Below are 72,089 nucleotides of genomic sequence, written 5' to 3'. Positions count from 1 at the left end.
CTTGGGAGGCAATGACCAGAGCCCTACAGCCCCTCACCCACCCCATGATCACCCAGAGAGCAACAGGTGACGGACTACAGTGTCAAACAGGCATTCCAGGATTTTTACTGGGATGCTACAGCATGCTTTCTTTCCTCTTCTTATTTTTAAAGACATGTCATATAGCCAGGGGGCAGCTGTCCACACATGCACTTGCTCATTTTTTATTATTTTCACTCTAAGCAGATTCTCCTTTTCTACAACCAAGCAGTGCTTATCCCCATGTAAATGTGTTCAGCATCAGGGCAGCAGAAGTAAACGCCATCTTATCCTTGCAGTCCCGGTGGGGCTATGATTGAAGTGAGTTTAACATGCAAAACTGCACATGCTCATTCCTTTTATCGAAATCAAGGCTGGCAAACTGCTTGTTGTTGTTTGCTTGTTTGTTGCTCTAACGTATCAAGAATACAGAAGCAATAGTATAAAGCATAGAATCACAGTGGGAGGTGGGGAAGAGATATAGTTTATATGCTTTGCAAATGAAATAATACACATGGCTGCCTACAGCATCCCCCTCCGCCCCATAAGACCCTTAAATCCAGGGTCTAAAATTACCTAGCTATGCTACTGAATTGATGTATTTTGCATGTTAAAATCTCTGACCCCGATCCAGCCCTAGTCACGTGCAATTAGTCTCATGCAGCAACCAGTAGCCCTGGATTGTGATGCTTATTTTCACTGGCATCTGAAGATGCATCGTCCGGCTGATTCAGTTGCATATCTGCATCATTTGTGCATGTACAAGCTTCCTTCTACATATGGATCCTCCTTCCTAGATTTACAGTAGAGGCGCATCCCCCTCCCTCTGCATGTTCGATTGACTCATGCACGACTGTGTATACTTGCAGCACCAGAAAATAAATAGAATCATACTAGGAAATGGAGAGAAAGAGCTGGAGAGTCCTTGTGGCTCATTATGAGACCCTCCCCAGAGCATGAGGAGGATGTCAGTATGGGCAGAGGAAACCCCAAAGAGATCAGAAGCACAGCAGAGCTTTGCTTAGGCTGCTCAGCCTCCCTGACTAACAGCTGGTGTGCAGGGTAACACAGCAGCAGCAGCAGGTAGAGAGCAGGGGGGAAATGGGTGTTTAGAGGCTTTTTAGATGGTGCTCCCCACTTTATATGTTGGGGGGCACCAGAATGTAACCCCTGCATAAATGGGGGAGGGACATCTGTATCTGAGTTGTGATCATTCTTTATCCCCTACCCTCCCAGAGAAGTAAAGCAAAAGTCCCCCAATGTAGTCATTCATTTACTATATCCGTACATCGCTCTTCCTCCATCAGGATCACAGGATGATTTGCCATAGTCACATTGAAACAATAATGATAATAAAGAAAGTGATCAATGCAACCAATCAGCTAAAACAAGGATGACAACAATTATGCAGCAAGCACAATTTCCCACAATGTTGCTGATGTGGTATCCCTCCAAGGCAGCAGTTCTCAACCTATGGGTCCCCAGATGTTGTTGGACTACAACTCCCATCATCCCTGAGCTCTGGCCTTGCTAGCTAGGGGTGGTGGGAGTTGTAGTTCAACAACATCTGGGGACCCAGAGGTTGAGAAAGGCTGCTCCAAGGTACTGTGGGATACAGAGCTGTAACACAAAATTTAAAGGGTTGGTCACCCTTTGCCCACCCCAATTAAATCAAGTCCTATTGCTCATTCTGTCCTGCCTTATTCCTGAGTTGTAGTAGCAAAAATAACTCTGGTGCGGGAGGCAAAGGAATGACACATGTGTCGTGTGTGTGTGTGGAGAAAAGAGTGAGAAACTTAGCAGACAAAGCAGATGTGAGAAGAAAAGCTGCTGCAGGGAGGGGGGTGAAATCCCTGATGTCTTTGATTTGTTGGGAGTAGGAAGAACCTTTGTGCTTAATGTCAGGGGAGGTGTCAGCCGTTCCAGAATAATGAGTGCGCTTCATATCCTTTTATGGCTTAAAGATGAAAAGAGCGGGTGATCCAGTTTTGTGAGCCTCGGTCAATGCAGATAGAAAACTCACCTTCCTGCAACATCAACTACCAGTAGTTTGTTCACAGGAAACAAAGGGCCAACTCTGTGGTAAAGGTAAAGGTAGGTAGAGGACCCCTGGATGGTTAAGTCCAGTCAAAGGCAACTATGGGGTGTGGTGCTCATCTCGCTTTTCAGGCCAAGGGAGCTGGTGTTTGTCCACAGACAGCTTTCTGAGTCACGTGGCCAGCATGACTAAACTGCTTCGGGCGCAACAGAACCTTGTGACGAAAGCCAGAGCGCACAGAAATGCTGTTTACCTTCCCGCCACAGCGGTACCTATGTATTTATCTACTTGCACTAATATGCTTTCAAACAGCTAGGTTGGCAGAAGCTGGGCAGAGCAATGGGAGCTCACCCCATCATGCGGATTTGAACCGCCAACCTTCAAATTGGCAAGCCCAAGAGGCTCAGTGGTTTAGACCACAGCGCCACCTGCTCCCAGTTGCCAACGCTGTAGCTCTGCAGGGACCAGAAGATTTCAGTGTATGTGATGGAGCTTCCTTTTCCCCTCCTATCTCTTCTAGCCACCCCACCCCAACACCTTAACTATCAGCAATGGAGGGGTGGGAGACTTCCCGGAGCAGATTTTGTGGGGCATGCAAGAAGGGGAGGGCACCGTCTTGTCCTTTGCTTTGGGGCAGCCCTCGGTTTGGTTTCCTTAATTTGGGACTGGCCAACAGCTGCATTGTTAGAGATCCGTCTCGTTCCAGATTGGCAACAATCTGTTCTTTCATTCCCACCTCAAAAGAGATGACCAAAAATGTTGTGCAATTCAGTTTCAGTGGCAATAGATTTACAAGAGCTCGCCATGAATCACTTTGTAGTCGGATGTGGTTATACAAATTCTTAAATATTACTTTTGATCTTTTATCAGAAGATCGGAGAAATAAAGACAGCCAGGAATCCAATTTGGATACATCATCAGATGACAGTCACCAGACAAAACCAGTGTTTAGAGCTGTTTCACTGAACAGGACATCTGCGGCCTAAGTTAAATGAAAAATGACAATGCCTCTTCAAGCCTGTTATGAAAGAAGTATTTCATGTTCATATTGTGTGCAGCTGTATCTGCCTCATTCTTTCAGCATTACAGTGTTAAGTGCATAATGTTGACAGCATTCAATCATAATCACAACTGTCAGCAACATTCAGAACGGAGGGCAGCTTCTCAGTTGCTAACCATCAGATATGCAAGCAGCCAAAGATCCACTCTGGTGGGGGGGGCAAGGAAGCACCAGTGGACGCTGGCTGCTGAATACTGATGCCTGCTATGATTAAAGGTAGAGCATCTGGTCACCCCAGAAGGAAAATGATGGGTTAAGTTGATGCCCATGTTGGTGGCAAGCTGAAGACTATGGGTGTGTAAGAGACTGATGTTTGCAATGCTGTATAGTGAGACCAGAGAACAATAGCAAGCAGTCAACAATGGACTCTTGGAGATCAGAACCTTGCTAGATCAGGCCAAAGTACTATCTAGGAAGCATCCTATTTTCCACAATGGCCAACCAGTATGTATAAGATTCCCACAAGCAGGACACATGGGCCCTCTCCCGCATACAATGTTCCCCAGTAACTGGTGTTCAAAGGTGTGCTATCTCTTGATCCTGGTAGTGGTACAGAGCCATTGCAACCAGTAGCTATTGACAGCTTTATTCCCCATGAATTTGTCTAATCTAAAGCCATCTAAGTTGGTGACTTTCACTCCTCCATCACCACGTCTTATGGCAACTAATTCCATAGTTTAACACCAATGGAGGCATGACGGAAGCATGCCTCATGGTTCCTTGGAGCAAAATTCGTACAGCCCAGCATGTAAAACTACAACCTGTGAGATGTTGCACTAACCTTGAACTACTAACCTAAGGGGTTCCAAAAGCTAAGGTTTTTACAGTAGATGTGCCACTGTCCTTTTTCCTATCTGTGCCCCAATAGCATTTTAATAACAGCAGGAACTATGGCTGCCTAAATGATACACTATTCTCATAAACCTTACCTATGGGCTCAGGACCTTACTTAATGGCTCAGGACCGCAAAAGCTCAAGGACCGCCTCTTTCCATATGAACCTACCTGGACCCTGAGATCATCCTCTGAGGCCCTCCTTCGTGTGCCTCCTCCTTGAGAGGTTCGGAGGGTAGCAACACAATAACGGGCCTTCTCTGCAGTGGCTCCCCATCTGTGGAATGCTCTCCCCAGGGAGACAAAGAATAAACAGACATAAATCCGACATCAAGAATCACAAAACAGAGAAACCAGTAGGAGAACACTTCAATCTCCCAGGACATTCTATACAAGATCTCAAAGTAGCTGTTTTACTTCAAAGGAATTTCAGAAATAGACTGGAAAGAGAAGCCGCTGAATTGCAACTCATTACCAAACGGGACGCGGGTGGCGCTGTGGGCTAAAGCCTCAGCGCCTAGGGCTTGCCGATCGAAAGGTCGGCGGTTCGAATCCCCGCGGCGGGGTGCGCTCCCGCTGCTCAGTCCCAGCGCCTGCCAACCTAGCAGTTCGAAAGCACCCCCGGGTGCAAGTAGATAAATAGGTACCGCTTACCAGCGGGAAGGTAAACGGCGTTCCGTGTGCTGCGCTGGCTCGCCAGATGCAGCTTTGTCACGCTGGCCACGTGACCCGGAAGTGTCTCCGGACAGCGCTGGCCCCCGGCCAATAGATGTGAGATGGGCGCACAAACCCCAGAGTCTGCCAAGACTGGCCCGTTCGGGCAGGGGTACCTTTACCTTTACCTTTACCAAACTTAAAACCATGGAGAGACCTGGTTTGAACAAAGACATTGGATTCTTATCTCATTATACATGACTAAGCCATTTTTCACCTTCTCACCCCTTGCCTTTTCCTGTAAGACCTATTGCAGTCGTTAAGAGTCGTCAACAGGCTCATCTCAGCTATCTGCCAATCTCCTATTCCCACCACCCTTCTGAGTAATACCCCTCCCCACCTTCTCACTATATAGAAGGATCTGGCAACTTCTGTTTCAGTGTATCTGAAGAAGTGTGCATGCACACGAAAGCTCATACCAAGAACTAACTTAGTTGGTCTTTAAGGTGCTACTGGAAGGAATTTTCTTATTTCTCCCCAGGGAAGTTTGCCTTGCACCTTCATTATACACCTTTAGGCACCAGGCAAAACTGTTCCTTTTTAACCAGGCCTTTGGTTGACCTGATCAACATCCTATACCCTTTTAAAATGTGGCTCTTTTCAGGAAGGGGGGTGTTATTGGGTTCTTGTTTTTATTTTTATTTTATATATTGTGATCTTTTCTGTGAACTGCCCTGAGGCCTCTAAGTATAGGGCGGTATATAAATTCGGTAAATAAAACAAATAAAATAATATTGCATTATTTCTCTACCTTGCCAATAAATTAATAAATAAATGGGCAAGTAGGGCCAATCCCAGGTCAGAGTAATCACAGGTCCATTCACACAGAGTAGAACTGGCACAAAATTATACCAGCCAAGAGGTAGAAATTTTTTTATAGAGGCTGACAAGCAGCACGTTGGACTGATCAGTCCCCATCCTTCTCGCTAGTACCTTATATGAACAAAGGCACCCTTTGCTGTCCATGCTTGTCAAATGTAAGGCACAGATGCTCCATCTCTTGTCAGCTTCTGACTTGTTGTGGAGCAGTGACTGGCCTGCCTGGAGGAGAAGCCTCCTCCCCTGGGACTCAGCCCAGGCCGGTGTCTGCAACGGCAGTCAGTCAAAAAGCTCCTCTGATCTCACATCCCCCTAGTTTCTGACTATACTGTCCTCAGACTTGGGAAATGAGAGCATTATATGCACCTGTGTTTTAAGTTGCCCAGGTGGTAGTAGCTCCTTGTCATCTTCCATAGCTCAATATACCCCAATCCTTCTTCAGTTCCCTTCCTGGATTGCCAAATTATGGTACCTCTTGCTTTCTATATACAGTAGCATCTTATGGCATTTTTATTATTATTATGGGAGGGTGGAATAGCTGGCTGATATCAGGGGTTAATAACCTTGTATACTACAGTTGAGATTAAGTCAGCTTCTTCAACATTTTGTAACTGTTAACTCTTAAATTTCCCTCAACTGTGAAAACCTCTTACAGATAGGTAGCCGTGTTGGTCTGCCATAGTCAAAATAAAAAAATTCCTTCCAGTAGCACCTTAAAGACCAACTAAGTTAGTTCTTGTATGAGCTTTCATGTGCATGCACACTTCTTCAGATACACTGTGTATCTGAAGAAGTGTGCATGCACATGAAAGCTCATACCAAGAACTAACTTAGTTGGTCTTTAAGGTGCTACTGGAAGGAATTTTTTTATTGTGAAAACCTCTGTAGAATATTTTCAACATGGCTGTTTGATCAGCTCCTCTTCATATAAGTTTAACAGACAATGGTGGAACCTACACACATACGAAAAACGTTCTGAAAATACTTTTTTGTTGTTGTGTTTTTAAAAATACATTGAGTTTTCCATAAGGCTCACTATCACCATCTAGTGTCACATTGTATATTGCACTTAAAACACACTTAAAATGTTTTATTTGCAGTTGTATAGCTGAGTCCAGTGTATTTGAAAGAGGCGGGACCAGAATGCGATAGGAGGAGGAAGGAAATAAGATATAGGATGGGGAGGAAGCAAGTTGGGGAAGTAGATCTGCATGAAACAAACAATGTAGTGTAAATTAGATAAAGTCAGAAAGAGTAGGCTGCCTAACACCCCTAGAGAACATAGTTATGTATAAGCTACGCTGACAGGGGCTGATGGGAGAGCACCAGGTTGGTGAAGGATGAATTACACTCATGGTGTTCATGCTTTATAGAATCAGAAAATATGGACTTATTTCAGCCCCACTCAATTTGCACTGACCATTATACAGCAACTCATCAGGATATAAAATTGACACACCTACATAATCTCAGTTGTTGTTGGCGAATTAGAGAATGAACTTAATAGTAATCAAAACTATGGTGTTATTATCTTCTTTATGAAGCACCACAAATCAATTTCGCAATACAATATGATTCACATACATTATATGTGTATATTTTTTTTAAAAAACTGAAAGTAGTGGCAGGCCGTTTCTCCATTTGGAGTACATTTCTCCCTTTTTATTCGACAATGGGAATAATATTGACAAAACTAATATTTAGGGGGGAAAGACAGAAAAGACAAAATCTGTTTTATAACTAGTCAATAGCTTAATCCCAACAAATCTCAGCTCTGATTTCTCAGTCTCCATATATGTGGTGGTTTATAGTGTCACCAGAATCCCTTGATAGAATTACTGCTTCACATTACATGGGTCATTATCAGCTGCCTGTATATAAGAGACTTTGCAAATAATTAAGGATTGTAATTCTGGATTATCATTGATTAATGGACAAGGAAACCTGGTACCTCCTGAGTCTTGGAAGGCTGATCTGCTCTTTTGTCACATCTGATCTTTGATTGGCCCATTTGATGATGACCTCTTCATCCTTAGCTCAGGAATGCTTTCCCATAGCTGCTTATAAATTAAATACAGCTGTTAAATGTTTTCCCCCTTTCTTTGCGGACTGAAAGTGGGGAAAGAATACCGGGTGCAAAACTAGCTTGACAATTTATAACATAAAATATATAGCTGTTGAAAACTCCTGGTTCCAAAAGTATTTGAACTCACCGCTACCTATTATGATCAAATATTCTAAATCCAATTCTGTATTTGACATTTATTTTAAAATTTCCAGTGACACAAAGGAGAAGCCTGTCCCCGAGTATGTGAATGACCCCCCTGTGCTGTTTCATATTTTAAGAGGAGCCGCATGTGTCTCGACAGCCTAGCTAAACCCAGTCCTGCTGTTCATACCCTTATGATTCACTGGGCATTTTTAGAATTACCGTAACTCCTTGTTCTTGTTCTAAACTACAATGCAGAGTCGTGGAGCACTGGGCACATCAATCCTACGCTCATATCATGCCAGGACCAGAGGAGATATGCTTCCTCTACATCAGTAGAATGGCCACCGTATCCGATGTGTGCACAGCCTAGTAAATACACTCTTGGAAAATACAAAAATGGGAGGAACAGAGCCAACATGCCCCAGCATTCTGGGAAACCCAGGGGCTGTACCAGTGATAGTATCTCTGTCCACACAAAGAGGAAACCAATGAATTCGCCATGATGAGGATTTGTCCCAGCACGCACACATCCCTACATCACCACACGTGTACAAGATGATGCCACAGCAGTGCCCATGCTCCATCAGCCCCCATGGCACAGTGACCCACGGCACTGCAGGCATCTACCTAGGCAGAGATTCAAACCCACAGTCCATCTTTTGGAGCACAGCACATACAAAGGGGAAGCAGGGGAAGACGCACAATATTATAGCACCCACATAGCTTACTGGAGAGGATGCCCACAAAAGAGCGCACACATCCCTCCAGGGACAAGGGTTTAAGGTTTCTCCTGGGCAGACCAAAGCAGTCAGAAAACGGGGCCAGGACATGCAACATGGACAGCTATTGATGCACCCCAGAGATGTGCTCTGACCGTAGCAGATCTCCAGTGGCTCACTGAATAGGGGCAGGAGTTGGAAGCAGAAGGTGGGAGTTTGAGCCTCACTAAGAGGAAAGAGGCAATATGCTGGATGCTGGAAGATTTGGGAAATATAAAAGGAAGTGCTTCTTCATGCAGCGCATAGTTAAACTATGGAACCGCAGGAGGCAGCATGGACCACCAACTTGGAAGGCTTTAAAATAGGATTAGACATTTTCCATGATGGCTAAGCTCTGCCTCCACAGTCAGGAGCAGCATCCTTCTGAATGCCAGTTATGGGAAATTGCAGGTGGGCAGCGTGCTGTTCATGCCCTGCATCTGGTTGGCCACTGTAAGAGACCAGAATGCCGCACTCAATGGGTTATTGGATTGATCTAGCAGGCTGTTGTTCTGTTCGTTTTTGTGTGCCTGGGGAGGGCGGGGGATCCACACTGGGGCAAAAGAGAGGGAGTGCCCCAAACTAAAACTGAGCCTGTGAGCGCAACGGAGCGGCCCTCCAACCACATAGGTCACATTTGCAGCATAAATTTAAAGCGCAATTAAATAAGGTGCCCCATGGAATTCTGGGTACTCTGGTTGGCCAAACGTGCTGGGAATTATAGTTCTGTGGTTGGGTCTCCTAACCCGCAGCGCCCTTAACAAACTATTGTTCACAGGATTCTTTGTGGGGAACCATGACTGTTAAATCATTATGAGGGTGCTTTAAATGTACTGTGTGGATGTGACTGCATCCATAGACAGCAATCGGATGCACAAAGGACATTTTGGTTTCCCAGCCCTCAGCAGGCGCAAGTATAGTATTGTGCCCTTAAACTGTGACTATATTTCCTACCTCAAGGGATCCTATTTCAGAGGTGAATCAAAACCCACTTTGTGAGGAAAAAATGGGTTGGTTTTTATTTTTTAGGATGCTAGACACAAACACACACGACCCTATATTTTTGGTGTCCTTCAAGATAAAGGGCTATTGCAATATGCCATATAGGTTGTTGGTTTCTTTGCAAGATCAAGAGAAACAATGGCTTGTATTCTCCCCTTCTCTCCCTAAAGGAGGACACACAATACGTTTAGACTTCTCTGACCTTGCCAAGAAGCCTTTTGCTCAAAGACAAAAGCAAGAGAACAATGGAAGGTTGTTCTTTGATGCTGGGCTTTGCCAAAATCCTTCAGATAAAGGTCAGAAGCTGGCTGTTGTTGTTGGTACTATTATTATTGGTGTGTGCATGCGCTATGTTTTATTGGAAATAATAAATTCATCAGGTAATTAGTGCCTTGCATTTAATTTTTCTTTGCTGACCCTTTGCTTTTTGAAACATGCCCGTTAAGGAGATTCTGACTGCAGCGAATGGTAATATAAATCTCAACATTAGATCTTGGATAATATTTCCAGAACTGCTGAACATTAAAAAAAATATGCAAAGGAATCTTTTGAATTTCTCATCCTTCCCTGAGCCATATTAATCAGAGAAGTAGATTGAGAGCTGTCGCATGGAGACAGTGTCCTCGCCGTACCTGGGCTGCACACTAATGGGATGCTCCCACCCTGCAGATGGAGACGTGGAAAGCCTTTTTAATGTCAGCGCAAAGCTGAGAAGTTAAAGCAACAAATCTCACTCAGCAGAACAGGAGAGCGTCAATGTGGCTGAGAAACAGCATTGCCATCAACCTCAAATTATTTCATTTTATGGGGGAGGGCGGGAGGGAGGGAGGGAGGCCAAACAGATTGAGACTCATCCTTTAGGACAGGATGAGGCCGGACCTATCGCCCTCCAGATGTTGCTGAACTCCAACTCCCATAATCCTCTGACCGTTGGCCCATGCTGGCTGGAGCTGATGGGAGTTGGAGCGCTAGCCTACCCATCCCGGAGGTGTTAGAGATAAATGCATCTTCTCAAGCCTTGTTGTGTTGAAGCCTGAGAGAAGCCAGCTTCCATGAAACCAGATATAGCCTCTTAGTCCAGGCACAGCTCCAGCGAGGCAGTAATGCTCCGATATGTGTCGAGAGGGGAAGGGAAGCAACCTGCTATCGAGCCAGAAAGGCGTGAAAAGATTCAGCACAGCCCCACATATTAAAACTGCTGTGGCAAAGCCCGCGTCAGAATTTCCTACAGTGGATAGCAACACCAGGCAGGTCAGCACCATACATTTAAAGCACATCCAACACACATTTAAATCACATGACTTCCCCCAGAGAGTCCTGGGGACTGTAGTTGGTTAAGGATGCTGGGAAACAGTAATTCTGTGAGGGGGGGACTACATTTCCCAGGATTCTTTGGGGAAAGTTGTGTGCTTCAAATGGGTGTTCGCTATGCTTTAATCAGGGGTAAGCAAACTTTTTCAGCAGGGGGCCGGTCCACTGTCCCTCAGACCATGTGGTGGGCCGGACTATATTTTGAAAGAAAAAAATGAACGAATTCCTATGCCCCACAAATAACCCAGAGATGCATTTTAAATAAAAGGACACATTCTACTCATGTAAAAACACCAGGCAGGCCCCACAAATAACCCAGAGATGCATTTTCAATAAAAGCACACATTCTACTCATGTAAAAACACGCTGATTCCCAGACCATCTGCGGGCCAGACTTAGAAGGCTATTGGGCCAGATCCAGCCCCTGGGCCTTAGTTTGCCTAACCATGCTTTAAATGTACAGTGTAGCTCTGCCCATAGGAACACGGGAAGCTGCCTTATACTGAATCAGACCATTGGTTCATCCAGACTCCGGAATTTTCAGACAGGAAGTTTCCTCCTGTACGCAGTACAGATGCTCTGTCACTGAGCTACAGATATCACTCATGGGCATCACCTTCAACGAAGTGGGTATCCTGAGCCAAAATTTCTCAGAAATTTTCTGATAATTTAAAATATACTTTTGTCCCTTCTCCTAAAAAGAATTGTTGGAATATTCTATGCCTCCTCCCTGCCCCCCACTCTTTTGTTTGTTACCATTTCCCCACTCACAAAGTCCTGGAACAATGGCAGGTCTCAGGCATTGGGAGGAACACAAAATGTTGCCAAGTCTGCCAACTGAGTTGCTGCAGCATAAAAATACATGGTTCTAGGTGGGTGGCAGGGATAAGCTGTGCTGCTGCTACAGCAGATGGGCAGCCTATCAACTACGGGGGAATTTCTCCTCCTTCTATATTCAGCAAAATGGTTCCCCCTGTTTTGCTGCCTGCAGACAGAGTGGAGAATTTTGGAAGGCCATTTTTGATCGGCTCTTTATGTGCTTGCTGCAGGGTACACACCAGGGTAACATTCAGTGCAGCGATCATAATGTGTGGAGCAAAAGCCACGAAGAGAGCCATCTGGAAGAAATGACGGCGATGAGGTTAAAATATGCCAGGCCTGTTAATGAGGTGTGCATAAAAAGGAATCATTTGTGTCAATATCATTTGGTGCTTCTATGCATTGATTTTTTTTCCTTGTAATTATCTTGTGATTAAGGAATATGTATGCTGGAACAGGTTATCTACATAATATTTTCCAGGACAAATCTCATGAGTCACATTCGATTCACCCCACTGAAATTATGGACAGCCACTTCAAGTATAACTTTTTAAATATTTTTTTTAGAATGCTTTGTTCATTTCTGATCTCTGCACTTCGGGGTGGGGGGGGGGAGATAATGCTGCGCTGCAAAAAAATAAAAATCAGAAATCAGAAAATGATTAAGGGAGCTGGTGAAATTCCCCCATGAGGAAAGTTTACAGCATTTGAGGCTTTTAATTATTTTTTAATGTACATATACTGTGGAAGGAGGAGAAAATGATAGAGGTGTATAAAATGTGCGCAGTGTGGAGAAAGTAGAGAGAATCCACCTTTCATAATACTAGATCTAGAGTCATCCAGTGAAGCAGAAGACAGGGAGATTCAGGAGAAACAAAATACAAACAGTGGGATTTGGTGCCACAGGATATAGTGACGGCCATCAAATAGGACAGCTTTAAAATGAGCTTTGACTAATTAATGGAGGACAAAGCTATGGCTGTCAGTGGTGACCAGCCATGTTGGTGATGCTCTTCTTTCACTGTCAGAAACAGTGGGCCTGAATTCCAGTTGCTAGGAAATGGAACCAAAAGTGGGCAGAGTGCTGTTGCACTTTTTTGGCAACTGTGAAATTAGGATGCTGAGCTAGACGTGCCTTTGATCCTGTCTGGCTGCTCTTATGACCTCAGGTTCTTATGTGCCTCCACAGGATGCTTCCAGGTCGCATAGGAACTGAACCCCTGAGCTGGAAGCTGGGAGGGAAACCTCAGAAAAGAGGTTTGCATTTAACATCTAACTTGAATTTATGGAAACCACAAAACGGGAACAACGGCCTTTTCTAATTCATATTGTGTGTCTTCCATTGTGACATCAGTGCTATGTTATTAACCGCAGCAGACCAGTGTTTTGCCCCTCACTTTGCCCTTGGAATTAGCACTGAGAATGCCCCTTGCCTCATAGTACTTTGGCATTAAATGCCATTTACATAGCTCTGAATGATCCAGCCATAGGTCTGAACCCTCAAGGGAAACCAATGTTCCAACAATTAATAGTTCCAGGATTTAGAATATGCCTTGAATGCAGATGGTCTCAGGTTCAATCCCTGGTGTCTCTGGCTAATGCAACCAGGTGATAGGAAGGAACCGGGAGAGCCATTGTCAGAGCAGACAGACAGGCAGACAGACAGTCTGAGCTGGTATAAGCTAAGGCAGCTTCCTGTGATCCTCAGGAACAGAAAGCAGAACTTTGCCCTCTCCTCATGGAGAGTGGGGCAGTGGCAGAGAAGCATCAGAAGGGGTGGGGCCTGGCAGCACCATTGTTATAACATTAGAAACAGACCTGGATAGAGCTAGTCAGTGTCTCAGTACGTAATACACCATGCTGTAATGTATTTCCATCAAAACCTCCTTGGGAATCAATCCCAATTGCATTACAATAGATGAGCACCAATTGAAAAACAAATGCAACACGCCTGGTTTTTATTAGCATGAATAGACAACGGTTAGACAACAGCCCTTATATACAGATAAAAGAGTGTTATGTGTGTTACCTGAGCAGCACTCTGTATAAACAGAAATGAGAAATGAGACAGCTCTGATCCTGGGTGTTCCATATTTTGAAGATGAGACGTCCGTTCCTTTTCTTTAATCTACCACCCACGAGACTAATACTTGCAGGAGGACTTTTCAAGTTCTGCAAGGAGTCTTTCGTCTTTGTTTAGATGTTGCGTTCTTTCCCTATGTAGCTTAGGTGGCATTCTGAAGTCTAAACTGATTGAACCCAAAATATTCTCTCATCTCAACGTTAAATCATATTTTCATAATGTGAAAAAGTTCTATTTTGCCTGCTTTTCTTCTTCATTTCTGAAGGACACTTTCTGGAACCTGGGGCAACTTTTTGTGTTTTTTGTAGAAACGTAACAGTCCATAAAAGCCATATTTCCACAGGCACTCTGTGTAGGATGTACTTACAAATTCCTCCCTACGTATTCAACCCTGTGTTTGTATGACACTTGCCCTCTAGGACAGGGACAGCGAATGTGGTGCCCGCCAGATGTTGTAGACTACAACTCCCATCATTCCTGCCCATTGGCCATAACAGCTGGGGCTGTTGCCCTTGCAGCTCACAGCATGTGCAGGGCCCTGTGTGCGCTACCCCTTGCTTTAGGAGGCATCCATAACACGTTGGCCTTACAATTTGTTAGATGGATTGGCATCCGTCTGTCTCGAGAAACAAAGGAGTGCGCCTTCAGGGGTGAAGTCAAACTGTTGCGTTAGCAGCACCAAAGTGACCTCCCTGGGGAGCAAGCCTGGGCAGTGTGTATGGAGGACTTAGGCTGCCCAGACAAGACCCCGCTCTCGGCCTCACTAATGTGGACCAAAGAAAAGCAGAGCAATATGTTTTGGCACCAGCTTGGCTGCAGAACCCATTGGAGCCAAAGGTGAGAGCTGAGGGGCGGGTGAGGACTAAAGGTGGGCAAACTACCCCAGAAGGAGCACAACGTGTCCCACACCAGAGGACTACCCTTTCCTACACACCCCTTGTTAGATTACAACTGTTAAGTTGTGGGTGAACATATCAGACAACACAGCGATTCTTCAAACAGCTCTTGTTTATTCACAGGCCAGAACTGAACGGAACTGAAGGGTTCAGCCAGCCTGCTTATATAGAGCTCCAGAACAACGCAACAGTAACAACTTCCTGTAACTATCCAATCACTCAACGTCACTTTCAATTCCTTATTTGCATATGTGGACCTTAGTGGAAACTATCTACAGTATCCCCCTGCTGGCCCAGAGTGAGAACTTCAGTACATAACAATAACTGAACAAAAACCACAGCAGTCAATCTGCGCCTGTTACGGCATTTCTAATTTGTAACCCGCTCTGAAATGGCTTGCATTGAAGAGCAGGATAAAAATGTTTTAAATTAATAAGTAAATAAATAAATAAGTGCCTGATCCTATGCATGCTTACAGTGAACACAGAACTTGCATGCCCCCAAAAAGTATTTGCTTGCTTCCCAATCTTTTATAGGAACATGGGAAGCTGCCTTACATTTTATAGGAACATAGCAAGCTCTCAGGCCATTGGTCCATCTAGCTCAATACTGCCAACATTTCATCAAAATGTAGTACCAATGTATTCAAAAGGACTTACTCCCAGGTAAGCGTGATAGGGCTTCAATCCTTACATATCCTTATTTAGGACCAACTTCTGTGTAAGCATGCATAGGACTGCACTATTAATCTGATGGGTTTTCCCTCCTTTCTTTTTAATACACAATAAACACCCAGAAAGTACGCACAATTTAAATTATTTCTATATTTGATTTATTTGCTCATTTGTCTTAACACAACATAGCGGTTTCAGTAATAAATTAAAACTGCAGTCCTAAACCCACATACTTAGGAATATACCTCATTTATATGTCTACTTTTATATCATCCCAATATAAGTGATTTTCCTTCATTCCTATGAAAGACGACAATTGTGCCATAGTTGCAAGGTTGAAGGTTTTCACTATTGATTCTTTTAAACCTGGGCTTTCAGATGAATTCCCAGTGTTTTGTGTGTACTACTCTAGCATCTATCATGTAGCTAATCAATTTACTATGTTGTTGTTTTTTACATTTAAGATCTCTTGGTACCCTAGATGAAGCCTGAAAAATATAGAATAAAGTGGAACTGTGACTTCTTGCAACTTGAAAAATCTGTTCTCTTAATGTATGTATTAAAATTGCATTAGCTATTTTTAAAGCCACGTCCTACTGCTGACATGCTGGTTCAGACTGAGATTGACTACAATCCCAAAGTGAATTTCACATGTACTGCTTGCAAGCCAGGTCCCATCCTACACCTACACATTTGCTTCTTGTTTTTGCTTAATTATTTTCCTTTACCTCTTTTTCTGTGGCTGCATAGGATTATCTGGTGAAAGTGGGTGGTGGTGTCTGGTGAAACGCTCTGCTTAAACTCTACCCATGTAGTATGACATGAATGCACAATGTAACATTGCAGGGGGGATACTATGCAAACCCGCACTCTCAGCCTGATACTATATTTATTTGATCGATTATAACTCTTCCTTTCTGTCCAAAGGTCCCCAAGACAATTTATATAAGCATGACCAAATGCAGTTTAAAATCTACATCAGGGGTCAGCAAACTTTTTCAGCAGAGGGCCAGTCCACTGTCCCTCAGACCTTGTGGGGGGCCGGACTATATTTTTAAGGGGGGAAAAGAACGAATTCCTATGCCCACAAATAACCCAGAGATGCATTTTAAATAAAAGGACACATTCTACTCATGTAAAAACGCACTGATTCCCGGACCGTCCGTGGTCCAAATTTAGAAGGCGATTGGGCCGGATCCGGCCCCTGGGTCTTAGTTTGCCTACCCATAATCTACATAATCAATTTGGGATCTCTCTTTCTCTTTTGCAAGAGATCCCACTTCAAAATCCAATGCAGTTACGTAGGGAGTAGCCAGCTTAAACGCTGTGCTGCAGACTTTTACTACGGAAAGGTTGTGGTGGTAGAACAAAATATAGGAAAAATTAGAGAAAGTCAAGATTGGGATTTGCAGATGTTATGGAGCACCTCCTCTACCTCCCGATCTTTCATCCTACATAGGAACAGAGGCTGCTGCCTTTTTACAGAATCAGCACATTGGTCCATGCAGCTACACTAACTGGGCAGTGGCTCTGGGATTCCCAGACATGGTCTCTCCTAGTGGGACCTTCTACACTGAAGCATGTGTTCTACCACTGAGCTATGGCCCTTCTCCCCACCACACAACCACCCCATTAGCTCCCTGAACGATACTGAGCTTATATGCAAATACTATCATTTAGCTGTAACAGTTTTACACCTACATTGCAAAGGTGGGAATCATTTTGTCATTGTGCAAAACAATGACAGTGTGAACCTTTCTATTTCCAGCGAGGGAGCAGGACAGGAATGCCAGTTGTTATGGTTGCCTGTGTTATCCTGGTAATCCCCTTGTGCCGAAGAGAATTCTTCAGGATAAATTGGGAATGGAATGGAATTGCCCCAAGTAGTGGGGGGTGGGGGTGGGGAGAGGTAACCCAAGCATTTCTGTTCACCACAGTCCCCTTCCCCTCCACACAGATGGCGGATCCAGGCTGTAGAAAACAAAGGAAGAATGTCTCCCTCTCCTCTTGCTCAGAGCCCTCAGACAGGTTCAGAGTGTGCAAGAGGAAGCCCAGCCGAACAATGCAAGAAGCAAGACACGTTTTAATTTTAGATGCACAGCTGCCTCCGAGTTCTTTAAATATGCTCCTCTATAAATGCTTTCATGTGCAAGGCTATCTGAAGTGCTGCAGGCAGACTCAAGTCCCTTTCCAAAATTAATCTCTGTTTGGCCTTGTCAAAGAAACTAAACGGCATGGGTCAGATGCCTTAGCAGGGGCAAACCGATTCCCCTGGCAGACGCCTCCAGCCAGACTGGTTTCAAGTGATAAGTCAGTATGCCTTCCTTACTGGGCAGTGCATCCCAGCCTCTCACATCTATACATTCCCACATATATACACAAACATACAAAACACAGGAAATCACTGCTGCTTCTTGCAGTAGTGCCAATGGGCACCATTATGTTTTTGTATAAGTGTGCAGCTGTATGGAGTGATCAGTACTTTAGCCTGTACTGGCCTGGGTGTTTTTTGGCTGACTGGAATGCAAGCTACAGACTCTGAGATTTACTGGGAGAAACCTGAGAAATCCAGATCTTCAGCCAGAAACACTTGAGTGTGTGATCATCCTGGATTGTTTTTCCTCTTTTGGCTTCTTCTTCTTCTCCTTTTTTTTTTTTTTTTGGAAGGTAATTTCTGGTCTTCCAAGGATTTTTGCTGCCATCGTGTGGGAAAGGCCCACAATGCAAATTTTCTTGGGGTAAATTTCCCCATCTCTTCCACACAGAGTCTATGTCATAGATGCATTCATGCATTATGTATGTTTGTATGTCTTATATGGGATTCCCTTCCCTCAAGACAAATAAAGTACCCTCTCACATCAACCAAAGCCATTCACATGGCAAATTACTTCATTAAATTATTTCACTTGCAGTTGCCACAGGGCTTCCTGAAAGGAATTCTAGATATCCTGGGAGAGCACAGCTGGGAGAATGTTTCACAAACTGGATGCATTTACAAGTAGGGACAGGGATGAAATTTGAAGGTGAACCTGCATAATCTGCCATTTCCAAAAGATACCTGAACCAAAACCCAGCCATCCTAAATTCACACTATTCCAGTTTTGCAATGGAATTTTCTAGACGTGTGCAAAATTGCATATACCAGGGCAAAATGTGCATAATCCCAATCCTTGATCATAGAATTGTGGAGTTGGAAGGGACCATGAGGGTCATCTAGTCCAACCCCCTGAAATGAGGGACTCTTTTGCCCAATATGGGGCTCAAACCCATGACCCTGTGATTAAGTGACTCCCTGTAGTTACGAAAAGCTTAGAAGAACATATGATGCCTCATGGATCAGACCAAATACCCAACTAATCAAGCACCCTATTTCCCACAGATGTAAAGCATGAAAGCCACAACCCTTTCCCACGCTTGTTCCCTAACAAGTAATATCAGATTTCGGTAGGTAGCCGTGTTGGTCTGATGCAGTCAAAATAAATAAAAAAATTGAAAATAAAAATTGAAAAATAAAAAATTGTCCAGTAGAACCTTAGAGACCAACTATGTTTGTTCTGGCTATAAGCTTTCGTGTGCATGCACACTGTGTATCTGAAGAAGTGTGCATGCACATGAAAGCTTATACCCATAACAAACTTAGTCGGTCTCTAAGGTGCTACTGGACAATTTTTCAATTTTTAAAAGTAATATCAGGCATATTTCCTCTTATCATGGTGGTTTGGCTTGGCGAGTAGCCGTTGACAAACCTATTTCCATGAATTTGACTAAACCTTGTTTAAAACCAAGTAAATCAGAAGCCACCACCACATACCATGGCTTCAAATTCTGCATATAAATTACACATTGCTGGAAGAAGTACTTTTTTTGTCTGATGTGGATACAAACTGGGTTTAATTTGTGGCAGGGCTCCCCAAGGCCCAGATGATGATGGGGAACAGAAGAAACCAATGTAGTGAGTTTCACAGTCACCAGCATTTTTGGAAATTCTCAGCTATTTTCTGATTTCAAATGAAACTCAGCAGACATCCTATTAAGCCAGCAGCATAATGTAAATGGATCTGCAATTACAGTATAGATGACACCTAGTGGTCATTAAACACAAGGATAAATTCCAAATAAAATAAGCCACTTGTGGGTCACTCAAAGTCACTGTCAAAGCAATAGATTCCTAAGAATTTAGTAATACAGAAAGCCGTCTTTCTCTGAGTCAGGCCACAGGTCTAGTTAGCATAGTACTGTCTACATGGACTGGAAGTGGCTCGCCAGGATTTTGAACAGGGAGTCCCTCCCAGCCTGACCTGGAGATGCCAAAGACTGAACCAGAAACCTTCTGCATACAAGACAGATGCTCTATACTTATGGAGCTTCAGTCCATCAGACCAAAAGTTAATACTATCTAGCGTTTTGATCAAACCTATCCATTCTTAAGGAAATCAGCCCTGAGTCCTCACTGGAAGGACAGATCGTGAAGCTAGGGCTCCAATACTTTGGCTACCTCATGAGAAGAGAAGACTCCCTGGAAAAAGACCCTGATGTTGGGGAAGATTGAGGGCACAGGGAGAAGGGGACGACAGAGGACGAGATGGTTGGACAGTGTTCTCGAAGCTACCAGCATGACTTTGACCAAACTGTGGGAGGCAGTGGAATACAGGAGTGCCTGGCTTGCTCTGGTCCATGGGGTCACAAAGAGTCGGACACGACTAAACAACAATAACAGCAACAACAACAACAAAGCGTTTTGATTCCCAGAGTGACTTGTAATTTGCTTTAAGCACCCTTACAATCATGGGTATCTGCAGAAATATTTCCAGGCAAGAGTGAAGTAAATACAGTGGTACCTTAGGTTAAGAACTTAATTCGTTCTGGAGGTCCATTCTTAACCTGAAACTGTTCTTAACCTGAGGTACCACTTTAGCTAATGGGGCCTCCCACTGCTGCACGATTTCTGTTCTCATCCTGAAGCAAAGTTCTTAACCCAAGGTACTATTTCTGGGTTAGCGGAGTCTGTAACCTGAAGCGTCTGTAACCTGAGGTGCCACTGTACACCAAACAAACATGACTAACATGACAAGAATTGGTCTATCATTTCTGGTACATGTGGTGACTAGTGGCCAGGCCTGGGTAGGCATGGCCTTTAAAAAGCTAGAGTTCTAGGTCTACCCTTCATTCTTTCCCAATGGGTAGATCAGCTGTTTATCCACAGATAAACCTAGCAATCAGACAAAATCCTCCCACTCAAGAGCTCAAACCATCAGTTCTTCCCCTGGCTTCCTCCAATCCTTAATTAACTGCACGGTTGCTACAACCCCCCCCCCCCAGTTACACACACCCTGTATTAACCTTGGGGGGGGGCAAACACCAGGAAATTACCCTGGCATGTACTATTCTATCTTTCCCACTCCAACAAAATGGATATAGGAACACATGGCTACTTTTCAGTGCTGGTGTAGCTTATGCAATGTCAGCCACAGCCCTCATTCCCTGCAGTACAACGATGGCACGTATCTGCATTTTTAAAATTATTTATTAAAAACACATTTAAAACTTTTTCTATACTTTGGTTTTGTACTGAGATGGATAATTGATAACATTCATGTTATAGTGAGCCATTAGACTGGGTGAGTTTTGGATTTTGATTTAAGAGGCAAGAATCGAAATCACTGCTGGGCTCTGCACACTGAACCTGTGACCATGGGGAAGTCACTCTGCGTACCATCCTTTGAAAGAGAAGCAATTTAGTGTCTAATTGATTTTAACCCGAAAGGGTCGCAGCGCCGGTGATTTCACAACCAAGAATCCCAAGGCACCTTAAAGAATAACAAATGCATTGGGCTTTAAATTTCCCTGAAGCAGAGCCCGCTTCGCCTGAGGCATCAAGCGTTACCATCAGCTGGCAAACAACACTTCCGGTTGTCTACTGAACGTGCGGGATGGGACAGGGCGCCGCAGAGAGGTAAGACTAAAGCGGCTTTGCCTCCTGCCCCGCAAATGGTGACATTCAGATAGAAACCCGGAAGTGGTGTGTAATTATTACTCCTACTTTCCTCTATGGTGGGATTCAGCCGGAGAAAGAAGGAGGAACGCGAGGCGTGTAGTTCCTGTTGCCGAAATGGCTTTTTAAGGTGGCTCAGCGGTTTCTACTCCATGGTGAGGGGAAAGCGCTGGCTGCTGATCACGGGGCGAAGTGACCAAACAGCACGTCCAGCTCATAGAGAGAGACTGGCGTGGCGGGTCAGTGAGGTGGGAAGTGATGTGATATATATTCAGAGTCGCAAAGTGATTTCATGCTCTTTATTCAGCTCATAGTGGTGAGGAGGAATGAATGAAAGTCCCCTCAAAGTATCTGCTTTATATACATTATTTACACAATGGACTGCACATGATTGGCTGATTCTGGAATTCTACTGTAAGCCAATCAGGTTGTGGATTCACTTATATCTGGAGCATGATTGGGTGGTTCCTGTCAACCAATCATACTGCTGCATTGTTCTAGGACCAATCAGACTGCTGCAATTTGGATCCTATTGTTCTAGGACCAATCAGACTGCTTCAGTTTGGATCCTATTCAACTCAGTACATAACATGATGGGAGCAGGTATTAGGGTAAATAAGTCAAGGATGGCTGTAGAAACAGTGGTCCTGGGTAGCAAGCCCGAGTTTGGACGGGGAGAAGCAAGTCTCATAGGGGTTCCTGTGCCCCCTCATAACGCTAGAACTTATGGACATCCAATGCAACCTTCAGGATTCAGGACAAATAAAAGAAATTCTTCGCTCAGCACATAAACTATGGACATCCCTAAGGCTGCAACCCCGCCACGTCTTGTTAGTACATTGGGACAGGGCGGTTCTCCAACCCTGCATTTGTTTGTTTATGGTATTTTAATACTGTCCATCAGGGAAGTCATCTGATCAGTTGCAAGTTCCCACCTAAGATTAATTGCTCACAGGAATCAAAATGCATGGCTGTAACTCAGAACCCCAATGCAAGTTTATTATTTGGAAGTTCAGACCGTGGAATCTTAGGTGCCATAACAAATTTCAGATTTAATATAAAGCAATCAGCTCCAAACATCAACTCATTTGGTGCTAAAATCACGTTGGCAGTCCATTTTATTATTTCCTCTTGCGTTTGGCAGCTCCCCCACCCTGTTAAATCTTACTTTCTCCTATTGTCCCTTTTAAAAACAAGGAAAAGCTGTCAAACTTCTTTTTGAAAGCTTACTTGCTAAGCCATACTGGTGGTGTAGTGGTTAAGAGCGGTAATCACGTAATCTGGGTAACCGGGTTCGCGTCTCCGCTCCTCCACATGCAGCTGCTGGGTGACCTTGGGCCAGTCACACTTCTGTGAAGTCTCTCAGCCCCACTCACCTCACAGAGTGTTTGTTGTGGGGGAGGAAGGGAAAGGAGATTGTTGGCCGCTTTGAGACTCCTGAAGGGGAGTGAAAGGCGGGATATCAAATCCAAACTCTTCTTCTTCTTCTTCTTCTTCTTCTTCTTCTTCTTCTTCTTCTTCTTTCCCTAGCTAGTTTTAATTGTGAATGTAAGTATTTCTTTTTACTATTCTTCTCAGAGAAGAGAAACTGAACAAAGCAGAAATGGGCAATCTCTCTCTCATCAAGACATGCCGCAGGGTTTAGGGGGAGGATAACCAAAAAAGATGGAGAAATGGTAACGTATCTCATGCAACAAAAGAACATAGTATTAACAACAAATGTAAAAAGATCAACAAGTACAAGAGGTAATCTCCCCCCCCCAAAAAAAAAAACCCCACTATCCCAGTTCAATGACTGACAGTGGGAGGAATGGACTTGAGATGCCAGATCAAGAAACAAACACTCCACGCTGCCAAACATTTATGATCGAATTGCTAACCAACTTTAGTACTAAGTAGTTTTTCCCAGGATCTCAGATTTTCCATATTCCATGCAGGGAAATTCTTACGGGGTTACCCAGAAGGGATGAGCACTGGGTCGTTTATTTAATTCACAAATGTATTTAGTGCTCTTTCATTTCAGTTACGGACACCCTCATCTAAAAGCCTGTTGGAAGAAGTGCATCTTTGCCTGTGCTCTTCTGGATAGGCTCTCTGTGTTGGGAATAGTAGCATAGTGACATGGTGACTCCACTCCTATCTGGACATCCAATTCCAGAAAGTTGTGGTGGGGGACTTCTGCTTGGCCCCATGGCATTACTGCAGGGGGGTCCTTGTTATGTACTGAAGTTCTCACCCTGGGCCAGCAGGGGGATACTGTAGATAGTTATGCAAATGAAGGATCGAAAGTGACGTTCAGGGATTGGATAGTTTTAGAAAGTTGCAACAGTTACGCTGTTCTGGACTCTATATAAGCAGGCTGACTGAGCTCCTCAGTTCAGTTCTCTTCTGGCATCTGAATAAAGAAGAGCTGTTTGAAGAATCGCTGTGTCGTCTGATATGTTCACCCACAACTTAACAGTCCTGCAGGGTGTTGTTGCTGTTTTCTTAACCCCCATGATTTTTAACATTTACATGAAACACCAGTGGTATCAAATTGCATGGGAAACAGCCTTATTAGAAAAACTAACCAATAAACTGAAACTGACACGGGGACAAATAGAAGAAGACACCTTCACCCCGGTATGGTTACCCTTTATCACATATACAGCCCAACAAGACAACAACAAGAGTCTGCCAACAGCATATGAATCAATCTGGCTAACCTGATTCAAAAATACACACCCACAATCCCGCTCACACACAAAAACAATTCTCACTACAGCCAACCAAAAACCAACCACACCCTAAGCCATCCTGAACCTCTTTCGCCACCAAGGAAATACAACAAGTGAATAGCAAGACAACCCATACAAGTAACGCTGACACAACCCCCACACACACTTAGAATAATAGAAACACAACTCACCTGATCTCACCCCACTCACCATTCTCCACTTCCCCTCTTTTCTTTATTTTTCTTCTTCTTCCTAATTGTTTAAACAAATTCATGAACCAAGAACTTATACATTGATCACTAATAATGAAACATATGTTGTAGATATTTTTCCACATTTATTATGCTAATTTTGTGTTATACTTTGGAGACATCATTTGAGGGTTTGTAGCAAGGTGATGTCAGTATATTCACAACACCCAGCTGTGTGTGTCTCTCTGCTGGATTCAGCTAAGGCAGTGGAAGTCCTGTGCTGGTGCTCAGAATCAGTTATAGGCTAGATGAGGGTGAATAAATTGAAAATCCTGACAGCGTGGAGGATCTATGGGTAGGTGGCTCACCTGTTGAGAAAGTTCAGTCTCTTCTGGATGGAACTGCACTCCCCAAAGGAATAATTTCATAGCCTGGGGACACTCCTGGATCCTGTTCTGCCACTTGGAGGGCTAGGTAAGCTTGTATGGTAAAGAGAGCTTCTCATCAGTTTATGCCACAGAGGATACAGCAGCCTTTATCTTGAACAGAGATAGTTTGGGCACAATTATCCATGCTCTGATAAGATCTGGGATTGACTACTACAGTGCATTGCACTGTAACATTTAAAAAAATGTTTTTATGTTGCTGTATACCACCCTGACGTTTTGTGAAAGGGCAGTATGTAAACAAATAACATATTTATCAAATCACCTGCATGCAATCTGGACCTCTTATAGTGTATTCACATTGGACCTTTTGGAGGTAAGCAATGATTTGATAGTATGAGAAAGGTTATTTGAACATCATTCCTTTTTAGTTTTTAGGACTTTGTTTACAGTTGGAGAGGAATGGCTCTAGCCATTCAGATGAGCTCTTTGGAAATTGATAACAAAACAAAAGAGTTTGACGTGTTACTGATCTGAAATAAGTGGTCTCTATGTGAATCACAAGCTTGTTAGACCTTGTGGAAATGAAGGTTGCACCCTAAAAATTTTGCATTGCTGCATTTAAGCACTGGGTGTGCTTTTTTGAACCAAAATATTTCTTCTTTCTAGAATTGGCATTATTATATTTATTGTATTATATTTCCACACACACCCTTGAATCTAGGAATTGGATGAACTGTCAAAGAGTCTCCAGCAAACCTTTATATCCCTTAACCAAGTTTGTTTGTGTTAACTACACCCTATGTTAATTCTAAAAAGTGAAAGTCTTCATAGGGTTTGGTTTGTGTTTCTTTGGTACCTGAGGAAAAGGTTATCAATTTTTTTAAAAAAAGTAAAAATAAGAGACTGTGTAAATACTGTATAGCATTAAGCATGTACCTTATAATCCAGACACAATTGAGACAGAGAACCAGCCACTTTGTAAGGTTGAGACAGTTTTCTGGCCAGGGTATGACACTGGTATGCTACCTTCAGAGAGTTTTGGGATCTGTAGAACACACTGTGTTCTTGTCTATTCAGTAAAAGAGAACTGTGGGGAAGCCTATACTTTCTGAACAGATACTGCTGGTTTGGTAAATCCTTTTTTTGTAGATGTGGCCTAACCTTAAACTGCCTCTGCCACTGCTGCCCACTTGAGTTTTGTGCACACTGACACTGCAGAAGAGGGCAGGGCCTTGATTCTGAAAAGGTACAGCAGTCCTTTCTATTTGATGGAGGAGATGCTATCTTTGACTTCGCCAGTTCTTCACTTTTCATGTTGACCCCTCTCTCCCTTGAGCTTAGCTGCAGCCTGTAGGAGAGAAAATGAAATGGCACAAAGAAAACAAGCCGTTCTGGGTTTGCTGTGGCAAAGTAGTAGCTGATCAGCAAAGCATTTGGGAAGAAGCTTTGTAGGACAGCTCTTTGAGCAAAACTGAGCAGTGCTGAATTCGACATATCTCAATTTCAAACAGCAGGAATGTTTCCTTGTCAGAAATGCAAAGTGATTTTTTTTTATTGCTTTAAATAAAGGATTCTCACTATATTCCAGTGTTAACAGCCTGAGTAATTTAAACTTCAACCATACCTCTTGCTAAGGCCCTACATCTATTGTCTTCTGATCTGCAATGCCTTGGGGTTTGGGTAAGAAAACCTGTGTGTTTTGTTAACTGCATGTTACTATTTTGCATCAAGAACAAGATTTTAAATATCCTTAACTATACTTTAATTCATAGTGCTACTGCTGCAGAAAATCTTTCTGCCTACTGTTCAAACCTTGCTTCCCTAGCTTAAGACCTGTTGAAAGGGAGGGAAAGAAAGAATTAGGGATGGGGGCGAAAGTTGACTCAGTTTGCATTTAAAGGTATACCTGAGGCTCCATTGCTTTGGCCACCTCATGAGAAGAGAAGACTCCCTGGAAAAGACCCTGATGTTGGGAAAGACTGAGGGCACAAGGAGAAGGGGATGACAGAGGACGAGATGGTTGGACAGTGTTCTCGAAGCTACCAGCATGAGTTTGACCAAACTGCGGGAGGCAGTGGAATACAGGAGTGCCTGGCTTGCTCTGGTCCATGGGGTCACAAAGAGTCGGACATGACTAAACAACTAAACAACAACAACATTTTTACAAAGGTTGTGCACTACCCCCTAGTCTCTGCCTAGTGTACAAAAATGCCTGTACAGACAACTCCCCACTTACTTGGGGCTTATGTTCTGGGGCACCACATGCATTAGTGAAAGAGATTTCACTTTACATGGTTTTTCACTTATTAGACTATGGGGGGGGCATATTTAATCTCTTCCATTGGATATTTTTAAAATTTTTGTTTTGCTTGCTCCTCTGTTTTCTCCTCCAGGGCTTCCTGACAGCCCAATGATGATGGCCCAATTGGAAGGTTGTATCTTTTCCTCACTCACATGTCACAGGTTTGTTTGCCCCTAACAGAACAAATCAATACAGTGGTATCTTGGGTTACAGATGCTTCAGGTTACAGACGCTTCAGGTTACAGATTCCACTAACTCAGAAATAGTACCTCGGGTTAAGAACTTTGCTTCAGGATGAGAACAGAAATCATGCGGTGGCGGCACGGCAGCAGCAGGAGGCCCCATTAGCTAAAGTGGTACCTCAGGTTAAGAACAGTTTCAGGTTAAGAACGGACCTCCAGAACGAATTAAGTTCTTAACCCGAGGTACCATTGTATTCAGCTTTGTTGGTAGAGACTCTTGGTTACTTAGCACAGAGTGCTCTCTGTATTTCTCTTTAAGAGCTGGAATATGAGAACACAACACTGTTTTGTTTGTTTTTAAAAAATAGTTTATATCCATCATTAAGTCATCTCAGAGTAGACCCATTGAAATCAATAGAAAATTAGTTATCCAACAGATAGAACCCATTAAAGTTAACATTGTGGAATACAATGTACCCAAACAGTGTTCATGTTATACTACGTTTTTGGAGTGCAATACCAATAAAAATCTAGTTTTATGTTAAACTTGACAAATTTTCGACTTATTCTATCTTTACTTCCAGCTAGGAAGTTAAAGGGGTCTGTTGGAATCCAATAGATTGCTGGTGTCGAAGAAGATCCTGTAAGAGGTTTAAAAATACTATCTGATGTAAGGTGGTTCTTGGAGTTCTGCTGATAATCAATTAGCCCAAAACATCCTAGCAGCAATCAGTACAAGGTCTGGCTTGCAGGTATTCAACATGCTTCTACACACAGCAGCATTCCAATTCCTGAAGAATGAGAACATCTGGAAAAGCTTTTCAGAGTTGGGACAGAACACTTAATTTCAAAAAATTGCAGCAATGGAACACCTGTGACTTAGTTAAGAATTCCATTGAAATTTCCATTTCCTCAATGCTTTTTTTTTTTAAAAAGTTTGCCCCTCACTGTTCCTCAAGGAGAATGTGATTGCAACACACCCAAAGTCTTGTGAATTTTGCAGAATTATTGGCCTGCCTTGATGGGTGGGGGTCCTTTGGATTGGCAAACCTCTTGAGCTATCATCCTCAGGACCAAATTAAATGTATAATGTGTCCTTGCATGTTTGTGGGAGAGAGTGGTATTGGGACTGCAGAGCATGGAGCGTAAACCTTCTTCTTCCATGCTGCATTCCCAACAAAAAACCGACACCACCACCCCAAGCATCCAAAGCTAGCATTGTGCGGAGGGTACCCATACACAGCTCTCTAATTTTGCTCTATTTAATTGCTCAACATGAGCCAAAGGAAGAACAAGGAAAACACAAGCATCATTATGGTGCCCCACTTAATGATGTTTTTTTAAAAAGACCAGTGTACCAGCAGCTTTGTGGGGCAGCTATTTTTCCTCAGGCTCACAGCACAGAGGGGGAAAGGTTAATCCCTGTCTCCTGATCTTCCCACCACCAACACAGCAGCTGCTACTTTAAAAGGAGAAAGCAGACGTAAAAGAGCCCAGCCGGATCAGATCAAAGGCCTGTCTCTTCCTGCATTCTGTTTCTGCAGTAGCCAACTGGATTCCTCTAGCAAACCCACAAACACCACATGAATGAAATAGCCATCTTCCACCATTCTCAGTGACCGGCATTTCAAGCCATATTTGCCTCTGATCTTGGAGGTTCTATATGGCCATCATTTGATGGATGAATTCATGGAGGAGAAGGCTCCTCTCCTTTTGAAGCTGTGCAAGTTGGGGCCACCATTACATCTTGTGGTCGGAGATTGTATGTGTGGTCTGAAGAAGTACTTTCTATTGTCTATCCTCACTCTTCAGTCATGGTTCATATTAGATTATTCAATTTCTGTACCACTTAATATATTAAAAATATCTTTGAACGGTGTACTAAAAACTGAAGCAACAACATTGGATGACCTTGAATTTGAGTATTATGAGAGAGGGAGGAATACAGTTTCTCCAAACCATGCATCTTTTCAAACAAAGGCAGACATAGACAAATGAAGAATCTAATAAAATGTGCAGCTTGGCCCAGAGTCTATTAATATTGGAGCAAATAGATAATGTAATCTTTGTGGGTGGAATTCAACACTACACTTTCCCAATCGTTCTGTCTGTGCAAAACATTTCAGCTTGTCAGATGGCATGTTCCCCGATCTTCTCCCCCTGCGTCCTGTTCTGAGGGTCCTACCGACTCCCCAGAGTCAATTTTGGGAGTTGCACAGGGGCAGGAGTGGGGAAAGCCCCATTGCACAAGCAGAAGTCCTTGTGCATGGGGCTGATTAGGTGAGTATCACGCCATGTATTTGAATGGGTCACTTTTTAGAATTGCTTCTCTTTTACTTGCTCATTTCCTTCCTCTGAGCGTCCATAAGCAACAGCTTTAAAGGTGTCTTGGTCTTTGGTAGAGGATGAGCAGTTATTTTTAAAAATGTAATTTGCACTGATTTCCATAAATGTGTAGCAAAATATTGGAACAGATAAGCATTTATGTTCTTACAAATGGGACGTGGGTGGCTCTGTGGTCGGCAGTTTGAATCCGCACGGTGGAGTCAGTTCCTATTGTTCTGTTGCAGTTCCTGCCAACCTAGCAGTTGGAAAGCACACCAGTGCAAGTAGACAAATAGGTACCGCTGCAGCGGGAAGGTAAACGGTGTCTCCATGGACTCTGGCTTCTGTCATGGTGTCCCGTTGTGCCAGAAGCGGTTTAATCCTGCTGGTCACGTGACCCGGAAAGCTGTCTGCGGACAAAAGCCGGCTCCCTCAGCCTGAAGCAAGATGAGTGTCGCACCCCATAGTCGCCTTTGACTGGACTTAACCATCCAGGGGTCCTTTACCTTTACCTTTTTACCGTATGTTCTGACTTACAGTGTTGCTTCTCTTTATTCTTTTCCCTCCACAGAGTCCTCTCTTGGTGTTTTGTCAGCAGCCTAAGCAGATTTTGAGTGTGCGTATGCATGTTCCATTTAATTAATATATAACATGGCAGCCTGGAGAGATACATATACATATACATATACATATACATATACATATACATATACATATACATATACATATACGAGAGAGAGATTCATAAAGGTTGAAGCTGGCAGATTGAATGGTCTTGCCTTCCTGCTCCTCCCAGCTTTGAGGGCTCTTCATCAGTGGCTCAAGCATCCCCTGCGCTGTGTATTGGAGTGATTGCCAGTCTCCCTGTGCTAACAGCTGGACGGCTGGTGCAGCATCAAAGTGAGCACCCAGAAGCTCTGCAAGGATTCGGCATTGTTTGTCTTTTTTGTAAAAAAAATAATAATCAGCTACTGCAGGGAGCTGACGTCAATATCAAGGCAAGCAAAAAGGCCCTTTGTTCTCCAAAATGCTTCAGCTTGGGAGAGTTTAAATATAAATTATTGCCACAGTTTGAGTGGTGTGATAACTGTTGTTGGACTAATTACTTTTCTGAATATGGACTGCTGCAAATCATTGGGGGCGGGTTTTCTCTTTGTGAAAAAAGAACGTTGTCTAAAGCGCAGCTCCTCTGGAAATTTGCACAGCTCTGCTTCTATTGGAATCAGCTACAGACTCCCCAAGCTGTTTGTTCACCTCAGGTGATCCCCTGGTACCTAAGTCAAAACTAGGGCGATGGGTAATACTGCAAATAGTGTGCAGTTAGGAGAGGAATGGCCAGATCTATTCTTTTTTAAAATAAATAAATAAATATGTTTTTATTAAAGATTTCTTAGTTTACAAAAGTATGTGCAATGTCTCTTTTTTCAAGTTGCATTTTTTGCAGATCAGTTTCATGCCAGATCTATTCTTTGAAAGGTGGGTAGCAATTGAAACATGTCTTGATTTGAACAACTGGAAAACGAAAAACATTTGTTGCAAATGTTGCTTTAAAAATGAAATAAAATGTAATCGTGAAATAACTCAATAGATTCTTCCAGGATACAGACTGCTTCTTCAGTTTTCTTCTTTTAAAAAATTTGGTCTCTTTAGCTGCTTCTCTTGAAGATGCTTTTGCTTTGTGGCTTTTCAGAATGTGAGATGCAGGTTCAGATGCAGAACATGAGAAGAGTCCAACGTCCTGCCCTCACTGTGACCCACCAGGCACCTGTGGGAAGCTTGCAAGCAAAATCTGAGCCCAAGAGCACTCTCTTGCACGTCTTCACATCTCAAAATAACTGCAACCAAAATCATCACAAATCTGAAACGCTACAGTTCCATCTTTGATAGCCGAGGCCTCTACACTTGAAGAAATTGTGCACTGCATTTGCACTTTGTGTTTCTTTTCGCTGTCTTTTGAAATTCATAATTACCTTTCGTCATCTAGTTTAAGGGAGTTTCTAGGGCAAATTCGGCTGAGAATGGGTGATCCTCCCAACCCATGGAAAACCACTCTTTAGTGCTCAGTTGGAGCCAACAGCAATTCAGGTTTTCTCTGGATTGATGCTTGCTCAAATTTAGCTTTAAAAAGCGGGTTTTCTCTGGGAAAGGAGTAGGGCAAGGGGGAAGCTGCTTGGACGTGTGTCTAGAAAGTGTGGGTCAAGTGGAAAACCACTTCAACATGTGCTTTCTAGGCACAGGGCAAGCAGAAGTGCGAATGAGCCCTAAGTGACTATTTTATATCCAGTTCAGGTCAGGCTCATCTTCCCTTGCTGGTGTTTTTGCCTGAATAGCAGCTGGTGGCTCTTTATTGTTTGACTGGTGAAAGAGGCCACTGTCGTCTTTTTCCTTTGTATCTATAGTCTCAGGACAACAGTCAGAGCATGGACTTCTTCTTTCTGGTAGGAAGAGGAGAGACGCAAGCTCCCTTCAGCTGACCTTTCTCTGATCAATACAGTTGTACATTGGTTCTCGAACAGAATGCATTCCGGGAATCCATTCGACTCCTGAAACCATTAAAAAACCAGGGCGTGGCTTCCGATTGGCTGCAGGAGCGTCCTGCAGCCATTCGGAAACCACGTTGGATGTTCGGCTTCCAAAAATTGTTCCAAAAGCTGGCTCACTTCCAGGTTTCGATCGACCGGGAGCCAATTTGTTCGGGAGCCAAGGCTTTTGAGATCCAAGGTACGACTGTACTGGGACTAGGTTGGTCTCTCCATTGCTATAATGTTCTTCCTAGGAGGCAGCACGAAAAGCACCCATTGACCATTGGCTAATGGCAGAGACCGGTATCTTTTCCCTCTTGCTTCTGCAGTCTCAGGAGACTTGAATTTTGCTTTAAGTTATCTCTTTCAGCATCCTAATATTTACCATATGCTGTCTGTGTGGGGGCCATAATTTCTTTATTATTTTTCAGTTTATTTTCTGAAATGTGAACTTCTTGCCCTCCTTTTCTGTCTATGGCCTGGATCTGCGGCTCTTATCATGCAGCAAGCATCCTTGTAATCTCATTTCCACCTTTTCTTTCTCATGCACGTCTTATCCTTCTGGTAAATAACATTATCTCTCCCCTCCCCACCTCCAGCTTCTGCATCCCCCACTACGTTGTTTTCAGTGTACCAGTAATTTTCCATCCTTCCGCCGTCTTCTAAAGAATTGCATCAAGTGAGAAATGAGAGCATTTTTTGGGTAGGAGAACCCGGTAGCCACATGGCTCGTGTTTTAAATCTCAGCAATTTGAAAAGATGGAAGTGAGAGGGGAAACCAAGCAAAAAACACCATGAAGTTAATATTGTGAGTGGGTGGCAGCTGTTGGCAAATGGAGAGAAGAAATAAACAGAGGTAGGAGCTGAATAGAAATAGGATCCAAGGACCTAGTGGGGTCAGAGTCTTCCTCACCTGGGAGGGTTGCTAAGAAGCAAGCAACTCTTTGATGATGCTTTTTTAAAAAAAGATAATTTATTCCTATTTGGAAGCAAACAGTTCCTCAAAATGGTATAGTGCACAGTGGATGCTGTATTCTGCTCCTTTTTCCAAAGGGAAGGATAGTGAGGAACAGAGGGATCATCTCTTCTAAGAGAACTTGTGAACATGAAATGTCTTTGGTATCATCTTTCTGCATTGCAGATCACCCAGAACTGATTTGTCTGTCAATTAAGGCATAAGCTTTCATCAGATGCATGAAGTGTTGCACTGAGTATGTGCAATATATGAGTGTATTGTAAGTGTGAGTGAGTATCTCACATGCACACAATGTTGGGGAAGGGGAATAACAAACACTGAGGTCAGAAGAAAACGAAACAGATAAAATAAAGACTGGAATGATTAGGTTATTAACAGTATTTCTGTATGTATACGTGCACAAGCACACACACTCCAAGTACTCAGGGTAGCAATTCATGCAATGATGAAATGGACCACCCTACCTAAAAGCTTGGCTTTCTTTACAGGGAATGTTGCCTGTTTTTCTATCTGCTTTAGAGGGGAAGGGGCTAGTTCAGATGTTTCGTTGTTAATGTCTGGTATGTGTGGCAGTCTCTTACATTTCTGAATCTGCCTCCAGGCCCCAAAGGGTTGGGGACTCTTGGCCTGAGGTGGTACAATACCTTGTTGTTTTGCTGCAACAGGCTAATATGTCTACTTCACTGGAAATCAGCTGTTTAATAGACTCTTGCTATTGCACATGAATTGCTGATATGGAAAAAGGCTACAAGATGTGTCGAAACTTTTCCTGTTTTTAGAAGAAGAAGAGAAGGGTTTGGATTTGATATCCCGCCTTTCACTCCCCTTCAGGAGTCTCAAAGCGGCTAACATTCTCCTTTCCCTTCCTGCCCCACAACAAACACTCTGTGAGGTGAGTGGGGCTGAGAGACTTCAGAGAAGTGTGACTGGCCCAAGGTCACCCAGTAGCTGCATGTGGAGGAGCGGAGACGCGAACCCGGTTCCCCAGATTACAAGACTACCACTCTTAACCACTACACCACACTGGCTCTTCACCAGATCTCTTCCCCTTTATTTGCCTGCTAGTCACCTCACCTGTAAGTTGGTGGAGCAACTTGCTCAATGGGTGGAATTGTGAGTACCATTGACTTTGTCTTTCTGCATTCAGGGCATTACATTTTGCAGGGAAGGCTGAGTTTATATTTTCAGTTTTTATGAGGAAGTGTATCTGCAAGGATCATTTCCTTGTTATCAGAGTCCTCTATAAATGTGCCTTGATGTGATGAAACTGAGATCTGCCTCTGTGAAATGCTGTGCTTCAAAACTAATGTTGCCTATAATGTGAATGAATCTTGGTTTCACCACATGGGGGTGCATTTGTAACATGCTGGCACATTGATTGTGAAATGGAAGCAGAGGCTGGCTTCTTGATGGAAAACCAGATTTTAAGGGTGGAAAAACATCCAGTAGTATAGCTGTGCCCACGCCACACAATGCACCCTCACCGGTGAGCATGGACCTGATTATAATGCAATAATCTGCCCTATCAATGGTTGCAATATTGCAGGAACCCAGGGAAGGGGCACACAGAAATACTTTGTGGACAATCCCTTCCCAAGCAAATCTGTGAGAGCAACAGCCTTGCTTCTAACCCTAAATTCTTCTGTGATGTGTTGTCTGTCTCACAGAAGTCCACTTGATGAAGAGGGAGAGAGAGAGAAAAGATGTTGACCAAAAGGCAGAGGAAGGAATAGCGGCCCATTTTGCCTTAAGTCCCACCCACCACATGACCATACAGCTCCCAACATCTCTGCCCCACTTCCCAAGGGAATATGGTCCTTGGCTAGAAAAGATTCCCCCATCATTTGCAAAACTTTGGGGAAGTTTGCTTTTTCTGCCTAATGGAAAAAGCAATAACAGAGAGAGTGTGTGGGTAGACACACACACACACACACACACACACACATTATTGCAGGCTATACTGGGATACTGAGGGTCGTTGGCCTCCATTTGAACTGAAAATTGCACGTATGAACCACAGACCTCTGTCTTTCCCAGCTGTAAAGCCACTCTCGTGCTGCAACTAAATAAAATGCTTAAGAGATCTAAAGGATGTGCATACAGATGGTTTACATATATTGCATTTCAGATTTAGTTCTGTGTTGTGCAGATGAAATGGTACATAATAACCGTCTAAACTGGGGGAGGCATAATTCTGGCCTCCATTACCTCCTCTGACCCCAGCATTCTCTGACAGGGGACAGCCATGCCTTGACTTCCCTTTTCAACGCCTTTAGCTCCTTAGCTTTCAGTGTTTCCCCCTCTGGCCTTCCTTCCATTCACTCATGCACCCTTTGGCATACACAATGACTGCATCTCCCCAAGTCTTTCCCCCTTTCAGATTACAGAATGAGCTCCCTTTGTCTTTTTTCGTAAGTCTTCCCTGAGCCTTGCAGAATTGTTGTTTCTTGTCAGATTTCCTTGTTGCTCTGTTTTCTTCCATCTGTGTTTTCCCCAAAGCCTGGAGACTAGCATGGCAAACAGCACCCAAAGGCCCAATTCAAAAAATCAGATGGAACCCTGTGGTTTTGAGAGAGATCTCTTTTTATGCTGCGCAGCAAACATAACCCTGGCTTGTCTTCTCATACTATGTAAAAAAAAAAGGACTGTGCCTGCTCTAAACAGTGTAATAGTGGTAGCACTATGGTGGTAGACTGTCCTGCATATGGAGAAATATATACTTCCTCGAGCTAAGCAAATGCACTTTTCCTATGCAGTTTTGCACTGTGTGGAGCAGAGCAGAAAGCAGACAGTGTGTAGGATATGTGAAGACTTCAAGAGATTGTCTCTTAAAAGATGCCAAATCCTGTGAGAGTGACGGGCAAATATAACACTGCTGCTGGGGGGGACCTACAGGAATGCTTCCCCTCACAACTACATTGCTGGTAGACCTCTCTAGGGAGGGCATTCCACAGCATGGGTGCCACCACTGAAAAGACCCTGTTTCTTTTATGTCAGTTTTTGATGGTAAGGGTATTTGGAGCTTCGTAGCCACTTCATTTAAAGACATACATTTCCCGTGCTTCTCCATGACCCCAGAGCAGAACAGTTTAATTGAGAGAAAGTTGTGTCTTGAGTTAATAGATAGTGACTTTTCTTCATCTCAGGAATTTCTGTGAATAGACCCCTAGATGCACACACCCACCCCCTGCACTTTTTGTTGTAGCTGAGAGCTTGATGAAACTAGGGAGTTTGAGTAAATGAGGCACTCTGACAGCTACGGTTCCCATGGCGTCTACAACTCTGAGGCCTTGGATGTTATTCTCTGGAGAGCTGGCAAAGCGACAGAGAAATAAACTAGCCTGAACATTACAAAGATTTGACACTGAATCATAGAGTTGGAACATGCCTCAAAGGTCATATAGTCCAATTCTTGGTCGATGCCGAACACCCACTGTTACAGCACCCCTTGTTCAGCCTCAGATAAAGAACTTCTAATGATGGACTGTCAAGCAGCTGATACTATTGGGAAGTTGTTCCTAATTTTTAACTGATGCCTTGTAATATGAATCTGTTAGTTCAGATAATACGCTCTGGGCAAGAGAAGACAAATTTGCTCCGTCATCTATGTGACAGTCCTTCAGATATTTGATGATGGGTGGATATTGCCTATTAATTGTTTTTTCTCCAGGCTGAACATGTCTGTACAGAGAAGCTATATTGGGTGGCTCCCCCGCCAGTCAAGAGTAGAATACCTAGCTAGAGAACAATGATCTGTCGCTGTGTGGCTTCGTATGCATGTCAGAAAGGATCTCAAATGCAAAACTTCTCAAAAGGAAATCTATATTGACAGACCTTGAGGCAGTCACACAGCAACATAGCTGTGATTTATCTTTCGATGTGGTGCTTTTCATTTGCAAAGTGCTTCATAGTCTTTTCTCCTTCACTGCAGTATCACAAAACAGTGAGGTCGGGGGTTAATATTTGCAATATGTGCACCCCCCCACACACACACACTATCCCACCAAAATATGGAGCTGCTCTGACTTCCATTGTTGGCATATGATGGCATAAGAATCCCCCAAATGACAATTGGCAGCCTGAAAAATATCCTTGCCTGCAACTACTGGTTCAATCAATATGAAGGGCAAAGGGCAAGAATCTCGTAGCTTAATAAGTTGTGTTGATACAAGAAAGCTACTGGCAGGGTGTCTGGGAGCCTGTCCCTTTTAGAAATCAACAGGAAAACAAAAAAGGCAGCAGTGATACAAAACAGAGCATTTGGGCCATATCCAAGGACAGGTACATTGAGGGGAAAGCTTATTCACTATTCCACAAGGGCAGAACAACAAGCTCAAGCTCTGGGTTTCTGAATATAAAAGGAGACAATGTCATGGCAAACTATCCCAGAAGGGGCATTGCATTCCACTAGGATGATTAGATGTGAAACATAATCACATTATCATCTCCTCCAGCAAGATTTCCATGAGAAAGCCACTTCCGGCCTGCCCAGGAGGTGGGGTTGTGGGCTTCACGCCCACCTCCACGTGAGCGGGGGCTGGTTTCAGCCCCCGCGAGAACAGGGGAATCCCGGCCGCGTCTACCCCCTCCCCAGCCAGCCAATCGGCTGGCTGGGGGGCGTGGCCTGCCCTATTTAGGGCCAGCGCAGAGGGGGCTCGCCCTCTTTTCGCCGGCTAGCCCCCACGTTTTCCCACCCTCCCTCCCTTTAGGTAGGCTTCAGGTAGGTCTCTGACTTTGCTATGGACTTCGGTCTGTCGCCGCAAGGTGCATGGTAGGAATTTTTCCCAACTGGCAATTTACAGCCATTTGGTTTTTCGCATACCTCGTAGCAACTCGTCACAACTGGTAGGCATTGGTAAGAAGGGGTTAAGAGGATGTGGGGGGGGAGGAACGCTATCACCTCCCCCCAGTGAGTGAAGGGTGGTCCGTTAAAGGACTCCGGGGGCATGGCCCTGTCCGAAGCCTATGGAGGTGTGGGCCAAAGCCGAGCGGTGACCCGGGGGAGCTCCTAGTCGACGTGCCTCAGCAGGAGACTCCCCCGATATAGTGTTAACCCTTCCCCGTGTCTCCAGCAAATGGGCTGGAGCCGGATAGTCGATAGGACCAATGCCTAAGCCAATGCCTCTCATTCCTGAATTCAATAAAGTTGTGGCCTAATTCGCCCATTTAACCTTAAATTATGGTGTCTCGTGTCTTTATTTATCCTGGTGGGGGGCGGGAACTCGCCACGCAATATGAGAACTCACTGAAGACAAAGTTTGGGGAACTCTTTGTTGGGGTGGGTGGGGTTGGTTAAAAGAAGGTATTTGCCAGGACATTAACAGTGAGTTTTTGGGTAAGGGTAGCAAGGCAGTGGTATTTAATCCCCCCCCCCCGCAGATATATGGTAGTTGTTGTTGGCATCTGTCTGCCTTGAAACAGGAAGAGTGTACCTTTAGGGGTGAAGTCAAACTGTTGGAAGGTTACAGCACTTGCTGTGGCTGTACAGACCAATACAGGAGAGACATGTCTTCTTGTAACTGGGACAGATTAAGGTGCCTGGTTGTGTTGCTGCAGATCCACCGTGGCATTTCATCTCTCTGTGCTTCTCCAGCAGTCATTCCTCCTCTGGTCACTTCAAGACCTGTCTGTCTGTCTGTCTGTCTGTCTGTCTGTCTGTCTGTCAGGGAGCTGACTGTGATTATTTGGTGGTGAGGGAAATAAGCACCTATTTAAGCAACAGCACCTAAAATGGCTTAAAAGATCAAATTGAAAACAACACATCAAATACACATACACACCCCTTTGGTGATCACTCATAGCCAAGTAAGAGTATCTTTCATGAACACGGTCTTAAGAGTGAGTCCGCAAGTGACAATGGAGGCCAATTCTGGATCCACTTTTCCTTCCACAGTGGGAACATAGGTTTCCGGGTGGCAGTTGATCACAGTGAGGGTTTGCCAAACATGCGTTCCTCTTAGCTCGCTTCTCCTTTTCATCCTGGCTTCCGAGCATCTTCAAAGTCCATTACAGTATACCTTTGGTAAAGGCTGTTATCCAAATGAAGCATGCGCAGGCCAGTGTTTCCCAATTGTCAATATTTATACTACATTTTTTAGATTTGCCTTGAGAGGAGTCTTTAAACCTCTTTTGTTGACCACCAGCGTTACGTTTCCATTTTTAAGTTTGGAATAGACTAGTTGCTTTGGAAGACGGTAATCAGGCATCCAAACAACATGACCAGTCCAAGGAAGTTGATGTTGAAGAATCATTGCTTCGACACTGGTGACCTTTGCTTCTTCCAGTACACTGGCATTAGTTTGCCTGTCTTCCCAAGTGAGGTATAAAATTTTTCGGAGACACCATTGATGAAAACTTTCAAGGAGCTGGAGATGCCATTTATAAGTGGTCATTGTTTCACAAGCATACAGTAAGGTTGGTAGTACAATAGCTTTGTAAACAAGCATTCACACACACACACCCCTAAATAAACAATATGAAAAGAGACTGGGATAGCACACAAAACTCTGTAAAGAAAATTCTTAAAAGAGAACATAAAAATAATCACGTGGCAGGCCAAAAGCCTGGTAAAATAAAACGGTCATCACAAGGTGACAGAAGACCGTCAAGGAGCAAGCAAAGCTCTCCCTTAACTGGGAGTTCTATAGTCTGCATATGGTCATGGGGACAGTCCTTTCCTGTTACCCAGCCTAACTCAATTCACATGCTGATGGGAGAAATTCTGGAGGAGAGCAAGCAGGGGTGGAGGAACTGGTGTGCTTCAGATGCTATTGGACTCCAGTTTTCATCATTGGCCATTGGCCAACTTGGCAGAAGCTGATGGGGTTGTAATTCAAAAACACCTGGGGAGCCTAAGGTTCCTCAACTTTCCAGGACTGAACTCTCTGATGTTGAAAACGTAGCATGCAGTAGTTCATGAATCTTTGTTTCTTATATAAGAGATTTAGCATTAAAGATTTAAGGAGTCCAAAATGAAAAGCCAAGAGTAGTTACACAAGAGACACACATTGTAGAACCAGAGAGAAAGAGAAAATCAATAAGCTACATCATTTTACGATTTTATGGTTTAAAATTTTATGGTGCTGGCATGACCCTTTTGGGCCTTATTTTTACACTGACCTGATATCTAATTGCTAGGCAAACTTGAAATGTTTTATGTAATAATAAAACTAATTATTTTGTTTATGCTATTTAAGAATCTGGCATCCTCATCCTTCCTCCCCATTTCCCAAAAGAGAAGTTAAAGATCACAGCATGGAAGAGACAAACTTTTTTTATTTTTAAAAAAATCAATACATTTTATTGTTAAGTGTGAAAATGCAGCAGAGGAGATAGCTAGGTAAATAAAGGCGTTTTCATGCAAGCACATGTCTTATTTAGTAAGCCAGTTCTCTATGTGTGCTACCATCTATCTAACCTGTTAGTAATTTCTTCTTTTGAGATGTTCTCAAGGTCAAAACACCTCTTCAGAATATGCTTATTTAATTTGTTTCTTGTGTGTGCATATTGGCACTACAAAGCTATGTGACAAGGACATGGCCAAAGCTTATTGTCAATGGAAACACGAGAAATATGACTTGGACAGTTCCTTGGACCACATCTCTCCACCAAATGGGAACCAACCATGTTGTGAAAGGAAAAGATCCAGCACCAATTGCTAACTGTGATCCGTCCTGCCAACTTAAGAGCAGCATTAAGGTTTCCTTATGTTACTAATACAAATATGACACTTGTCCTAACTTGAATGTTGAGGAAATGTTGACTCTTCTGGGTGCCTCTGCCCTCTGAGATGAGCTGGATGATGACTGGGGAGAAAGCCTTCTCAATGGTGGTGCCCTCTTTGTTGAACACCCTTCCCAGGCAAACTTTCCTGGTACTCCTCTTTGTGTTGTTTTGGCACCAGCTGAATATCTCTCTCCCCCCCCCACCTAGCCTTATAAATAGTCTGTGCTAATTTTAACTCCTGCTAGGTTTTAAATGCTGCTCATTTATTTTCTGTGTTTATTCTGCTTTAATTGTTTCTGTTGTTGATTTTATCATTTTAAAGCACAGGTACCAAAAGGGCGGGGTCAAGTTGTAGAAAATAAATAGGTAATTTGCATATGGAAAAGGGTAAAATGTGTTTTGTTTGTGGGGTTGTTCTGTGGGCAGATTTCAGCATTAGCGCATGTGCTTAGATTTCCATTTTCAAGATGTAAGTTCCTAATTAAAAAATAAATGGAACACAAATATCTATTTCTGAATTGTGAAAAAGTGATGGATTTTCAATGTCTGCAAAATCCAATATGGGCACCAGCATAAAATGTGCTTAGCTGAAAGAGGCTGACAGATTTTGATACCTTTTTTTAAAAAAAATAAGGCACCTTCCACCATAGGGTTCTGGTACAGGGACAATGGGTGTATGTCCAAGTTGTATATCAGCTTCTACACTGATCTGATTAATCCCTGCAGTTTAGACTAAACTAAGTTAATTGCCCCCATGGAGTTGAATGAATATGTTGCTAGAAGCATCATTCTGAGACATCATTCCCTAACTTGGTACCCTCCAGGTGTTTTGGACTATGTGGCTGGCTGTGTCTGATGGGAGTTGTAGCCCAAAACATTATAGGTGCCAGACTGGGGGAGGCTGTTTTAAGACAGAACAGGTTGGTGTGGCCCAAGAGGCAGTCATGATTAGAATAACAATATGGAACAGAGCTTGGCTGCGGAAGGATGATAAAAATAGAAATAGAAAAATGAGATTGAATGGTTTTCTTCCTTGAAATGTCTCTTATCGTCCATGTATGGTATGAACTCTTCACCCTATTAATCATGAAAGAATTATTTATTACAAAGTGCTAATTTGAGGGCCTGCCTTCAAGGGCTGCTACTTAGAGTCTTCCCTTCAATAATTCAGTTCACCATCTCACTTGGTTGCTCCCTGACACATGCAAAATTACATCTCATGCCCTCTTAAGTTGGAGACTGATGGGAGTTTTGAAGAAAAAGTGGTGCAAGACGGGCATTGTTGCCCTGGGTGTACATACACATTTCATTGATCACAGTGAATTTTTTGTGTGTGTTTTTTTGCAACACCACTAAAAAGCTGCAAAATGGGGTTACCAAAGGTGAAAAAGGAAGAGTACTACTATAGCTGCTAGCCAGCCATTCCTGCTCTTCCTTTTGTCAGGCAGATTGCACATTAGTCGGCCAAAATGGGTAGCAGATATTTCCTTATGGGAGCAACTTCTTGAAAGAGCCAGCCCTGCCATTAGACAGAGTTAGGAAGTTGCCCCGGGCAGCCGGTGCTGTGTATCCTCAGGGTTAGGTTACTGTCCCATGGTGCCCTGGGTGACTCTGTTCCATCACCAGTGTTGAATAGGGAACTGTCAGTTTGGGCTCTCTTCATTTCTCATTTTACCCATCTTAAACTGACTTCTCCACATTTGGAAGCAATTTGCAAAATCATCAGCATTTTAGTGCAAACTCTCTCAACACATTTTCATAAGCAACTTTGATTAATGTACACATTTTGACAAGCACTTTCCCCCAACATAATGCATTTGCACACATTATTTTCATCAATATCTTCATTTGTATGCACGCGTCTCCTAAAATATGCATTTTTGTAAACATTGGTTGAAGAACCAAAATTCGGATAAGTGCAAATTTCAAAGGATAGCTTGTGTTTCAGTTCACATATTGTTTTGGAAAGTGTGGATTTGAGAGATCCAGTTTTAAATGCATACTGAATCAACTTTCTCCTCCAATCCTAATGTTGAAGTAAAATTCCACTACCATTCTAGTTGGCTTTTGTACATGGAATGGGGGAGGGCTGGCTACACATAGAAGTAAATAGACTGTGCTTCCTTCATTCCAACATAAGCATGATGGAAAAGAATCCCCTGTTAATTCTCATACACAACTCACTTTTCAAATAAGCCCCTCCACCTACACCATCCCATTCTTCTCCAGCCTCTGCTCATTCACTCCCCTCTCTCACATACGCAACAATGCAGTCTTAGGGTACCCCTCCATGTGAAAGGTCCCTTGAAAAGGCAGGAGCCCATAGCCCAGTGACAAAGCACACAGCTTTGGTGCTGAATGTCCTAAGTTCAGCCCCTGCCGTCTCCAATTAAATGGGGGGGGTAAGCTTTGGGGCAGGGGTGTCAAAGGCTGCATTCCATCAGAAGAAAGTGACGGGGGGATACATACTGGTGGTGAGAGGTTGGGCCAAAGCAAAAGCTGGAGGGGGGGGGACATCGCTTCTCTCTCCCTTTCACCCATCCCTCCATTTGCACTCACACATCTGTCCATCATCCAGTAACACTCATCCCCTCATTTTCTGAGCATGTACACAACTTACATGAGCATGTACACAATGGGGTCGTTTCCACCTGCAGCATTTCAAGCCACATGTTTACATCGCTGTACACACCGTTTCCTGGCTTGTTTTCCCACACCTGCAAACCTTCCAAACTCCTATTCAAGGAAGCCAAGCTCTGCGCATGTGCAACGGATGGCTGAAGTACAATGCATCTCTGATTAACTGCGACTTACGTTTTCAAATTGGAAGGAAGCTGGTCTGAGGGGAAAGGCATTAAACGGCAGAAACTACAGGATGATATGGACTGTGGCTTATGGTTGTGAGCAATCAGCTTCGAACACCAGCAGTGAGAGTGCACAGGATCCACAGTAATGTGCACACAGCTTCCCTCTCAACGTCTTTTCCTCTTAAAGAGGAGGTGGAGGGCCATTTGTCGGCACCAAGCTGTGGGTTGCCAACTTGTGAATTAACGGATTAACGGATTGAGCTTAGAAAATACTTCTTCTTACAATCATGTAGAGCAGAGGTCAGCAACCTTTTTCAGCCATGGGTCAGTCCACCGTCCCTCAGACCATGTGGTGGGCTGGACTATATTTTTTTTGGGAGGGGGGATGAACGAATTCCTATGCCCCACAAATAACCCATAGATGCATTTTAAATAAAAGGACACATTCTACTCATGTAAAAAAACGCTGATTCCTGGACCATCCACAGGCCGGATTGAGAAGGCAACTGGGCAGCATCCGGCCCCTGGGCCTTAGGTTGCCTACTCCTGATGTAGAGCCCCTGTAAGTCAGACAATCATGGGCTCAGTGGACCGGTGCTCTGCCTCAGTATAAGACAGTCCAGAACTTTAATGTCTTCATACATTCAGTCGCTCCATTCACGTACACTTGCCTGCTCTCCCTGCTGCCATCATTGTGCTCAACCCAAATACGCTTGTTTCCTCACCCTATTGGCAAGATGGGCTTTGAACAGCTCTATGTGTCAGGGATCGGGGCAAGTGGGTTGAAAACGAACCTCATTCTCTAAAAAATATAAAAATAAAAATCAGCCAGCAGACCTGCTACCCTGGGCAGGCCACATGCTCAGGCTGTTAACCATCGTTCCTGGATGTTGGAGGGGAGGGGAGCAACTAGGAAGTGGGCAGGGAAATGCTTGTCATCTCTGAAGTGCGCAGGCATATACCATCTGCCTCCCCAGCAGTTGTCATTCCTTGCACCTTAAAGTGCTTCACCAACCACACTCTGCTGTTCTTGTGAAACTGGCTCCTTGCTATATTGGGGTCAGTTGAAAAACTGCAAAAAAAGAAGAAGAAGCTTTCAAGTAACAGATTGGGCAAATCCCACAGGAGTCTCTGATGTGCTTACAGCTTACTCAGAGCAACGCAGACTACCTTGAGATGGGGGGGGGTGTTGTTGTTGCTACTCCTACGGCAAGTTAAGCATGAAAGGCAAGGTGGGAAGGGAGAAGATTGTGAGAAGGGGCACAGTGAGAAAATGATTCAGAGTCCCAAGGGTGGGTCTGATGAACGCTTTTAGCAACCCAGAGATTACTGCTGTAGCTTCACATATAACACGGGCCACAATTTTCCCTTCTAAAATACAGAATCAGCCCAGCTAGCTTGATAGTTGCCTCCCTTCCTGTAGGTGGCAAGGCTGAGAAGTGGGGAGGGAACGAGAAGTGCCTCAAAGTGCTGCAACTCCCTTATGGCCCACGCATGTGCATGCACGTGTGCGCGTGCGCACCTGTGTGCCGGGCGGCGTCACTGCTCCTTCTGCCTGTGATAGTCGCTTCCTACGTTGAGCACGGGGATGAGCAGTCCAAGCAGCCACCTCTTCCCAAAGACCTCTTCCAGGTTCTTCTTCCAAGGCCGGGCTCGGGCCACCACCCCCTTCCGCACCTGGTACCGCGTCTGCCCTCGCAAGATCAGCAGCATTTGGTGGCAGCAGAAGCCGGCGCAGGCGAGTCCGATCCCCAACCAGAGGTATAGCATGAGGATGACAAACATCTCCGAGCTTAGCAGAGCTCCTGCAGACCCAAAGGGGAAGGGAAGAGAAAATGTTGGGAGATTTGGGACAGATAAAAGAAAGTACATCTTCACACGGTGCATCGTTTAGCTATGGAACTCACTGCCATGGGAGGAGGCAGGGATGGCCACCATCTTGGATGGCTTTGAAATGGGATTGGATAAATTCCTTGAGGGTATCAAGGGCTACTAGCCATGACAGCTGTGCTCCCACTGCGTGGTCAGAGGCAGTGATGCTTCTGAATACCAACTGCAAGAAACTACAGGGAGGTAGATTGGTTTTGAACTTGGGTTCTGCTCTTGGTTTTGAACTTGGGTTCTGCTCTTGGGGTTTACAAGTTGGCCACTGTGAGAACAGGATTCTGGACCACATGGGCAAGGGCCTCATCCAGCAGGCTTTCCTTATGTTCTAATGTGGACATTCACTCATAGTGTGATGCTATCTGTCCATCCTGGAACAGAGAAAATGGTTTGTCTACACATATCATAGGGCAGTATATAAATTCAATAAGTAATATTATTAATAATAATACTTTTATACTAGAGGCAGTTGGCACAGTGCCCAAAGGAAGTTTGCTGTGGAAGTTTGTTGTGACATGTGCCAGGGCCTAGACCCTAGCAGAGAATTCATGGCTGCACCCCAAAGCTCCCCCTGCTTCTGCTGCCCCTCTCACCCTTCCATCACTCTTGCTAACTGCTCTCTCCAAGCCTGCAAGCAGTGCCAACAGCAAGGAGATGGAACCGCAGTCTGCACTGGCTTCACTCTGTCCATGGGGCCCAGAAGACATGATGACAGTGACAAGGAGCAGGGTGTCCCCGAGGGCATCTTGCCAGAGCTCCCTACCCCCTCCAAAACCTGAGGCCAACATGGCTTGTTTGCAGTTAGTGGCTTAATCTGTAGCTAGTGCTTAGAAGCAGATTTTCAGCTGCCAAGAGCTAGAAGAAGCTCAATAGCATTTGCAGGTCCCAGGTAGAATCCTCAGCATCTCCTGGGATACTGGTCTGGGAATGTCCCTGGTCTGGACCTCTGAAGGGCTGCTGCCAGTCAGTGTTGACAGAACTGAGCCAGGTAGGCCATTGGTTTCCCTCAGTAGGAGGTAGGTTCTTCTGATTTCAGTTCTTTCGCAGTATAGCAAGCAGAGGCGAAATGTGGCAAACGTAGAAGGTTGACTTTACAAATAAACAGAATCAAGGGGAGGAAGATGCAGGGCTAAAGCTGGAACCAAACTTTCTAGGGAATAAGCCTCACTGAAGAAAGCAGGACCAACTTCCAAGTAGATTGGCATACATAAGATTGCACGGTTAAATAAATATTTCAGTTGTCTTTTTTTCAGCAGCTCCTTAATTGCAGTATCAAGGGGGGGCGGGAGTTAAAATCCAACATTTCTTTAGAGTAGTTTACATTGCGGCTAATTCTTAGTGACAGGGTCAAAATGGAAAATTCTGCAGAATATAAACAACATCCCAGTCATTAGTCTAAATGTCAGGAGATAAGATAAAACAATGCACTAAAATGAGCCTTCGAGGAAGAATTCGAATAGGAAATGTGTTGTCACATGACTTAGAGAGCTGGAGCTTCATCCCATATGAAGCTGTAAGAAAGCAGGAGGCTTTCAATGTTCTTGGGCTTAATTCCTCTCTTTGGGAATCAACCATGTTGTCAGATGTGCCAAACATTGACAGTTTGAGGTTGATATATTAATCCGACCCCTCCTATGTATGTAGGCTAGACCAGAGGCTTCTGCCAGGATTGGATCTAGAGACATTTGGCACATGTAATGTTGAACCATTGGGACGTTAGCCAAAAGAAATGGACCTTTGCTGCCTGCTCTGGCTCTAGAAGTCAGCAGTTAACTGATCTTTCCCATCTGCTTATATTCTCTGCATTCCTAACCAGCCTCACCAGAACAGCTTCATTATAAACCTAACACTTTGCACTGAACCCAGGCAACCTTATTCTTGACCTTTGTTTATTGCCTACACAGGCTTCCTTCTCACTTAATAACAGAACTCTTCTTTCAGTTCTCCAGGGGCACTCCGCTGCTGCCCTGAAAGTTGTGATTCTCCCACTAAGGGATTTCAAGGGGAGGCTCCTGTTCAGAAATACTGAATTGGAACTTACTGAGAATTTTGATTCTGTCTGGGAATACCTGGATAGGGGTGAAAGTGGTGCAGCAATAATCAGCTAGCACATTTGCAAAGCTAAGCAGGATCCAGTAAGGTTTCAAATTGGATGGGAGACCATGTGTTGAGATTCCTACATTGCAGAGGGTTGGACTAGGTGACTCTCAGGGTCCCTTCCAGCTCTATGGTTTTTTTGTCTTGTTGTAGATCAGAGGTTTTCAACCTTTTTGAGTCTGCAGCTCCCTTAACCAACTACTTTCTTACTGTGGCACCCCTGTGGGACTCAGGAGCCCAGTTATGTCACCCCTTGCCTCACGCTTTTTTGAACACCCTCCCTTGTGGTTCTGCTGCTGCCATCCTGGTCTCTGAGCTGCCCCACCCACCTCAAGGAGAGGTGCCTCCCAGAGGCGCCATTCACCTGCAGAGCTTATAGCCAGGGCTGCTGCAATAAACAGTTGTGCAAACCTTTGGGAGCCAGAGTCAAGAGAGAGCATCAGAGGAGGGAGGGAAAGAAAGAGGGACAAAGGCCAATGTTGCCTGCGGCACCCCTGACCATCAGTCAAGGCACCCCAGGGTGCCACGGCACACAAGCTGAAAACCACTGCTGGAGATGTTTATTGACTTAGCAATTCTAGGTTGATTATGTTGTCAACAATTACTGTGGCTATGAATAGTCACTGTGTTTATTCTGCATGCATCTAAGATTTAACTCAGACTGTACTTTTTACCTGTCACAATCATTTGAATTCACAGTTTACAATTCCCTCCTTCCCTGTACCTAATACCTCGGGTTAAGTACTTAATTTCTTCTGGAGGTCCGTTCTTAACCTGAAACTGTTCTAAACCTGAAGCACCACTTTAGCTGCGGCGCTGGAGCACGATTTCTGTTCTCATCCTGAAGCAAAGTTCTTAACCTGAAGCACTATTTCTGGGTTAGCAAAGTCTGTAACCTGAAGCATATGTAACCTGAGGTACCACTGTATCTTACAAGGATGAAATGGGCTGGCTCCACAAACATTTATGCCACAAGAAATCTGTTAGTCTTTTAAGGTGCCATGAGCTTTTATTATTTTCTCTTTCTGAGCTACAAACTAACACAGATACCTCTCTGGAATAATACTGGAATAGATAGAATAAGGACAGTGCCAATTTGTGTCGCTCTCTTCCCCCCGCCCCAAAACCCTTGAATATATTTACTTTGATCAAGAAATATAGTCACCTTCCTCAAAATAAAAGCTGGTTTAATCTTTTTATTTGTCATTTAACATGTGAATTCATTCAGAAGCCCCAGAAAGCTAGTCACATCTTAATCCTGTTGAACTCAATGGGCTAAATTAGGGTGTTTACACACATTGCTCAAATTCACCACAGCCACAGGTAACCAGAAGTACGACAGGAAGCCTCTTGGTGCAAGACGAGAAACCTTCGCTCATTGTACCCTCAAGGGCATTGGCCCCTTGTCATAATTCCAGATCCTAGTTGTTATCTTTAAAGCAGGACTGAGGAACTTCTGGCTCTGGCTGTGGTTGAACTGCAACTTCCATCAACCCCGATCATTGGCCATGCTGATTGGGGTTGCTAAGAGTTGGAGTCTAACAACATATGGAAGGCCACAAGTTCTCCATGCCTGCTTTAAAATGGCTTAGGACTACAAACCTAAAAACTGTTAAATCTGCCTGCTTTAACAGATCCGCTAATGTATATCTACTCTAGTATATCTCTTTATCTTCCAAGGTTTGCACGGTGAGGATCTGAGAACATTGTAACATTGCGACAGACTGAACTTTAAGAAAAGATCTTTAGCCAACTGAAACACCATACTTGGCGTTTAACTACAATGTTCCATGTTCAAGTTATTTGAACATTTATGTTCAATATTTTGTTTTCCTTGCTGCTTTAAAATTGTGTTTTATTTGACCTTTGTCTGTAATGTTTTGATACTCTGTCATTCTTTATTTGATGCTTTAAGTTAAATTGTAAGCCGTTTAAAATATATTTAATGATTTCAATGAAATAAACAATCTTGTAAAGAAGGGCCAGTGGAGCAGCTTAAATGTATGTAACAAAGCAGGGTGATAACACAGACATCCTGGCATTGAATGCCTACAATAGGATAAAAACCTATTCTTTCGATTTAAGCCATATTAAATTATTGATAGTTAATGAGTTTCATATTGTGTGTTACCAATAACGGTGCTACTGCTAGGTATTCCCCCTTACTTTAATGGTATGAAAATTGGAGGAAAATAATGGTTTGTTTTAAAATATTATATAATGTCTATGGAGAAGAAAATTGGACCAGACTATTAGCTAGTTTTAATGGCTTCAGTGACTCATAGAACTATGTAACAAACTCATTTCTCCAAATAGCCTAAGAAGCATCCCAAACAGCTGGATAATTAGGCAGTGGGTTAAACAGGAATGCATTTACCTGTAGTTAAATTGCTTCAGGGATACTCAGAAAACATGTACAAAGCTCAAATATAGCAGGAGAATTGAATAAAATGGACGGACATTACCAAGGGTTCTACTATGCAATCCTTGATGCTGTTTAAAGAATTTTCTATAACATTTATCAAGGTATTTGTATAATGATCAAACCTCAGCAAGTAATTCCTTCAGGGTTCTGTCATTTGTAATGTTACTATCTCAGCTTGGAGGAGATATTGCCAAGAGGTCAGTAGGAAAGATCAGAATTATTCTCATCCAAGCAACAGAGAGAATCATACTAAGCAAAGCATAGCCAAGTCACAATTCTTCTGATCTCATTAGGAAAGCTAATTTCCTGGTGAGACCAGAAGGGTTATGGCTTGGCTGTTCTAGTGTTCTAGGTACAGTGGTACCTCAGTTTAAGAACAGTCCTGTTTATGAACAATTCATTTTATGAACTCCTCAAAACCAGAAGTAGTGTTCGGGTTTGCAAACTTTATCTCAGTCTACGAACGGAAACCGGACAGTGGAAGGGCAACGGCAGCAGGAGGCCTCATTAGGGAAAGCGCACCTCGGTTTAAGAATGGATTCGGTTTAAGAACGGACTTCCGGAATGGATTAAGTTCGTAAAGATACTCAGTGGGTCCTATTGGCCCCTTATCAAAGCAATGGGCATAGCAGTTCTTTCAAAATAAACCCCAGATTCGTATGAGTTCCTAGATGGGTCAAACAGAGCATTAGCTTTACATAAGAAATACAACAACAACAACAATTTTTTCCACCTTTTCTCCACCTCCTTTAGTGCTTTGATGGCTCAGACTTCTTCTTCTTCTTCTTCTTCTTCTTATTATTATTATTATTATTATTATTATTATTAAAATTTGTATACCACCCTTCATCTGTAGATCTCAGAGCAGGCCATAACATAAAATACATTATTTTAAAAAACTCACACAAAAAATGCATAATAAAAATAAGAGCAAAAACAAGCAAATAATCCCCCAATCAGTATTAAAGTGCAGTAAAATGCAGAGTGGGGGGAGAGAAATTCAAGCAGGAAGGGACAAACGACAGGCTAGGTAGTGCAGCCAGGAATGTAAGCTGTGCTTAACTTAAGCATGTGGCTGGCTGTGCCGGGGCTCAGAGAGACCCTAGAGAAGCCGCAGCAAATTGCACCCCACACCCTCATTCTTCTTCCTTCTCCTCCACCTCACCAGAAAGGGGCAACATCTAATCCATCAACCTATTTCCAACAGGAGCCAGCTCAACGTGAACAATGGGAACCCTGCAATCAGAGTGTGATGGCAATAGCTCTCCACTGCTGACTCTCTTCTACATCTCATATTAAGGGCTATATTGCTTCTGAACATGACCGCTATTCAGAAGTTCTTAAACTGGATCCATGGACAGGCAGTGGCTCCATGCTCATGGGGAGAACTGTAAGAGTGGAATCCAATTAACCTTTACTGAGAACAGGCCATTTAAATTAATGGACCTAACCTAACCTTGTTCATCAATTTCAGTGGGTCTACTCTAAGTGCTCTATGGGGAGTCGGCTTCAGACACCAGGCCCATTGGCAGACCAGTGCTGCAAACAGTGACAGGAAGGCTGGCAACAACCAGCCTTGCCATGTGGAAATCCCTTGCAGACAACCACAGTGCCTGGAGACACAGTCAGGTCATGTATCCATAGCAGTGACTGGAGGAGAAATGGCTTGCTAGGAGGTGTGCAGAGAGAAGAAGCATCTGCAGCAGCACAACCGGACACCTTCATCTGCCCCACCTGCAGCAAAACATGTCTCTCCAGTATCAGTCTCTACAGCCACAGCAGGCTCTGCGACCTTCCAGCAGCTTGACCACCCCCAAAGACACACTCCTGCATTGTCTCCCAAGGCAGAGGGATGTCAACAACTCTGAATAAGTTAGTTGCATACCATCCTAAGTTTGTTCAGCCAAACACATTTGCGATCAGCATTTAGACCTCCTGTTGGGGTTATCACATGACTCTCACTGCCCATTCACAAATGCATGATGAGTAGCCATTGATAGACTTATTCTCCATGGTGGCAAGGGTGGGGAAACTACAGTCCTCCAGATGTTGTTGAACTCCAACTCCCATCAGCCCAGCCACCATGACCAATGGTCAAGAATGATGGGAGTTGTAGCCCAGCAACAGGTTCCTCACTCCTGCTTTTAGGATATAGTCTAATCTTTACTTTAAAAGCCACTTAAGCTAATGGCCATCATCACTTTCTGTTATCTGCCCTGAATTTGCTGCTCATCCATTTCATCAGTTAACTCTCCAATATGGCCGCAAGGGAGAAAGAGAGAGATTCTCTGCCACCACATTGTAGTGAATCCCCATGACAGCTCATTACAGTATAAGGAGACGGTGGCAGCTGGTTATTCCAAGAGTCTTCTGTAAACTTGAAAGAAACGTTATGGGGATCTGTTCAGCATTGCTTTCTAAATGCAGTGTCATCCTTCCATCCTTGTCAGGTCCCATTAGTTGTAGGAAGGCATCATGAGCACTAAATAGTGAAAGAGAGACCAGGCTCCTTTGGAAAGCAAAAAAAAACAACAACAACAGACATGTGTAATTTCTCTACTGTGAGATGGATTTGAAACAGTGGGAAGGGGGTCTGGAGGCAGACATTAATTGAACGCCTGTGCTATCTCCTTTCAATGCTCAGGCTGTAGCAGGAGATGTGCTGAGACATTTTCTCCCAGAAAAGGCTTCAAGCTTCATTTTAGGGGTCGCGTTTCTAACATTTGCAGAGGGAAAATTGTCAATTTCTTTGTTCCCGCTTCTAATTGAAATTCTCCCGGAAGCCACTTGCTTAAAAACACATATGGTTTCTTAATCTCCTTCTTGAAGCAAGCAGATACAGTAAAACAGCTGAAGTTGTTGTTTTGATTATTCATTCTGAGCAAAGTTTGCAAAAGCTTTGAAGCAGGCAGGCTAACTCAGCTCCCCCACATTTCACCACCTGAATGTCTTTATTTTCTTCCAGATGGACATGAGGTGATATGATGACAACACTATTGCTGTAACCTAATCATGTCAGAAATAGCATTTAAATTCAGTTGTGGGTTTTAGAGCAACTAGGAACCAAATGTTTTCCCTTTGCTGGCTTTTTAGGCTGGTGTTTATAATGATTCTGTGCTGCTCCATTTCTATGCTATCTTGAATCTGTTTTATGTTGGGTTCTGAGTTTTTATGTCATTTGTATTGAGATTGTTTTATTGATTGCATTGCATTTGTGTATTCTATTGATTTTTGTAAACTGACTGGAGGACAGTTGAATGGGAGGTCTAGAAATGGGAAGGCTGCCTGAATGAATTAATGAATGCTGAAGCACGATGATGATTTTGCATACCAATCCAATTTTGAAATCCATTCCAGGCCACCTAAGGTGTAACACCTCTGGCCATAGTTGCTCATTTCAGGAAGGTTATTTTGTGATGGAAGCACCTATATAGCATGAAACGATTCCATCTTTTCCCACTTCAGGCTGTTTCCTATCTGAAGACGGGGTAACCCAGTCAGATGGGTGGGATAAAAAGAATATTATTATTATTATTATTATTATTATTATTATTATTATTAAATTTATTTGGGGCACAGCGCCACAGGGGAAAGGGAAGATGGTAGCCCATGGCATAATTTTTCTCTCTTCATTCACCCTTCATGTTATTAAGCCCTTGGTGGTGATACATCAATGCCTTAAAATAAAACAACCCCATAAATCATGCAAGTAGGTTGTTCAGACTGAGAATGCATGGTGGGGCTTACTGTAACAGGACTATCGTGGGGCAGCACTTCTACAACAAAGAGAGATCCTCTTTATCACCATTTAGTTTTATTTTATTTGTTACATATATATTCCCACCTTTCTTCCATTTTGCAGCTCACACTGGAACTCATGCCTTAGCTCATGGGAGGACTGCTAGGGAATAGGCGATGGGATCAAGGAATCGCAGCAAAGCACCTGACTGCAGTGGCCTTTCCTCTTCTTCTCCCTTCCCAGTTTATAAAAGCTGGGCAGAGTCCAAACATCAGAATGAACTTGGCAAGCTGTCAACTTAAGAAATTGATCCAACATTATTCTTTTAAAAAAACAACAACCCCACTCTTCTCAGACACCACCTTAAAATAATATTGCAATGAAGGTCTACCTTCACACTACCATCTGAGTAAACTGGCGTTTGTGTGCTTATCAGCCGTACAAATTTATCCTTTTATCTAAGGAACAAACTGGGTTCATTTAGCCTCAGTTATTATAAACAATAAAGAACAGACTAGAGCCAACAAGCCCGTGGATAATCTCAAAGCCAATATATACACCCCTGACCTTTTCCCAATCCTTCCCTGGTTGTACAATGTTAGCAGCAGGAAGGGATATTAACGCTTCCTTGTAAGTCGTTCAGTCTATAAACTCTGGAAACACAATGCATTCAGACAGCAAGCCTGTTGGGTGGGAAAAATCACTTTCGGAACTGACTCCATCTGTGTGTGTGTGTGCCCATGACCCTAGCCCTACCATTAGGCAAAGTGAGGCAGCTACCTCAGGCAGCAGATCTTGGGTGTCAAAGAAAGGCAGCAACTTGTTATTTAAAGTGTATTTTTTCTACCAGGATAGAGAAAAGTTACTTGTGAGATTTTCTGCTTCAGGAATCAGCATAACTTGACTGGCCTTGGGTACTGTTCAGCATAACTTGAGAGGTGGCATTTACTATTATGCCTCAGGCAGCAAAATGTATTGGGCTGGCTTTAGTGTGTGTGCTTCTCATTTTAATGATCTTTTGTATGATTCTTGAATTTCAGAAGCGAGAGCAGTAGGGGTGGGAATTGACAAATACGAGGAGGGAAAACCAGAAACTGGGCACAAACGGAGGTGTGGAGAAAAAGAAAAACAGCATGATGATGAGGCCTGTTTGATCTTGGCCAGAAAGGTCAGAATCTGAATCACATTTCAAATTCAGTCAGCAGAGCACTTGCAAGTGGGATGTAGCAGGGTGCCTCGCATCAATTTTGGTTTTTGTCTCCCTCCACTAGGAGACAATGACAGTGCAATCCTATGCATGCTTATTCAGCAATGGGACTTACACCTAGCAAGTGTGTTTAGAGTAGCAGCTTAGCAGTGCAATCCTATGCATGTTAATAAGGGCAGATCCACACCACACATTTAAAGCACATCCAATGCCCATTTAAAGCACAGGACTTCCCACAGAGAATCACAAGAACTGTGGTTTACTGCAGAGCTACAGTTCTTAATACCCTTCACTGAGTACAGTTCTTAGGATGTTTGGGGGAATGTCATTTGCTTTCAATGCAAGCTGGATATGTTTTTAATGTGTGATGTTGATCTGAAGGTTCAATAGAACTGGCTTAATTAGGGTTGCTGCCTAAATGAGTATTAAATTATTAACTGCATTAATTTTCTCCACAACGAGTTCCTGTCCTTTTCACAGGAACGGACATGATGTTCAGAGCAGGAGGAACCAAAGTCCAGGTGATAACCAATGAGTTTCTGAGAAAATAGGGCTCTGGGAAAGGAACCTTTCTTGCAAGCCTCTACACTAACTTCCCTCGGTCACATAATACAAGAATGAAATGCTTTTTCCACCGTCTTCCAACATGTACAAAACCTTTCAGACAATGGCCTTGGGCTGGTCCACACTGAGTCACCCATAGGACATTGCAGGGTGCTTTTCTTGGAATCAAATCAATTACACATAGACAGCATTGGACGGTAGCCTGGAGCAGGCCCCAACCTTTGTGTATCAAGGTGGCCTTTGCACAGCACCCTGGCTTTTTTATTTGCTGGCTATTCCAATAAGCAGCAATTAAAGCAAAAGATGGGTGAAGAAACATAGGAAACCCACATAGGCACAGACAGCCCCCTCCCCCGGGCTCCTGGCAATGCTGGAGGGACAGCTGTTGTGGGAAAGGAAGTCTTATAAAGAAGGGTTGGCAGGGAGAGGGGGAGAGGGAAGGGAGCCACAGATCACCCCTTCTGCTAGAGGAGAAGACACTGACCTGAGAAGAACTGGCTGATGGACTGAGGCAGGAGAGTGAGGAATGCCAGTGGGTTGGCAAAGGAGGTGGAGAGCACAGTGGAAATGTAAGCCAGCCCTGCCACCAAGGAATCCAGGCAAGCCAAAGCAGTATACAGGCAGAACATGACGAAGTTCCTCATGTTCCTGCTCCCAATGCAGTTCCCTGTGAAGAAACAGTGGTGGTCATGCCTTTGGGTGACCCGGGCACACAGTCTACAGAAGTGAGTGTTGGGTAAGGCTGAGCCAGGGGGGCAGTTCCCATCGGGCCAGTCGGGGGCCACCCCATCAGCTCCTCCGGCCCAGTTCAGGCCCTTGCTCAGGTCCTCAGGGGTGTTCTGGATCACCAGGATGTAGTTGCCCAGCGCGTTGGCCGAGAGGAAGAGGAAGAGGGCGCCGTGCAGCAAAGCGGAGGAGCAGAAGAGCGGGGTGGCGGAAGGGTCTTTGAACATGCTGGGGATGAAGAGGAAGAGCTGGAGGACGAAGGTCACACAGGAGATGCACAGGAAGTAGGCAGGAGCGACCACATTGAGGAACCTGAGGACTAGCATTGTGGATTACATTCCTGCAACGGGGAGCAAGAGGAGAGAGCAAGTGGTCACCAGCCTAGCCTGTGGACTTGCACTTTTCCAGGCACACAAGGATTCCCCATTCGCCCCTCTCTCCCCCCCTTCCCCCCCCCCGCTGCTGGAGAAAAAGAAGCACCTCCTCACAGGTCTCCTTGGCTCTTTATCCCTCCCATCCTGCTCCCTTCCCCAGTGAAATCTCTCACAAACACACCGCACATATCTCGCCTCCTAGCTCTGCTCAGCGGTGCACAGGAGGGCAAACTCAAAGGTTCGCTCTCCGTCGCTGAGCCTCAGGTCTGGCTCCAGCGCCCTGCCCCTGGCGGGCAGCATTGCCACTGAGATGCCAGGGGCCGCAGTCCCTGGAGTGTCTCTCTCAGGTTGCCTGCCTCTTGCCCGCCTGCCTATCTGCCTGTCTGCCGGTTGCACCGCCACCCAGCTCTCTCTGCTCCTCGTGACCCCCTGTTCTGGAAGGCTGCAAGACACCCTCGCCGGGGAGCGAGTCCCCTTCAACTCCGAGGAGGATTTGTGTGTGCGCTGAGCAGACCTGCCGAGGCTCGCCCTACAATTCAGGAGTTCCTCTTCTTCCATGCAGGGCGCCGTTATTATTTTATTATGCGCTATTAATTAGATAGCGGGGAGGCGAGGATCCGGGTGGCGGTCCTAATCCGCTGCAATACGGATCAAAAACGATGCTCTAATTTCGCCTGGAAAGCCACAAATCCGCAGATTACCGCGGCGGCTGTTGCCCTGACATGGGCATCATCAGGAAATGCTCCAAACAGCTGCTTAAGTGCTGCCGGGCACCAGCCGCCAGCGGTGCGCCAGCAAGGAACTCTGTCTGTGGCTTTCAGCCTGTCTGGCATCGCTGCTCCGTCAAGGCGCATCGCAGAACGAAGCAAGCCGACATCCACTCCCCACGCAGCCGCCCACCTTAAGGAACGCGGGGGCTCCGACACCCAAACAGGGAGGTGTTGCTACAAGTCTACCTCCCCCTCGCCACACACACACACACACACACACACACCCCTTCACTTTCCCTCTCCACGCCGCCTTCCTCACCCAGCTCTCCATGCTTGGCTTTCTCTTCCAAAACAAATCCATGTACGACACACGTACTTCAGATGTGGGAGAACATTGCTAACAAGGCGCCCCGGCGCCCCAGCCTGTTCTCCAGGGGCCGCCCCTTGCCTCTGTCCATGGGGAAGGCGAACTTAGGCGCTGCCTTCGTTGCGGAGAGGCGAGGAACTCTGTCCGCTCCCCGGATCTGATGGTCGCCGCTGGGAACTTTTCTGTACTCCAGCCCTGCGGGCGGGTGACTTGGCGAGGGACCTGCCAGGAGTCTCCACTTCCCCAGTCAGCTCCGTCTGGCTATCTGTCTGGCAAGGAGCGTGGAATTCACCTTGAAGTCCCCTTGCTCGCTGCCTGGATAGGTCCTCCCCGCCGTCCCCATATTTACCTGGAAGCCTGGAGCGGAGCGGAAGCTGCTGTTCCTTCAGCACCAGCCAGCCCTGTGCGCCGCGAAGCCCCCGGGCCAGCTGCTGCTCCCCCCCTCCCCGCCTGATCTCCCTCTCTCCACCCCCTCCAGCCGCCGCGGTGTGAACAGCAAAGGCGCTCGGAGAGTCCCCGTTAGCAGCACAACCGCTACTACCGGCAGCCCACCCTCCCGCCCGGGCTCCGTGGGGAGCCCTCCTTTCCCCGGCTTTCCTAGGGGAGCTGTCCGCCCCTTCCGCAACCCTGTCGGGGAAGCGCTTCGGGAGCTCGGCGGGGAGCTGTCCCTTCAGCACCAGCAGCCAAGCAAGCCGCCTATGGAGCGGCGGGGGCGGGAAGAGAACTCTCAGGAAATCCGAAAGAGGTGCGCTCCCACCTGGAGTCCCTCCGGAGAGTCTCTCCTGCAGATGACCCGGTTCTCTGATCCTGAAAACTAAAGAAGGTAAGGAAGGAGAAGGAAGTTGTGCTCACTGCTCCCTCCTGGCGTGCCTTAAGAAGAGGAGCCCTGCTGGGTCAGACCAAAGGTCCGGCTAGTTCAGAGCTTCCCACAGTGTCGAACCAGAAGCCTGTGGGATGCTTAAGAGCAAGGCATAAGGGCAACAGTTGCCCACAGCGTGTGGTATCCAGGGGCTTATTGCCCCCGAATCAGGAGCTTTCAGTTGGCTATTCTGGCTAAAGGCTGTGTTTCCCTGCAGGTGTGAGATGCGGAAATACCTTCCCAGTGCTGCCTCTCTTTAGCAACCCAAGGGAGAGGTAACCTCTGCTGGTGCAAAAGCAATACGAGAAAGTTTAAGATGGCATTATCATATAATTTAGGGTAAAAGCCAGCACCTCCCAAAAGCAGGTGTTTGGTGTGCATTGGACATGGGCTTCTGGAAACAATACATAGGTGAAAGGCTCGTTCATGCATTATGTCTCATAGTGATCTTCAGTATCAATAGAGAGTCTTTCACTGGAGCAATCAACTCTTGTGTTACTCCTGAGCAATGGTGGCATATAAAAAGGCCCAGTTGGTGACTTAACAGGTGTGTGACAATTCCCCCCTGCCATGGAGATCCACCAGAGCCAAGCATAAACACCTTTCAGAAATTTTATAAAACCTTCCTGTTTGCCTTATTTTAGGGGTCACACACACCTTCAACATCATATGACATCAAAACCAAAGATGAATAGATGACCTGTGAAGGTGGGAAGTATCATGTTGGAAATGGAGCCACCTAATATAAAAGCTCTGTGGTGTTTGGTGATTTCCAATGTGCAAATTATCTGGGCTTGTAGGGAGCTGTGGAGCCAGGAGCCAGGCACAGTGCAGATTACTGTTGTCCAGGCAAAGCCCTAGTCTGATATGACTAGTATTTGCATTCATACAACGTGTAGTCTGGCTCCACACTTAGAAGCATAGATCCTTCTGGACCTAGACCTCTGCAGTTTCTGATAAACACCTCTGGTTTATATGCACCTGGGAACTCTCCCAGGTTGACTTGAAATTATCTAGGGATTATGAATATTTGAAGCTACCTAATACGGATCAGAAAATTGTTCCATCTAGCCCAGCTTTTTCTCTGATTGGCAGTAGCTCCCCAGGGTCTCACGAAGAGGTCTTCCCCTTCACATGCCATGTGATCCTTTTAGCAGAAGACGCCAGGGACTGAACCTGGGACCATCTGCATGCAAAGCAGCTGAACCATTGCAACTTCTACTACAGAACCCGTAGGACCTCATCAACCGGGCTGGTGTTTGCAAGATTTGTTATTGTTGAGAACTGACTGTTTAGTTTTATGTGTTGTATGTATGGGAGGGTGGTTTGCACATCTTCTCCATTTAGTATGTTGACATCTGTGCTGAGTCCTAAGGAATTTTTAAATCTAGATCAATAAATTAAAAGGACTATTAAAGCATTAAACCAGTTTATAATTACCTGTACAGTATTTTTACAGCAAAATCCAGACAAAGCGGTTGAGGACTGACCAGGGTCAAATGTGGCCTACCTGTATTGCAATTTACTGATAACTAAATCATAAAAATATATTATTTTTTCTGCATTGTGAGAGTGTTTTATTTCACATGCATCGTCTTCCCCTGAGCAACTTTCTTCCCAGACTCCTATGCAAAAGACTTACAGTTGTCTTGCTTCCCAAACCTAAAGGGCACTATACTTTTATACGTGTATACATACATTTTAACTGTGCAACATTGTGAAAGACACAAATACAGTGGATGCTCAGGCTGCAAACGTGATCCATGCAGGATGCATGTTCGCAACCTGCAGCAGTCACAACCCGCTGCAGTGCATCTACGCACATGATTGCGATTTGGCACTTCTGCGCATGCATGACTGCCGAAACCCAGAAGTAACCTGTTCTGGTACTTCCGGGTTTTGGTGGGCCCGTAACCCAAAAAAACGCAACCTGAAGCATCTGTAACCCGAGGTATGACAGTACACAATTTTTGCAATAGCTATAAATACAGTTTCTCACAGTGATTGTATGCATTCATACACATAAGGCTTCACATAGAGACACCCCAACTGGATACACCTCTAGAGCTTAAACCCTGCAGTATGAAATCTCCTTCTTAATAGTCTCAACATTGTAATTACTCTTCATCTAAAAGTTATGAATCCTAAACCACAAGATGGAAGAAGCAGATAATCTAACACCATTCCCCCTTCATCTTTTTCAAAAGCATCCCTAATTGTTGCCTGCCCATTTTTTCCCCCCTGGAAATGCTTCAAGGGGAGACGTTCTATGGTCTCCCATGGCATCTTGCTCTAGTGCTGAACTACTTTTATAGTAGTTATAAAGTCTTCCTTTCTGCTTAACTTACATCTGCCTTCTTTCAAATGAGCCCCAGGTCCTCACTGAGCAAAACGCATTTCTCCATTTGGTTTCTTTCATAGCCACTTAACAATACAAAAATTGCTTTTCACCCACACAGCGTGAGCCTATGCATATTTAGCAAGATTTTTATTGATGTTTTTAATTATGTTTTATAGCTATCTAGAGACTAGTTTTATTGTATTTTATATGGTGCAAGCCACCTTGTTATATTTTATGAAAGAGCAGATTACAAATTTTCAAACAAATGAAGAAGCCTCATTGAGTTCCATGCCATTTGCTCCCAAATAAAGGCCACACAATTCTTTTTTGTTCAGACTTGCCTTTAAGACCCTTTTTATCCTCAGCTATACATTCTGATCTTGCCAATGCCTTTCTATAGTGGTGATTTCTCTAAGGCTGACTTTAGAGTGCAGTATACAATTCACCAAGAGGTGCAAGACACCTGGGCCTTCCAGTGCACCAGCATTTCCTCTTGAAATCAATGGAAGCTGTACAAGACCAGGGTACAGTGGCGGCTGGTAGGGTGAAAGGCAGGAAGACCAACAGTGGGGGGGGGGGCAGAGCCAATGACAGGCAGGATGAATCCCTGAGTAGGGTCAGATCCGCACCATGCATTGGGAAGTCCCGTCCAATGCACATTTAAAGCACACGGCATTGGCCAAAGAATATTGGGAACTGTAGTTTGATAAGGGTACGGGAAATTTGTGAGTGGGAAACTACAGTTCCCACAATTCTTTGGCCAAAGCCATGTGCTTTAACTGTGTGTTGAATGCACTTTAAATGTATGATGTGAATCTGCCCTGGTTGTAAGACAGAAGGCAGGCAGGCAGGCAGGGGCTAGCTGAGCGCAGATTAAATTTGGTGAGCCAGTGCCCCATTTAGCCTACGTTACCCTGGTAGCCAATAGAACTTGCACAGAAAAACATCAAGGTAGATTGTGCCAGTAGTCTCTTTTTCATGACTATAGCATGCAGGCAGGGTGAGGCTCTCTTAATATGTTGATTCAACATAGTGTAAGCCTTCAATAGAAGGGATGCAGGCGACGTACCAGCCTGGAAACTATTTTTAACGAAACAGTGCTTTCTCCATATTTTAACAGCTTTCATCTTGGGGGGAGAGGATGCATATAAGGCTTTTCATGTAATGACAGGTTTGCAGAAGAAAGGGAATGACTAACATGAAAGGCATTAATCCTCCCCATATCAGCCGGCCACAAGTTATAGTTTATTAATGAAATGTATAACAGAAATTGAACAGCTTTCCCCAAAGGAGTCATTACAGAGGCAAAGTAATTTGAGCTCAGCTCTCTCATTAAAATGGTCCTCTCTGTTTCGATGTCCATAGCTCAACTGCAGGCGAGAGTGTCATAGTTTAGAACCAGGATGCGAACAAGGAGGATGTGCAAAAAAATTTAAAAATGTCACTGTGCAGCGTTCTCCTATCTCATTCCCCTCACATCCGTTTTTGCATCTGTGTCCCTTTCCCAACAGTCAGATATCATTTGACTACTGAATACACTCAACTCTCACTGGACTGTTTTGGGGATGTTCCCCCCCACCCACAGCCCAGGGTGGCCAATCCCATTTCGCCGCCTGAAGACTGGTGCTCAGAGAACTGAGACTGCAACTGGTATATATGATCAGGGCTTGTTTTCAGTCGGAGCTCACCAGAACTCAGTCCTGGCACCTCTCAGATGGGCGCCATTGCCATTCTAAGAGCCTGAGGGAGGTGTTCAGGGTGAGCTCCAGCACCTCTTTTTCTTAAAAAAGACAACAACAAACCAACACTGTATATGATCATATAGTTTCCCTTCCTTTCATCTGTGAGAGGCTATGTAGCCTAGCATTCTGTTTCCAACAGCAGTCAGTCAGATTGCTTCTAAGCATACATTCTCATTCTGTTGTTTATCCCCAAATCTGGAATTCAGTGGCATAATGTACATGAAAATTCAATTTCCCTGTCAGGGCTAATATCCATAGAAAGCTCTACCTCTGGTGATTTTATCTAATTCTTTTTTCTAAAAAAAATCCAAAATAGCTGGCCTCCACCTCATCTACTGTTACTCAGTTCCATTAGTTACCGTATTTTTCGCTCTATAACACGCACCCGACCATAACACGCATGTAGTTTTTAGAGGAGGGAAATCCGTAGGCATGCCACCCGTAGGCATTTCCTCCATAACATGCACAGACATTTCCCCTTACTTTCTAGGAGGAAAAAAGTGAGTGTTATGGTGCAAAAAATATGGTAATTATATGATGTGTTCAGGTCATCAGCTGTATCACGTAGCCTTTAACCAATTACGAATGTGTGAAAACCATAAAGTGTTGGGTGTTTGACAATGGCGTTTTAAAGATGGACAAATGTACTGTCGCTGAGCATTCATGGGCTGCAGCCCTTTTTGTCTGGTGCTTATGTTTGCTTTGCTTCTGCTGTTGCTGCTATCTGCCACGAGCCATCTTTGGGGGCTGAGGTCATGGATTTGGAGGTATCTGAGTGGGGGAGACAATTGCCCTCAAAAGCATCCCTAGACATCAGTTTTAGCTGCCCCAGTTAAAACTGCCCCAGAAGCAGTTTTAGCAGCAGGTTTCCAGCCTGAAAAGGTTGTGTGGCCAGCCCATCCCAGAAGCCCCAGTAGAACTGCAGACTCTACCAAGCTACTGGAGTCAATGGCCGTTGAAGCAAGCAGGGCTCTTTTAACTGAGAAAGTGTCTCACGCTAGAAGCATAGCTAGCCACCCAGATGGAGCTGTCACTCTATTTAAGGCTTGGCCTGGGGTTGCTCCATCGAAGCCTTGCTTCTATGAATCTCCAAGCTGAGCTCTCTCTGCAGTTGTTCAGGGCACGGCTATCTATCTGCACCCTGAACTCGCACTTTGTCTTGCTGCTATGTTTCTGGCATGACTCGAGGTTCTGGGTTATGATCATTTATATCCAAAATAGCTCGAGACCAGAATAACCTGAGGCCTGCTTTCCTCTGTACAAACTGGCCAGGATTTTAAAACATTTTTATATTGCCCTTCATCAGTAAACTGTCATTGTATGCCATCTGGCAAAGGGACGTGTTGCTTTTATGTGCCGCAGGGTTCTGTCCTGGGCCCATTGTTGTTCAACATCTTTATAAATGACTTGGATGAAGGAACTGAGGGGATGCTCATCAAATTTGCAGGTGACACCAAACTGGGAGAGGTAGCTAATGCCACAGAAGACAGAATCAGAATTCAAAATGACCTTAACAGATCAGAGCACTGGGCGCAAGCTAACAAAATGAATTTCAATAGGGACAAATGTAAGGTTCTGCACTTAGGCAGGAAGAACCAGATGCACAAATACAGGGTGGGGGGCACCTGGCTTACTAGCAGTACATATGAAAAGGATCTAGGGGTCTTGGTGGACCACAAGCTTAACATGAGTCAAAAGTGTGATGCAGCAGCAAAAAAAAGTTAATGCTATTCTAGTACCACTCTATTCTGCCTTAGTCAGACCACACTTGGAATACTGTGTCCAATTATGGGCACCACAATTTAAGGAGCTGGGGCTGTTTAGCCTGGAAAAGAGGAGACTGAGAGGAGATTTGGTTTTGGGGGGGGGATTATAATTTTCAGACACATACATTTAACTGCTTTTACAATCATTACAACCAACCACCTGTCTCCTTGATCCTTGCCCATCCTGGCTTATAAAAGCTAGCCGGGAAGGGCTGGGCAATGGGCTTTGTGGGGTGGTGAATGCTTCCCTCCGTGAGGGAGCCTTCCCAGACCCGCTGAAAGAGGCGGTTATTAAACCGCTTCTTAAAAAACCATCTTTAGATGCGGCCACGATGGCCAACTATCGCCTAGTCTCAAATCTTCCATTCTTGGGCAAGGTGATCGAATGAGTGGTTGCTGAACAACTCCAGGCACGCCTGGAAGAAGCAGACCATTTGGATCCCTTCCAGTCAGGATTCAGGCCTCATCATGGGACTGAAACTGTCTTGGTCACACTGGTTGATGATCTCTGGCGGGCTAGGGACAAAGGTGAGAGCTGTTTCCTAGTTCTGCTGGATCTCTCAGCAGCGTTTGATACCATCAACCATAACATCCTTCTGGACCGTCTTGAGGGGCTGGGAGCTGGGGGCACTGTCATACAGTGGTTCCACTCCTTCCTCCTGGGCCGTGTTCAGAAAGTGGTGGTGGGGGATGAGTGTTCAGACACCTGGGCTCTCACTTGTGGGGTGCCTCAGGGTTCTGTCCTCTCCCCCATGCTTTTCAACATCTACATGCAGCCGCTGGGAGAGATCATCAGGGGGTTTGGGCTGGGTGTTCATCAGTATGCAGATGATACCCAGCTCTACCTCTCTTTCAAATCAGAACCAGTGAAGGCGGTGACGGTCCTGTGTGAGTGTCTGGAGGCGGTTGGAGGATGGATGGCGGCTAACAGATTGAGATTGAATCCTGACAAGACAGAAGTACTGTTTCTGGGGGACAGGAGGTGGGCAGGTGTGGAGGATTCCCTGGTCCTGAATAGGGTAACTGTGCCCCTGAAGGACCAGGTGCGCAGCCTGGGAGTCATTTTAGACTCACAGCTGTCCATGGAGGCACAGGTTAAATCCGTGTCCAGGGCAGCTGTGTACCAGCTCCATCTGGTACGCAGGCTGAGACCCTATCTGCCTGCGGACTGCCTCATCAGAGTGGTGCATGCTCTGGTTATCTCCCGCTTGGACTACTGCAATGCGCTCTACGTGGGGCTACCTTTGAAGGTGACCCAGGAACTACAACTAATCCAGAACGCAGCAGCCAGACTGGTGACTGGGAGCGGCCGCCGAGACCATATAACACCAGTCTTGAAAGACCTACATTGGCTCCCAGTACGTTTCCGAGCACAATTCAAAGTGTTGGTGCTGACCTTTAAAGCCCTAAACGGTCTCGGTCCAGTATACCTGAAGGAGCACCTCCACCCCCATCGTTCTACCCAGACACTGAGGTCCAGCACCGAGGGCCTTCTGGCGGTTCCCTCACTGCGAGAAGCCAAGTTACAGGGAACCAGGCAGAGGGCCTTCTCGGTAGTGGTGCCCTCCCTGTGGAACGCCCTCCCACCAGATGTCAAAGAGAACAACAACTACCAGACTTTTAGAAGACATCTGAAGGCAGCCCTGTTTCGGGAAGCTTTTAATGTTTGATGTATCACTGTATTTTAATATTCTTTTGGAAGCCGCCCAGAGTGGCTGGGGAAGCCCAGCCAGATGGGGCGGGGTATAAATATATTATTATTATTATTATTATTATTATTATTATTATTATTATTATTATTATTATTATTTTAACATTTTAACATTTTAACATTTTAACATTTTAACATTTTAACATTTTAACATTTTAACATTTTAACATTTTAACATTTTAACATTTTAACATTTTAACATTTTAACATTTTAACATTTTAACATTTTAACATTTTATAATTTGACTTCCTTCCCCCTCTTTCTGTGGTTCCTTAAATTTATTTTTAATATCTTCTGCATATCCAAATTAACTTAACTTACTCATTTATTTATCTTCTTTCAATATATACTCTTATGTAGCTGCAGATTATTACAATAATCCTGCCACTGTTTTTATCTGTTTACAATTTATCTGTAAATATTCGATAAATCATTTCCGTTCCTTTATAAAAAGTTTGTTATCTTGATTTCTTATATTCTTCTGGTAGGTTTCACCATTTCTGCATATTCCATAAGTTTTTTGTATCCATTCTTCCTTTGCTGGGACTTCTTCTTTCCATTTTTGGGCAAGTAACATTCCTGCCACTGTAGCTGCGTACATGAATAAATTTCTATACAATTTGGGTAGCTGTAGCCCTATAATTCCCATGAGAAAGACTCCCACGAGAGGTGGTGGACTCTCCTTCCTTGGAGGTTTTTAAACAGAGGTTGGATGGTCATCTGTCATGGATCCTCTAGCTGAGATTCCTTTATTGCAGGGGGTTGGTCTAGATGACCCTTGGGTCCCTCCCAACTCTAAGTTCTATGTTTCTATGATAGCTTGGTTTACTCAGGAGACCTTGATGAGGGAGTTTATCAAAAGCTTTTTGTAAGTTCAAATACATAAAGCATACCAGATCACCCATATCTATATGTTGGTTGACAGGGACACTATGAAATAATTCTAAAAATCTGGTGATGCAGGACTTCCAATCATAGACACCATGCTGAGTTTTCCTCAAGAGGACTCATTACTCCACATGCTTAATAATTCTAGATGTACAAAGCAATCCTAAGTATAGGAAGCAGGCGTAAATCACCCCTATTCCAAGCTCTGTCCAGGAGCAAGATTACTGCTGGCTGAGCCAGTCTAATGAAGCACTCCAACCCCAGGATCTACCAGGATGAGGAAAATAGGATCCAGTGGGTCTCCAGCTCAGGCCACTGATCCCTGGTACAATTAGGCTGTGCCAACATAAGCTCCACATCCCAGCTCAGAGAAACACCAGCATAACTATCTCAGCCCAGATCGCATGAGTTGCAGCGGCCCTGCTCCTGATCCGAATTTACACCAGTGTCACTTAAACCAGTGTAAATTCCACCAGCTTCCAACCAACTGTGCCTGAGATCTGCTGGATCCTAACTTGCTCATCCCAGTGAATCTTGCCTTTGGATTGCTTCCTTAATCTTGCTTTTCACTAACTTACCTTGGATAGAAGTTATTTCCTGTATTCTTGACTGCATCCCTTTGAAAAACATTGAGTACATTGAGTACCTTTCAACTGCCCAGTAACAAGGCTGATTTTGATAAGCTGCATATATTGTTAAAGATAGTTAATTTCAGGATGGCATTTACCCGAGAGTCCTTAAAGAATTCCACAAGTTCTACACAGACTCTTGGATAAATGCCACCCAGAATATAGTGTTTGTTAATTTTTAACTTACCAATTAGCCTCAGAGTTTTATATGTTGTAATCCCGATAGACTTAGTCCATCAGAAGCTCCCGTCAAAAACAGTGTTTCAGGCAGGCCATGAATATTTCTCCAAATTTTACACATGGCTTTATCTGCAACCTGCCTATCCTCCTCCAGGAATCTTTCCACACCTTTATCATTCAATGGTCCCACTGGTGGGGGAACATTCTACTTCTGCTGTCTTTGAAAGGGTGTGTATTGCATGCTTCAATGTCTTTAGCAATAGGTTTCCTAAGCTTTGAGGTTTTTGCTTGCTTTGCTATCAACTTAGCGTTCTGCCAGATCTCATACTCCTTTTTATTTTGCTCCTTTGGAAAAGAAAATTCTATGTACTTTTTAAAAGGAAGCCATTTTGCCACCTTGGCTCTATTTGTTAATGACACACAAGCTCTGAAGTTGCCACTATGGATGGCTCTGTGCCCATTTTACAAATGTGTTCCCAAGGACAGGCAGGGGTACATCATAGGCAGCATTTCTGTAATATGTGATCTGCTCCCTTTGTTATTGCTGCATCTTTGTGACATTGATGAATGATGTCAACACTTATGACAAAGGGGAAGGAAGGAGAGCACTCCTTGGCTCTGATAGGCTCTTCAAGGGTACCACCTGCCTGTGTCATCTAAGAAGGAGGCAGGAAGGCAGAATGGAGCAGGCTGACTGGATGGCTGGATGGGAGTGAGCAGAAGATGGAGGTCACAAAGGGAAGAGGCTGGTTGGGGGAATTTGTGGGGTGTGTGTGAACAGACTGTGGGATGGATAAATAAGGAGGGGAGAGAAACAAAATGGATGTCCTTGCCCACTGGTTGTATGCGGCCCCTAACCACTTCCCCCTGAGAGAATGTGGCCCTTGACACCAACTAAGTTGCATCCTCACCCTAGGGTCTCATAAGCTGATATATTTTTGTAACACCTTTCCAGTTTCAGAGTCAGAGAGTCCTGTTCACCAACTACACCCTTGCATCTCTCCTCAATATTAAAATGTATGTTGAAATCTGTCACATTAATGCAGGACTTTCTTTCCTTCGTGGGCCAAGCTTAGGTCTGACGTGTGTGTTTGTTGCCTGCTTGCAAACCTCCTGTTTTCCTGAGTTTGCAGCTGAACTGCGGAAATCCGCTGTGGGCAAAAATATGTCATCCAAAGCAGCTATCTCGGAACACATTATGTTCTACATATTGCCACACACTGAAAATCAGTCAGGAGAGTTTTAAGGGACTCAAGTGAAAAGTTTGCATCTTTCCGACAGGCTGTTGCCATGGTGTAGCCCAGGTAGCCATGTTGTAGAAATAAGCTATCACTTTGACAGCATCGCTTGCAATATGTGAGACATCAGCTTGGACAGGAGAAGGGGGGAAAGAAATGCAAAAGAAAGAACTATCCAGAGGAAAAAAATGCCTACATGTTTGTATAATAATGCTAGAAACTTCAATGTAAAAATGCTGGTTGTGCCCAGAATCCAGTTAGGGATGTAATTGTTGATAACAGCCTGGGATCAAGCACTCTTGAATTGAAATTATGTAAGTGGAAAATTGCCAAGAAAGTCCAACATGGTCAATTTTAATTTTAGAAGATAATTAAAAATAATATCTCTCTATATAACGTATTTCCTAGTCTGTCATCACGCTGTGATGGCAATCGGAACCTGTTAGGGGGCACAAGAGGCACACAGACTGAACCAAAACTTGCAGGAATCCACCTTGGACCCAAAATGGATCAGTTACGGAAGGAGAGGAAGAGGCACCACCATAACCTGACGTGGGGAGTTCTCCTCCCTCAGAGAGAGGATGGTTTTGGGGGAAGAGATAATTTGACACGTGTGGGTTTGGAATATGAGGAAGAAGGAACTGGGGCATGGAGAGGGGAGATGTGGTAATGGAAAGGAGAACTCTGGGGAGGGAGACTGAGGCAAGGAGAAGGGCGTTGGCAAAATGAAACAGCAGGAGGGCACCCCCTAGTTGGTTAAAAGAATGTTATAGAGGCATGACAGGAATGTCAAATTTCACCCGGAAGCTTGGAGGTGAACACCATTATACAGTGGTACCTCAGGTTAAGAACTTAATTCTTTCCGGAGGTCCGTTCTTAACCTGAAACTGTTCTTAACCTGAAGCACAGCTTTAGCTAATGGGGCCTCCCGCTGCCGCCACACAATTTCTGTTCTCATTCTGAAGCAAAGTTCTTAACCTGAGATACTATTTCTGGGTTAGTGGAGTCTGTAACCTGAAGCGTCTGTAACCCGAAGCGTCTGTAACCCAAGGTACCACTGTACTAGGAGCTCAGATAAAATGTATATCACAGATCAGAAAGGATGAACAAGTTCAAGAGAATGCAAGCATGGTTAACTAGCATCAACAGAGTACTGTAATATAAGGTAAGAATTTCTGCAAGTGTTGTTTAAAAAGTGTCCAGCGCGCGCGCGCGCGCGCACACACACACACACACACCGAGGCAAAACAAATGTAAGTTTATGATGAGGCAAACAAATAAAGAATGTAAGGACTGAGTTGCTAAAAACAACCAACATGTATTTATTTGCATTCATTAGGCGCAGGAAACCAGTCAAGGAGGGAATAGGGGGACCTTTAAATGACAAGGATGTGAGAGGAATGCTGAAGAGATTGCAGAGAGGCTAGCCCATGAATTATTTGCCTTGGCATTTGCTGCAGATGTTAGAAAGACACCTGAACCATTGTTTCCCAGAAGGGTATCTCAGAGGTTAGGACAGTCAAAGCGAGGTGACAGCGAATGAAAGCTTACAGCTAATTGACAAGCTACAAATTCACTAGCCGCCAGATGGCACCCACCTGAGAATCCTTTAACAAATCTCAAATGAGAAATTGCTAATCTTTTCACAGGCATGCTTCTTTTATTATTAAAGCCATCCTCCTTATGAAAGAATTTTGAATGCCACAAATTTTAAAGAGGGGAAGGAATCCAGGAAATTATAGACTTGCCACTGTGCTGGGTATATGGGCAGAAAACATTATTAAAACTAGAAACATTAAACATCTATAAGCAGTGCTATTTTTCTAGACAAAGAGGGGTCAGAATTCACCATACACATCTCCCTTGTTCTATTATAATGGCAGGGACGGGGGTGGCGCTGTGGTTTAAACAACCGAGCCTTTTGGGCTTGCTGATTGGAAGGTCGGTGGTTCGAATCCCCGCAATGGAGTGCGCTCCACATGCTCTGTCCCAGCTCCTGCCAACCTAGCAATTCGAAAACATGACAGTGAAAGTAGATAAATAGGTATCACTTTGGCGGGAAGGTAAAGGGTGTTTCCATGTGCTCTGGTTTTCGTCACAGTGTTCTGTTGTGCCAGAAGCGGCTTATTCATGCTGGCCACATGACCCGAAAAGCTGTCTGCAGGGAAAATGCCGGCTCCCTTGGCCTGAAAGTGAGATGAGCACCTCAACCCCATATAATTGTCTTTGACTAGACTTAACCGTCCTGGGGTCATTTACCTTTACCTATTGTAATGGCAATGGCTCCCACCTGAGAGGTGCTGGAACTGGGTTCCAGTACGTTCCAGGGTGGGGGGGGGGAGTCCTGTCTAGTAGGATAAACCTTACGAAGCATGGCTTCTGAAATTCTCCTTGCCAATCTTTCCGAATTCTTTAAGCTTCAACAAGCATACATTATGCTCTTGGGACTTCCAAAATACTTTGTCTAAGTCCCTCATCAAAGGCTCCTGAATAAATTTAGCAATCATGGGATATGAAGCTCCTCATAAACTGGGCAAGATGTATTCTCAGTCTGATCCAGCACAGCTTTTTAAAATGTTGCTTTTAAATTGAAAATAAATATTCTTCCTCACCTGCTCCAGCTAATGTCCAGCAAAGCTATCCTGAAGAACTTAAGGTTTGGATTTAAAATACTCTTATGCAATGATTTAAGGTACTCAGAAGGAAGTCCCACTGTGGATAATGGGACTTAATACATTGAAAATATGTCATTATGTACTCTTTCTGATCCAGCTTGCATGTTCAAGTCACATATCAGTCATACATTGTGTCCTCAAACTGATCATGGAGACAGACACTAGACTCTTTTAGGGAGAGTGTGATATCACATTACATCACTGCTAAGTAAACAGATTTCTCTAACAATATTGTCTCTGTTTTCCCTAGCTGGCTGGCAGGCACGCTGCATTTTGTCAACTGGGATGCAAAGATGAAGGTTTGCTCTTTATGAATTGACTAGGTAACTTTATGGATGTTGTAACTTTAATAATAATAATAAAATATATTATTATTATTATTATTATTATTATTATTATTATTATTATTATTATTATTTATACCCCACCCATCTGGCCGGGTTTCCCCAGCCACTCTGGGCGGCTTTCAACAAAATATTAACATACAATAGTCTGTTAAACATTAAAAGCTTCCCTAAACAGGGCTGCCTTCAGATGTCTTCTAAAAGTCTGGTAGTTGTTGTTCTCTTTGACATCTGGTGGGAGGGCGTTCCACAGGGCG

The 72,089-nt window shown here is 44.3% G+C and overlaps 1 protein-coding gene and 1 long non-coding RNA gene across 9 annotated transcripts in view; one reads left to right on the top strand and one right to left on the bottom strand.

Moving 5' to 3' along the window:
• Positions 1-43,318: 43,318 nt before the first annotated feature.
• ZDHHC22 (zDHHC palmitoyltransferase 22) lies at positions 43,319-58,259 on the bottom strand. 8 transcript variants are annotated; one of them, XM_082237652.1, is made up of 4 exons: positions 57,411-58,208; positions 55,766-56,347; positions 44,888-45,170; positions 43,319-44,437 (listed from the first exon to the last, which is right to left on the bottom strand). In XM_082237652.1, exons 2-3 carry the CDS (start codon positions 56,331-56,333, stop codon positions 44,905-44,907), a joined length of 834 nt encoding a protein of 277 aa, XP_082093778.1. In that variant the 5' UTR covers positions 56,334-56,347; positions 57,411-58,208; the 3' UTR covers positions 43,319-44,437; positions 44,888-44,904. The 8 variants fall into 8 exon arrangements, with proteins under 8 accessions (XP_082093778.1, XP_082093782.1, XP_082093775.1 ...); XM_082237656.1 differs by lacking the exon at positions 57,411-58,208 and adding an exon at positions 58,216-58,259 and having other exon boundaries at positions 43,319-45,170; XM_082237649.1 differs by having other exon boundaries at positions 43,319-45,170.
• A 13,445-nt stretch (positions 58,260-71,704) lies between these two features.
• The window catches only part of LOC309528177, a 9,407-nt gene continuing 9,022 nt past the window's right edge, over positions 71,705-72,089 (top strand). Inside the window, exon 1 of the long non-coding RNA XR_014217581.1 lies at positions 71,705-71,787. This is a non-coding gene — a long non-coding RNA (uncharacterized lncRNA). The remainder of the gene's footprint in view (positions 71,788-72,089) is intronic.

The sequence above is a fragment of the Podarcis vaucheri genome (assembly GCF_965113315.1).
Source record: "Podarcis vaucheri genome assembly, chromosome: 1".
In the NCBI taxonomy this organism is placed as follows: domain Eukaryota; kingdom Metazoa; phylum Chordata; class Lepidosauria; order Squamata; family Lacertidae; genus Podarcis; species Podarcis vaucheri.
Note: the sequence above shows the minus strand (reverse complement) of the source record. Positions and strands in the feature narration are given on the sequence as shown.

Bases quoted from the DNA above. Each gene is read 5' to 3' on its own strand.
- ZDHHC22 (XM_082237656.1), bottom strand. From the start codon at position 56,333: ATGCTAGTCCTCAGGTTCCTCAATGTGGTCGCTCCTGCCTACTTCCTG. The intron at 45,171-55,765 runs GTCAGTGTCTTC...TTGGGTCTGCAG, and splicing joins CATCAGCCAGTTCTTCTCAG to GAGCTCTGCTAAGCTCGGAG.